The sequence below is a fragment of the Anolis sagrei genome, chromosome 6 (genome assembly GCF_037176765.1).
Source record: "Anolis sagrei isolate rAnoSag1 chromosome 6, rAnoSag1.mat, whole genome shotgun sequence".
Lineage (NCBI taxonomy): Eukaryota > Metazoa > Chordata > Lepidosauria > Squamata > Dactyloidae > Anolis > Anolis sagrei.
In genome coordinates, this window is record NC_090026.1 from 47,460,718 (window position 1) to 47,521,665 (window position 60,948).

Sequence of the window (60,948 nt, forward strand, 5' to 3'; positions counted from 1 at the left end):
TCTTGTTTGATTCAACTATATACTCTCTGATCTGTTCCCTGCACAGCCAGTTCACCTTCTAAGTAGTTAAGATAGTGGGGGGGGGGGGGGGGGGGCAAAACAGGGGCCTTATGCTTAAACACACCTATGCAAAATGGTAAATCTGCCAGTGCTCCCAAGTCCTGCTAAGATCTCCTATTTTCACTGGCTTTCAGATTATGATGAGATCTAGCTATGCGTGCAGGTGTTGATAACTGCTTCATGAGAATTGTGAGTATGTTTGTGGTCAGACTCAACAGTTCCCTCTGCCAACACATTTCTTCTCTTTCAGCACATTGGAAGTTGCCTTCGGGCTGAGAAAGGCGGTATACAAATATAGTAAATAAATAAATAAACAAATAAATAGATGCACCCTGAGGCTGTGACACTTTGGACAATGTGAAGATATGAAAAAAAAAAGATGATAATGCTTGATAAGGTAGGAGGGACAGGAAAAGAAGAAGGCAGTATTTCAGATGGATAGACTCAATTAAGGTCTGAGCCTGCAAGAGCCTGCCTGGGAGAGCGGCAATGTGTGAAGTCTCTTGAATAGTTGGAAAGCTCCATATAATTTGAATTTTTTTCTTGCTATTTCTCTCAGCTGCCTGTGTTTTGGCAGAAAAGTAGCAATATAAAGCTATGAAATAAACGGGAAAGAAAATGCTCATTACTGGGGCAGTCTTCAACTGTATTGACATCCTACTTCCTTCCCCGGGATAGTCATTTCAAGTATTAATTCTTTTCTTTAAAAAAAAAAACCATCATCCTTGGTGTTATCAGAGGTTAGTCAGCTTCCCCCAGGAGACCAAAGAAAGGTCAAGTGATTGCCCCCCAGGAGGTCTGATTTGTACTCCCACCAGACAGAAGCAAATGAAACTTTCCGTATTGCAAGCAAGCAACTCTTGACTGCCATCTAAAGATAATCTGAAGACATGTCATTGGTAACTTTTCTAATTATTTTCTATCCATTTAGAACAGACCTGCACAACTTGGTCCTTGTAAAACAGTGGTTCTCAACCTTCCTAATGCGACCCCTTAATACAGTTCCTCATGTTATGGTCACCCCTAACCATAAAATTATTTTTGTTGTTACCTCATAACTGTAATTTTGCTATTGTTATGAATTGTAATGTCAATATCTGATATGCAGGATGTATTTTCATTCACTGGACCAAATTTAGCACAAATATGCCAAAATTTGAATACTGGTGGGTTTGGGGGAGGTTGATTTTGTCATTTGGGAGTTGTAGTTGCTGGGATTTATAGTTAACCTACAATCAAAGAGCATTTTGAACTCCACCAACAAGGGACTTGAACCAAACTTGCACACAGAACTCCCATATTGGAAGGGTTTTGTGACGGCGTGAGTGGCGCCGCCTATGTATAGAACTGTTAGTTGTAAGATTTAAACTGTCGTATCATGCCTCTTTTTACACTGCTTATTAGGCCTGGGTAACAACGGAAAAAATTGTTTCTAAAATCGATTCGTTTTTTGGGGGTTTTTGCGTTTCGTTATTTAAAATAATTACAAAATTAAAAAGTTCGATATTTACAAAATTTCGTAAATGTGAAAAAAATTACAAAACATTAACGAATCGATTTCCGAAACAATAACGAATCGATTCGTTAATGGCGGACGCGACCGCGAAATACGCTAAAAAACCTCCAAAAACTTCTGAAGCTTCCCTCTCCCTCTGTTGTTGACTGTTGGTGTGATATTATAATTTTTTTTACTAATTAAACAAAAAACAACCATAAAACTTGCCCCAGACATGCGGAAATAATAACGAAACAACCTCAAAACAATAACGAAACGAATACAATAACAAAATACGAAGCATTTACAAAACTATTTAAAAATTCGTTTTTTAAAAAAATTGCTCCAGAATGGTTCGTTATCGTTTTGTAATTAAAAAAATTAACGAATTATTAACGAATTACGAATTAACGAAATGAAACCGCTCAGCCCTACTGCTTATGTATAGTTGTATGGATTGGTTGCTTGTAGGTGTCAATCAGTACTGTTTGGCTCCACCTCTTCCTGCAAGAGGGGAGAACTTCCTTTTTCTATTCTTTCTGCCATCAGAGTTCCTGCAACATGGATGTGAGTAAGAGACTTGACTCTAAAGGACTCTGATTTAAGTTACCTCTTAGCATCAGTTCTGAGGTTTTTTACCCCTGGGACTCATGCTTTATGTCCAGATCGTCCTGGACAATTATTGAGGAGACCCAGGCGCCTTCAAGCCGGTTCTTTTGGCACCAAAGGAAGATCCTGAATCTTCAAAACATAGGCCATCTGAACTGGGGTTGTGGTTTGCTCCGGCATTCACAGCCATTGAGGAAAGAGGAAACTTGGTGAGGTTTCTCAGCTTCAAACCCCTTGGACCGAGGACTAATTGAGACTGTAATGTATGTTTTCCTTCATTCCTCTAAAGTTTTCCAGCTCATTGCTTTGAAGACTTTGTGATAAATAAAACTTATTTTGAGCTATTTACATCGTTTTGGGTTTTTGGGAGTTCCAGTTTCCTATAGGAGGGCAAGAAGCAATCCCCTGGGGGAAAGATGCCACGTCCACCCCTCCTTTATTGAGAATAATAGCCCCCAGGCGCGATGGCACAGGTTTGGTGCTCATTGACCATGAGTTTTGGAGTTGTAGTTCACCCATATTAAGAGAACACTGTAGACTCAAGCAATGATGGATCTGGACCAAACTTGGCATGAATACTCAACATGCCCAAATGTGAACACCAGTGTAGTTTGGGGATACAGACCTTGACATTTGGGAGTTGTAGTTGTTGGGATTTATAGTTCACCTACAATCAAAGAGCATTCTGAACCCCACCAACAACAGAATTGGGCCAAACTTCACACACTTCCCATGACCATGTGTTTTCTGATGGTCTTTGGCGACCCCTCTGACACCCCCTCGCAACCCCCACAGGGGTCCCGACCCAAGGTTGAGAAACACTGTTGTAAAGGGTTAAAAAATACTTCTGCAGTCCACTCCTCCCTCCCTCCTTGCCTGATCAGGAAGGCAGGCAGTGAAAAGGTCAAGTGGCAAAGGAGAAAACCCACCTTGTTAACAGGCTGTAGGTAAGGCCATTGTGGGCCACATTTGGCCCGCGAGCTGGATGTTGTGCAGGCCCGAGTTAGAGGCTTCCCAGAGGATCTTTTTTGGTCATTTGCCAGAAAAGCAAAGGGCAAGCTCTCTATACCACTCATCCGGTAGATTTTATTCCAACGGCTGTCAATCCGATTTGTTGTTGTTGCTAGATTCTCTTGTGTTGGTTTCAACTTAATGGTGACCCCATGAACAAGAGCTCTTTTGGGGACCCTTTTATCAGTAGTCTTGAAAGAGTTGTGAATTCTTTGACTGAACCAATGCTCTTATAATGTGCCCTTGCTGTTTTCCTACTGCCTTTGACATTATTACAGTTTTCAGCAAGACATGATATTGTGCTATATATCCAACAGTGATAAGTCAATACAATTGTTTTGGCTTCCAGGCTTGATTTGGTCTTGGACCATCTATTTCACTTTGTGTTGGTCCGTGTCATCCCTAAACCAGTTGGTATTTCCTCCCTAGGGGTAGAGTGGACAAAAGTTACTGAATTTCCTCCACCCACAATGGGAATGCACAATTTGCCAGTAGATACAAAAAAATTATTTATTATTATTTATTTATTTACAGCATTTCTACCCCACCCTTGTCAACCCCCCGGGTTGGGGGGGACGGGACACTCAGAGCGACCAACAAAGGCAGCAATTTGATGCCACAAATCAATAACACAGTATAAAACCATAAACAAAAGCAATTAATTATAACCAAATTATCATAACAGTCATTAAGCGAATACTCGGTTCACAAACCCACCGATAGAACAATAAAACTGTATCCTCATACATATCGTCTTGCCAATCCATTTCCAGTCAAAGTGCTGTTTTATGTTTATTGTCCAAAAGCCTGGTCCCAAAACCAAGATTTTAATTTCTTCCTGAACGCTAGGAGGGATGGGGTGAATTGTATTTCATTTGGAAGCGCGTTCCACAGGTGGGGGGCTACAGCCGAGAAGGCCATGTCTCTCGTCCCCGCCAGCCACGTTTGCAATGTTGGTGGGAGCGAGAGCAAGGCCTCCACGGATTATCTTAAGTTACGAGGTGGGACATAGAGGCAGATGTGTTCAGACAAGTAAACTGGGCCAGAACCATATAGAGCTTTATAGGTCAAAACCAGAACTTTGAATTGAGCTCGGAAGTGGAAAGGCAGCCAGTGGAGCTGGCATAACAAGGGGGTGGTATGCTCCCTGTATGTAGCTCCTGTTAGTAATCTGTGTGAGTTTTGTGAATTGTTCTTTGCTAGCATAACTGTTACCAAAAAAGCTAAAATAATTCAATGCACTTGACATCATAATGACATTGATTCGATCTACACTGGCATATAATGCAGTTTATTTATTTATCATGTCAGAAGTGAATTAGGGACACAAATATAACAACAACATATAATGTATAGAAAATCACAAAATGCCAAGTTTAAAACTTGGCATTATACTAAATTTCCTTTGACTAGAAGCTGGCCACTTGAAGTGCCTCTGGTGTCGCTGTGAGAAGGTGCTCCATTGTGCATGTGGCAGGGCTCAGGCTGCATTGTAGTAGGTGGACTGTGGTTTGCTCTTCTCCACAATCGCATGTTGTGGACTCCACTTTGCAGACCCATTTCTTAAGATTGGCTCTTGCTTCTTGTGATGCCAGAGCCCAGTCTGTTCAGTGCCATCCAAGTTGCCCAGTCTTCTGTGTGTCTAGGAAGGAGTTTCTCATCCGGTCTCAGTGACTGGTTGAGGTTCTGGGTTTTAGCCTGCCACTTTTGGACTCTTGCTTACTGAGGGGTTCCTGCGAGTATCTCTGTCGATCTTAGGAAGCTATTTCTTGATATAAGGCATTGGCTTGCTAGCTGATATCCAAACAGAGGCTGTGTCAGAGATGCCAATGCCTTGGTCCTTCCATTACAGATACCACTACATCATGAATGTAAAGGGTAAATATTAAAAACTAGCCATCCCCTGCCACGCATTGCTGTGGTCCAGTCTGGTGACCTGGAAAATAAAGTAATGACAAAGTGTTGGTTTCTAATATATGCAATTTCTTTATGTTTGTGGGTAAACAGCACTGTTTCTTTGTCAGTATTGATGTGGAGATTGTCTGGGTTGCCTACTCTGGAACATGCAATATATAATTGTCCTTCTTTAGGGGTCCCTTTCAAATCTATGATACTATATCTGTGTTTGTGTGAATCATATTTATCTATCTATCTATCTATATCTATGGCTGGATGGCTCTTTGTCAGGAGGGCTTTGATTACATTTTCTTGCCCTGGTGAAGGGAGTAGGACTGGATAGCCTTAAGTATTTTCTGTTGGTCATGGGAAGTTTGCCCCAATTCTGTCGTTGGTGGGGTTCAGAATGCTGTTTGATTGCATGTAGGTGAACTATAAATCCCAGTAACTACAACTTCCAAATGTCAAGGTCTATTTCCCCCAAACTCCATCTGAGTTCACATTTGGGCATTTGGATTATTTGTGCCAAGCTTGGTCCAGATCCATCCTTGTTTGAGTCCACAGTGCTCTCTGGATGGAGGTGAACTACAACTCCCAAACTCAAGGTCAATGCCCACCAAACCCTTCCAGTGTGTTCTGTTAGTCATGGAAGTCCTGTATGCCATGTTTGGTTCAATTCCATCATTGGTGGAGTTCAGAATGCTCTTTGATTGTAGGTGAACTATAAATCCCAGTAACTTCAACTCCCAAATGTCAAGGTCTATTTCCCTTAAACTCCATCTGTGTTCATATTTGGGCATATGGAATATTCGTGTCAAGTTTGGTCCAGATCCATCATTGTTTGAGTCCACAGTGCTCTCTGGATGTGGGTGAACTACAATTCCCAAACTCAAGGTCAATGTCCACCAAACCCTTCCAGTTTTTTCTGTTGGTCATGAGAGCCCTGTGTGCTAAGTTTGGCCCAATTCCATCATTGGTGGCGTTCAGAATGCTCTTTGATTGTAGGTGAACTGTAAACCCCAGCAACTACAACTCCCAAATGACAAAATCAATTTTTTTTGAGTGATGGTCACTCCTGGGGTTAGTAGGTGTCTTGTGGCCAAATTTGGTGTCAATTCATCCAGTGGTTTTTGAGTTATGTTCATCCCACAACCGAAAATTACATTTTTATTTATATAGATGAGTCTTTCTTTCTATTAGTTAATAGTACCTTTTCTTTCTTTAATTTCAAATCCCTTTTACTAATTCAAAGAAGCATTTGATTGACATTCTATCAAGAGTAAAATGTTTCTCGCTTTTACGAAAACAATTCAAAGAACTAAAGCAACCCGCAATCAGATAGTGGAACTCTAGTTTTATAGCTGTTCTCAAGATACTGGATGTCCTTTTCTTGTCCTTGTTTAAAATACCCAGTGGAGAGGATTCCTAGTATCTATCCCACATCCCACTCAGTTTCCTAATCTCACCTCCCTCCACCCCCAGCTTCTTCGTTCAGCTCCCACTAGTTCTGCCGCCCAAGAGGAAAAACAAAAGAGGCCATTCCCTGCTTCAGTTTTTGGCTAGGAATAAATAAAGCCCTGTGTGTTCTCGATCCTCATTAGTGTCTCAGATTCCCTTGAGCTGATTTTGATGTCACAGTGACTCCCAAACTCCTTCCCTGGGCTGGTCCTACAAACCATGGGTGGCCGGTTGGGCTAGGGCAAGGCCACCACAAGATGTGGCACTTACCCAATCAGCCCTGGAGAATGTCCCCTAGTAGGTTTTCTTTCAAAGGCCATCTGAAGTCAGTTCTAAGGAAGCCCCAGCCTCCGGGCTCAGCTCAATGTTAGTCATGTTACCCGATCCTGGGTTAAGAGGACTTTGAGGTCAGTGGTTCACATCCAGCCCCAGGTTGTTGGATGCAAGACTTGTCCTCTGGGGCTACTTTTATGTCTTCGTTAAAGCGATTGCTAATTGGTCCCAGAGTGGTTGTGACGTGAGACTGATAGAACAAAATGTTGAAAAGAATCTAGGACTGTGACACCATGGGATGTGCTGAAATTATAATATAAATTGAGTATCCTTATCCAAAATGCTTGGGAAGAGAAGTGTTTTGGATTCCAGATTTTGAAACACCTCTGTTTGCATATATGTACATAATGTTGGAGATGGGACCCAAATCTAAACAGAACACTCATTTCCATTTCATATACACCTTATGTACATAGCCTGAATGTGATGTTATACACCAGCCATAGGCAAACTTGGGCCCTCCAGGTGTTTTGGACTTTAACTTCCACAATTCCTAACAGGAGTTCCAGGAGCTATGAATATTTTTTGTGTTGGAAAAATTCAAGGGACAGAATTGTGGGAGTTAGGGTCCAAGTTTGCCCATGCATGTTATACACAATATTGTAAAATAATTTTGTGTATGAAACAAAGTTTGGATACATTAAACCACCAGAAGGCAAAGGTCCACGCTCTTGTTACATCCCGAATAGATTACTGCAACGCGCTCTACGTGGGGTTGCCTTTGAAGACTGTTCGGAAACTTCAATTAGTCCAACGGGCGGCAGCCAGATTACTCACCGGAGCGTCATACAGGGAACATACCACCCCTCTGTTATGTCAGCTCCACTGGCTGCCAATCCAGTTCCGAGTACAATTCAAAGTGCTGGTTTTGACCTACAAAACCCTATACGGCTCCGGCCCAGCGTACCTGTCTGAACGCATCTCCTTCTATGTCCCACCTCAGAGTTTAAGATCTTCTGGGGAGGCCCTGCTCTCGGCCCCACCTTTATCACAAGCGAGACTGGTGGGGACGAGGGACAGGGCCTTCTCGGTGGTGACCCCTCGCCTGTGGAATGCACTCCCACGGGAGATTAGGTCATCAACATCCCTTCTTGCTTTCAGCAGGAAGCTAAAAACCTGGATGTGGGACCAGGCCTTCAGGTAAGCTGGCAGATGGACAAAGACAACCAATGATGACCAGAGTAGGAAAGGATAATGACGATGCTCGACGGATTATGGACTATGAATTGGCGAACACTGACCACAAGATGATTTTATTGCTGCTAGTATACTGTTTGATTGTTTTAATTAGTTATAATTGTTGACATTATTTTGTAAATTTGTGTATTGTGTGAATTGTTAGGCATCGAATTGTGCCTTTAGTAAGCCGCCCTGAGTCCCGCCTAGGGGGTTGAGAAGGGCGGGGTAGAAGCACTCCAAATAAGTAAATAAATAAATAAATAAATAAATTGGAGATGGGACCCAAATCTAAACACAACATTCATTTCCGTTTCATATACACCTTATATACATAGCCTGAATGTGATGTTATACACCAGCCATGGGCAAACTTGGGCCCTCCAGGTGTTTTGGACTTTAACTTCCACAATTCCTATCAGGCTGTGTAATGTTCCAGGAGCTATGAATATTTTTTGTATGTTGGAAAAATAGGGACAGAATTGTGGGAGTTGAAGTCCAAAACAACTGGAGGGTCCAAGTTTGCCCATGCCTGTTATACACAATATTGTAAAATAATTTTGTGTATGAAGCAAAGTTTGGATACATTAAACCACCAGAAGGCAAAGGTGTCACTATCTCAGCCACCCATAATGTCAAACTTGGAGTATTACGGATTTTGGAATTCCAGATAAATTTATGTATTTATTTATTTATTTAAAGCATTTATATTCTGCCCTTCTCATCCTGAAGGGGACTCGGGGTGGAGCACAACATATAAACGGCAAACATTCAATGTCAAAACATACTAGACCATACACATACAAAAGCATTAAAATCACATATCTCGACGTTAAAATCCACTAGTTAAAACTGTCTCAACAACCATATTGAATTTGGTTGGCATACTAAGGGTTCTGCCTCATTGCACAGTCCTAAAGGCTCGGTCCCACAGCCACATTTTTATCATCCTTCTAAAGGACAAGAGGGAGGGGGCTGACCTGATCTCATTAGGAAGGGAGTTCCATAGCCGAGGGGCAATTAGTTAGAAGGCCCTGTCTCTTGTCCCTACCAAACATGCCTGTGATGGTGGCGGGACCGAGAGCAGGGCCTCCCCAGAAGTTCTTAATCTCCGCAGTGGTTCATAAAGGGAGATGTGTTCGGTAAATCGGGCCAGGGCCGTTTAGGGCTTTACAGGCCAAAGCCAGCACTTTGAATTGTGCCTGGTAGCAAACTGGCAGCCAGTGGAGCTGGCGTAAGATGGGAGTTGTGTGCTCCCTGTACACCGCTTCAGTTATTAACCTGGCTGCCTCTCACTGGACTATTTGAAGCTTCCGAGCAGTCTTCAAAGGCAACCCCACGTAGAGAGTGTTGCAGTAGTCTAACCTAGATGTGATGAGAGCATGGACCACCTTGGCCAAGTCTGACTTCCCAAGGTACGGGCGCAACTTTTGCACAATTAAAACTTGTGCGCCAGTTGCGCCCGTACCTTGGGAAGTCAGATCTGGCCACCCTATACGGTTCCAGCCCAGCGTACCTGTCCGAACGCATCTCCTTCTACGTCCCACCTCGGAGTTTAAGATCTTCTGGGGAGGCCCTGCTCTCAGCCCCACCCCTATCACAAGTGAGATTGGTGGGGACGAGGAGCAGGGCCTTCTCGGTGGTGGCCCCTTGCCTGTGGAATTCGCTTCCTGGGGAAATTAGGTCATCGACATCCCCCTTTTCTTTTAGAAGGAACTAAAAACATGGATATGGGACCAAGCCTTTGGGTAATCTGGCAGACAGACAAAGGACAATGACGACTAGAATTGGATAGGATTTGACAATGCGGAATGAATTTACAGATTCTGAGCTTGGCGAACGTTGATCATTAGATTGGTTTTTATTAATTGCGATGTATAACTGGATTGTTTTAATTGTTTTATCATTGTTGTTGATATATGTTTTATCTTATTATCTGTTTTGCTGGCATCGAATTGTGCCTTTTGTAAGCCACCCTGAGTCCCCCCTCGGGGGTTGAGAAGGGCGGGGTAGAAATGCGCGAAATAAATAAATAAACTGGCGCACAAGTTTTAATTGTGCAAAAGCCCCCCTAGCCACCTGCAAAATGTTATTAGAGATCTGCAATAGCTGGGTATGGATAGTTCTGGATAAGAGGTAGGTAAAGGTAGTCCCCTGACATTAAGTCCAGTCATGTCTGACTCTTGGGTGTGGTGCTCATCTCCATTTCTAAGCCGAAGAGCCAGTGTTGTCTGTAGACACCTCCAAGGTCATGTGGCCAGCATGACTGCATGGAGCACTGTTACCTTCCCGCCGGAGCGGTACCTATTGATCTACTCACATTTGCATGTTTTCAAACTGCTAGGTTGGCAGAAGCTAGGGCTGACAGCGGAAGCTCACGCTGCTCCCCGGAATCGAACCTGCGACCTTTCGATCAACAAGCTCAGCAGCTCAGTGCTTTAACCCACTGCGCCACCGGGGATAAGAGATTGCATTAAAATTGCTTAGTGGATACACCAGTCAGAAAGTAAGAACTTCCACAATAATTGGGCACTATGACTTGCTTGCCCCATGCCAACCTGAAATACTTGGAGACTGGCTTCGGAAGACCAAAAAGTCTATACACCACTGCTTTAAATGACTTCCAAAACAGTACAAATCATTCTGCTGGACTTTCTCAATTTTCCACTTTATGATGATACCACCAGCACCACTGCATGACTTGCCTTCCCTGGAATTGTCTCAAAAGCACACACATACAACCTTGCCACAACCCTCGCTTTCAGCCAGTGCCCTTGCATATAAATCATTTTTGCACAATAACTTCTTTTGAATAGTTCCCTCACCTTAAGACAAGGCTGTATAATGTTCCAGGAACTATGAATACTCTTTGTGTTGAAAAAATTCAAGGGTCAGCAAGACACTGGCTTCCTCGGGAGAACTCCTGCTGAGGGTGAGCGTGGTGGTCAGTGCTTTAACAAATCCTCCAGCACATAATAAATCACACACAGCCTCATCTCTGCCCAGTCATGCTCTCTCCCAGGGTTACCAACAGTTCATGGTCAGGCCAAGACTGATGCAGTTCGACCCACCCTATCCAGGCAGCGTAGGGAACCCATTTCATTGGGAGATACAGATGTAAGCTCTGCAACCAATTGGTGCAATGTGGAGTGTTCATTTACAGGAAGCCAACCAGGTTTCTCCTCTTCTGTGATGTTCCATTTCTTTTTTCCTCCGGTCTAGTTTTTCCTAGCTTGTCAACCGCAAGACAGTATTGTGTTGCTTCTGAGCAAGCTTAGTCCCCATCAGACTACATTTGGTGTTTCCCCATTCCTTTATAGCTTTTCCCCTTCCTTCCTTCCTTCCTTCCTTCCTTCCTTCCTTCCTTCCTTCCTTCCTCCTTCCTCTCTCCTTTCATTCCTTTTTAGATACATATTCTAAATCTGGGAAGCTCCCCAAGTACGCTGAAAGCATCCTGGCTTCTTTCTTTGCTATTCTTGTACTGTTTAATTATATACCGTATATCTTCGAGTATAAGCCGACCTGAATATAAGCCGGGGCACCTAATTTTATCACAAAAAAACTGGGAAAACGTATTGACTCAAGTATAAGCCGAGGGTGGGAAATGCATCCACTTATGAGTCAATTTCACAATATAAATAGATACCAATAAAATTACATTAATTGAAGCATCAATAGGCTAAATGTTTCTGAATATTTACATAAAATTGTAATTTAAGATAAGACTGTCCAACTCTTGTTGTTGTTCATTCGTTCAGTCGTCTCTGACTCTTCGTGACCTCATGGACCAGCCCACGCCAGAGCTCCCTGTCGGCTGTCACCACCCCCAGCTCCTTCAAGGTCAGTCCAGTCACTTCAAGGATGCCATCCATCCATCTTGTCCTTGGTCGGCCCCTCTTCCTTTTACCTTCCACCTTTCCCAGCATAATTGTCTTCTCTAGGCTTTCCTGTCTCCTCATGATGTGGCCAAATTACTTCAACTTTGTCTCTAGTATCCTTCCCTCCAATGAGCAGTCGGGCTTTATTTCCTGGAGGATGGACTGGTTGGATCTTCTCGCAGTCCAAGGCACTCTCAGAACTTTCCTCCAACACCACAGTTCAAAAGCATCTATCTTCCTTCGCTCAGCCTTCCCTAAGGTCCAGCTCTCACATCCGTAGGTTACTACAGGGAATACCATGGCTTTGACTAGGCGGATCTTTCTTGCCAGTCTGATGTCTCTACTCTTTACTATTTTATCGAGACTGGACATTGCTCTCCTCCCAAGAAGTAAGCGTCTTCAGATTTCCTGGCCACAGTCTGCATCTGCAGTAATCTTTGCACCTAGAAATACAAAGTCTGTCACAGTCTCCACATTTTCTCCCTCTATTTTCCAGTTGTCAATCATTCTTGTTGCCATAATCTTGGTTTTTTTGATGTTTAGCTGCAACCCGGCTTTTGCGCTTTCTTCTTTCACCTTGATTAGAAGGCTCCTCAGCTCCTCCTCGCTTTCGGCCATCAGAGTGGTGTCATCTGCATATCTGAGGTTGTTAATGTTTCTTCCAGCAATTTTCACCCCAGCTTTGCATTCATCAAGCCCCGCACATCGCATGATGTGTTCTGCATACACGTTAAAAAGGTTGGGTGAGAGGATGCAGCCTTGCCGTACGCCTTTCCCAATCTTGAACCAGTCTGTTGTTCCGTGGTCAGTTCTTACTGTTGCTACTTGGTCCTTGTACAGATTCCTCAGGAGAGAGACAACGTGGCTCTTATTAAACCATTATTCTAAGCTCCTTCAATGTAAATGTACTTATTATTAAAACAAATATAATAAAAATAATAGAGTAAAATAATGAAAATGCAATAAAAACAGTAATAATAGAGTAAAATAATAAATGTAGTAATAATAGGGTAAAATACTGTGAATGTAATAATAATAATAATAATAATAATAATAACTAGATTAAAATAATAAATGTAATAATAATAGGGTAAAATACTGTAAATGTAATAATAAGTAATAATTATAAATAGATTAAAATAATAAATGTAATAATAATAATAGGGTAAAATACTGTAAATGTAATAATAATAATAGAGCAAAATAATAAATAGAATAATAATAATAGAGCAAAATAATGTAAATATAATAATAATAAAAATAAATGTAATAAAATAATACTAATAACAGAGTAAAAGACTAAATAATCTTGACTCGAGTATAAGCCGAGGGGAGCTTTTTCAGCCTAAAAAAGGGGCTGAAAACTAGGCTTATACTCGAGTATATACAGTATATACAAATTTTAGTGCCAGAAGTTGCAGCTTTTCCACTTTCACAGGGGTCCTGCATCCCTTTCCCCAGTGAATGTGGAGTGCCTGCCATATAAAACTAATGTCATAAAAAGGTAACATCTAAATGTAAAAAAATCAAGCTTATATACCACAATTGTACCTAGTGGCTCCCTTGTTTATGGGTCAGCGAAGCTAATCTGAGTTTTAGGAGGATTGAAATGAACTGTCCAAGGTGTTGAACCTTTTCAGAGGGAGAAACCATTGTCTGGCATATTTATTTATTTATTTATTTATTTACAGTTTTTGTACACCACCTTTCTCAGCCCGGAGGCAACTCAAGGCGGTTTACAGTCGGCAACAATTCAATGCCCCGGCAGACATTAAAATACAGTTAAAAACATTTAGCATCTATATAAATAAAAATATAATGTTCATTTGTGGGGTTAGCATAACTCAAAAACCACTGGACAAATTGAAACCAAATTTGGACACTATACACATATCAGGCCAATGAGTGACCATCACTCATAAAAACACTGAAAAACACAGCAGAAGATACTTAAAAAGCCAAAAAAACAACAACACATGTGCAAAACCACACACACACACATACACACATACATATACACGCAAATACACATATATACACATATACACAAATATACACACACACACAAAGCACATATACACACTGGGTCACAGCGCGTGGCAGGGGACGGCTAGTATAATATAAAAACCATATTAAAACAATAAGAACATCAACATCTCCTTACTAAACTCATTTTCCAGTTGCATTGTTAAGTCGTTCCATATTTGCCTGTTACACTGCATTTGTGAAAGCTCCCTCAAAGAGCCAACTTTTGACTTTTTTCGAAATGTCAGGAGGGAGAGGGCTGATCTAATATCCTTAGAGAGGGCGTTCCACAGTCGAGGTGCCACTACTGAGAAGGCCCTGTCTCTTGTCCCCACCAGACGCACCTGCGGGACCGAGAGCAGGGCCTCCCCAGATAATCTCAAAGTCCCAGATGGTTCATTTTGGCCAGAGTCAGAGTCTTTGGTGTTACCCACACTCTATAAAACTGCTAAAACAGAGCAAGAAAAATAACACACCATTTCCCACTTTTCTACTCTCAATCTTGCTGCCATAGACACATTTGTGCCCCTCCATGACCTTCTATGACCAGGACTCTCCTGTGCACAGACATGGATAAACATCCCAACGTGCCATAACAACTAACTTGCTATTCATGGAACTTTTACAACCCTAAACTTCTGGAAATGAGGGGGATCCCCTGTGTCCCTGGCTCATGTCCAGCCTTAATCCCCTCTCAGTAGCGTCCCAACTCCTTGCACTGAGACCAAAGCTATTGTTTGCCAATGCCTGGGTCTTTTAAGTTGTGTCGCCATTGGAACAGAATGAAAGGGTTGTTGTTGGACTGTTGGGCAAGAGTTTGGTGCTGTGAATAGGGTGGCAAGGGGGGACACGACCTGCCTGTGCATAGCAATGAAGCCTTCTTTATCCTGCTGTCGGGGAAGCTGGCACACCACCGGGGAAGCACAAATATAACTCAGTCTGGTGGTTTAGACCAGCTTTGTTTGGTTCTGGGAAAACAATGGGCTCCAGCAAAAGAGGGAGAGAGAGAGAGACCAGCTTTAGGAGCGCTGGCAACTCTCTTTCCAAAGCTGGTTTTTCATCAGGTGCAACAGGGTAGGCAAAACTAGTTCCACGGGTGAGGAGCGGCCATAGGGAAATCTTCAAAATCCTCCATGTGTTGTCAAAAAACCAGATGCCCCTCCTAAAGAAAGAGCTTGATAGGAATTCCAAACTAAATTTGAAAATTTATTTTATTTTACTAGCTGTCCCCTGCCACGTGTTGCTGTTTCTTTGTCAGTATTGATGTGGAGATTGTCTGGTTTGCCTACTCTGGAGCATGCAACATGCAAATTGTCCTTCTTTAGGGGTCCCCTTCAAATCTATGATACTATATCTCTCTCTGTGTGTGAATCATATATGTCTATCTATATCTATGGCTGGATGGCTCTTTGTTAGGAAAGCTTTGATTACATTTTCTTGCCCTGGTGAAGGGAGTTGGACTGGATGGCCTTAAGTATTTTCTGTTGGTCATGGGGGTTCTGTGTGGGACGTTCCCCCCAATTCTGTTGTTAGTGAGGTTCAGAATGTTCTTTGATTGTAGGTGAACTATAAATCCCAGTAACAGCAACTCCCAAATGTCAATGTCTATTTTCCCCAAACTCCATATTTGGTCATATGGAATATTTGTCCCAAGTTTGGTCCAGATCCATCGTTGTTTGAGTCCACAGTGCTCCCTGGATGTAGGTGAACTACAACTCCCAAACTCAAGGTCAATGCCCACCGAACCCTTCTAGTGTTTTCTGTTGTTCATGGGAGTTCTGTGTGCCACGTTTGGTTCAATTCCATCGCTGGTGGAATTTGATTGTAGGTTAACTATAAATCCCAGCAACTACGACTCCCAAATGACAAAATCTATTTTTTGAGTAATGTTCACTCCTTGGGTTAGTAGGTGTCTTGTGGCCAAATTTGGCAACTATTCATCCAGTGGTTTTTGAGTTATGTTAATCCGACAAACAAACATTACGTTTTTAAGTATATAGATTTGACGTTTTATAGAGTTGGGCAATTCCAAAAAAGTGGCATTTTGTCACTAATTGTCAGCCCCTTTGAGTCCCACATTGTGAGAAAAGTGGGGTTTAAATTAAATAAATAAACAGGGGATGGGGGGGCTGGGATGCCAATCTCCATGAGACACTTCCAGACTCATTGATATTCAAAGCTGAGTGATGTAGTTATGAGGCAGGTTAGTGGAGAAGCATAACTCCAAGCTACCACCACCCATGAGCATAGTGTCTAGATCCAGGGAAGTAATGTTACCCCTCTATTCTGCTTTGGTTAGACCACACCTAGAATATTGTGTCCAATTCTGGGCACCACAATTCAAGAGAGATATTGACAAGCTGGAATGTGTCCAGAGGAGGGCAACTAAAATGGTCAAGGGTCTGGAGAACAAACCCTATGAAGAGCAGCTTAAGGAGCTGGGCATGTTTAGCCTGAAGAAGAGAAGGCTGAGAGGAGATTTGATAGCCATGTATAAATATGTGAGAGGAAGCCACAGGGAGGAGGGAGCAAGCTTGTTTTCTGCTTCCTTGGAGACTAGGATGCGAAACAATGGCTTCAAACTACAAGAGAGGAGATTCCATCTGAACATGAGGAAGAACTTCCTGACTGTGAGAGCTGTTCAGCAGTGGAACTCTCTGCCCCGGAGTGTGGTGGAGGCTCCTTCTTTGGAAGCTTTTAAACAGAGGCTGGATGGCCATCTGTCAGGGGTGATTTGAATGCAATATTCCTGCTTCTTGGCAGGGGGTTGGACTGGATGGCCCATGAGGTCTCTTCCAACTCTTTGATTCTATGATTCTATGAAGAAGAAATACATGACCCAAGGCATACACTATAATCTTTTGCTAGAACACATTTTCATTCTGCATTACATGGGGTAAGCAGAGATTTGGTGCCAGCCCTGCCTTCTAAAATCTTCCAACAAGGCTTTGAATAATGTGGGATTTAAAAAAAATTACACTAATTAACTTTTCTGCTTTTGTGTTGTTGTTTCCTTCCCAGGCTGAATTTTTCAGAGCCTCTGTGTCCCCACAGTAGTTCACGGCACTTCCAGTAAAGCCAGTGGCTTGCAGGGGGGTGGGCAGGTATCCATCATGCCAAGATGAATATGAAGCTGGACATCTTGGGACAAGAGGTAAAGCACAGAGTCCCTTCTGTTCGGAGAAAGGGGCTCATGCCACAGCCTCGGGTCCATTAATAAGCCCTTTGTAGGACTGTCTGCTTCTGGCTCCAGAAGGACGCGAGCCTGGTCAGCAGGGGCTGGTCAGAAGGAGGGGATCGGTGAGCACTAAGGGCTGGGAACATGGCTATGGGCCAGAGGTGTGGCCAGTAAGGATGGCTGTAAAATACTCGAGGACAGCTTGCCCACCAACAACTGTGCACAGATTTAAGAAAACTGCATTGTAAGACTCATTTGCAGGGCTGTAAAACAATCTGTTCCACTTATGGGGATTGTTCACAATGTACAGCAGGGGTCTTCAAACTAAGGCCCGGGGGCTGGATACGGACCCCTGATGTACAGTATGGGAACTCAGTAGGGATTTCATGGGTGTTCCTAAGATAATAATAATAATCATCATCATCATCATCATCATCAACATCATCTTTATTTCTATACCGCCATATCTCCCCAAGGGGACTCAGGGCGGTTTACAACAGAAAATTGGCAAACATTCAATGCCAGCATAACATAACAAACAAATCAAATCATAAACAATAAAATAAACAACATCAGGCATACTTATAGAACAACTCAAAAATAACAAACTTAGATATTTAATAGGCTTGGGCAGTTTCGTTCGTTAATTTCGTAATTTGTTATTAATTCGTATTTAAATTAGCTTACAATCCAATATTGAGCCATGCAGGGATAGTGTGAGGAGTAAATTAGATTTGAAACATTTTTTTTTCAATTTATTTCGTAATTATTTCATTATTATTTTGAAATTATTTTGTAATTATTTCGTAATTATTTTCGCATGTCTGGTGCAAGTTTTATAGTTGTTGTTTGTTTTATCACACCAACAGTCAACAACAGAGGGAGAGGGAAGCTTCAGAAGTTCCCCCTGTCCCATTTGGAGGTGTTTTTTTAGCATATTGCGCAATCGCGTCCGCCATTAACGAATCGATTCATATTTATACGAAATTTCGTAAATTTCAAAAATTTTAAAAGGAAAATTTCGGAATTCTTTAAAAAAACGAAACACGATGAACCCCTAAAAACGAAACGAGTTTAGAAACAAATTTTTCTGTTGTTACCCAAGCCTAATATTTAAATATATAAATCAAACATTTAGAACATGTTTACTACTAGATGACAACCAATTGATAAAAGGAAGTTTGAAAAATCATCCTTTCTTTTGAAACAGGGTTGAAGAACCTTTTAGCCCTTAATAGCAAGCGACATTTCAGAGATCTCAAAGGCACGTATTCATACACATTTGTTTTCACTTAAACACCCCGAAATCCCCTGCTATCAGCCACAAAGTTTGTGGGAGCTGTCATCAAACAGCTGGAAAGGCAAAAACGTCCCACTCCTTGCTCTAAAACAGTCTTTCCACATGTTGCAGCCTTCCAATGTGATGGATTATCACTTCCATTATCCAAAACTTACCAGGGCATGCTGGCATTATGGAATTTGTAATCCAGCACAACTGGAATTTTGCTATATTGGGGAAGCATGTTCGACAGGCTTCTTTTTAGCGCTGGTTGTTATTGCTGTGTTTGGATTTTGTTGGGTTCTGAGATCAGCAGCCACATTGCTAACTACAGCGTCATTTAGGGACAACTCCCTTATTATGATAGCTCCACTAACTGCTGGTCTGTTTCCGGGCTAAATACAAAGTGCTGGTTATTACCTATAAAGCCCAGATTATTTAAGAAACGGCACCCCTGTCTATAAATCCACCTGGCCACTGCAATCATCAGAGGGGGCCCTCCTCTCGGTCCCACCCCCATTTCAAGTGTGGTTGGTGGACGCCCGAGAAAGGGCCTTCTCCGTGGTTGCTCCCTCTGGAACTTCATCTCCTTTGAACTTAGAACAGCTCCTTCCCTCTCCTCTTTAAAAACATATTTAGGCCCCATATCTTATGGAGAGGTTGATGAGTAATGTTTTCCCTCTCCAACCCGACCGAAGTCCTTGTTAAGGGTTTGTACATTTTGAGAGCCACTTTCATACCTCTTTCTTATATTTGATATCTCATATTTAAATAGTATTTACTGCTTATGCGTTTTATGTGGCCTGATCATTCATCTTCTGTGTTTTTAAGCTGCTATTTATTTGTTATTATTTCTAGAGTGATGTGTTTTTATGATCAAGTATGTGGCATTTAGTGTTTGCCTTTTGTTTTGAAGCCACCCTGAGTCCCTTCTAATGTGTTCAGCCAACTGGGAAGCAAAGAGTCCTAGATTTTCTTGAATCTACTCCACTTTGGAGCCCTCAATGGCACAGCAGGTTAAACTGCTGAGCTGCTGAACTTGCTTACCAAAAGGTTACGGTACGAATTCGGGGAGCAGCATAAGCTCCCACTGTTAGCCCCAGCTTCTGCCAACCTAGCAGTTCGAAAACATGCAAATGTGAGTAGATCAATAGGTACTGCTCTGGTAGGATGGCAGCGGTGCTCCATGCAGTCATGCCGGCCGGCTCTTCGGCTTAGAAATGGAGATGAGCACCAACCCGCAGAGTCGGACATGACTGGACTTAATGTCAGGGGAAAGCCTTTACCTTTATCTATTCCACCTTACAGCCCCCCCCCCCCCCCCCACTCTCTGACAAGATATCATCCTTAGCAGTAACTGTTTAAAAAACTTCAGCTATACCGACTAGTTCCAAATCTTAAAAATTCCAAGTTTTCTCCCCTTACCTGAGCGGCTGAAAATTAAAATGAACTCTGCCATCTACGCTGGTTTCTTGGGGCCCTTTCAGACAGGCAATATATCCCAGGATCTGATCCCAGGTTTTCTGCTTTTAAACTGGATTATATGAGTCCCCACTACCAGATAATCTGGGATAAACTGAAAACCTGGAATCAGATTCTGGGCCTGCCTGGAAGGGTCCACAAAAACTATTCATTGGCCTGCATTATCTTTACTTCTGCCTCTGGATATATAGAAAATTGTATTTTACAAGATAAGCTTCGACCATGGTACCCTTCTGGGGCAGCTCTCTGGAATGGGTCTTGGGGGCATTACTCCGCTCCTTCCTGGAGGGTCACTCCCAGTTGGGGAAGCTGGGGGATACCTGCTCGGACCCATGGCCTTTGACCTGTGGGGTCCCACAAGGTTGCATTCTATCCCCCATGTTTTCAATATCTACATGAAACCACTGGGTAGGATTATCCAGAGTTTTGGAGTTGGGTACCATCTGTACACAGATGACACCCAACTCTACTACTCATTTCCACCAAATTCCAAGGAAGCCTCCCAGACCTTGAACCAGTGTCTATCAGCTGTGATGGACTGGATGAGGGCTAACAGGTTGAAGCTTAATCCAGACAAGACAGAGGTCCTCCTGGTCAGTTGTGGGGCCGACCAGGGTATTGGGTGGCAACCTGTGCGTCCCCTGAGGACGCAGGTCCGTAGCTTGGGGGTTCTCCTGGATTCAACGCTGTCACTTGATGCTCAGGTGTCGGCGGTGGCTGGGAGGGCCTTTGCACAATTCATACTTGTGCACCAGCTGCAACCATACCTAGTGAAGTCTGACTTGGCCAGGGTGATCCACACCTTGATTATATCTAGATTGGGCTACTGCAATGTGCTCTACGTGGGGCTGCCCTTGAGGACAGCCTGGAAATTTCAACTGGTACAACGAATAGCAGCCAGGCTCCTTAATGGAGCAAACTATAGGGAGCATGCAACGCCCATATTAAAACAGCTTCATTGGCTGCTTGTTGAAACCACCAGGTCTTCAAGCTCTTACGAAAGGAGGGGAGGGATGGGGCCTGTCTTATTTCCCTTGGAAGGGTGTTCCAGAGGCAGGGGACCACCACCGAGAAGGCCCTCTCTCTCATCCCCACCAACCATACGTGTGACAGTAGTGGGAGCGAAAGGAGGGCCTCCCCGGAAGATCTTAGAGCTCGCGCCAGTTCATATAAGGAGATGCAATTGCAGAGATAGGCAGGTCCTATCTCTACTGAAGCACCTTCTCCTAACCTGGTGATCTTTTGTTGTGCTGGATTGCAGTGCCCATCATCCCCTACTAACAGGGCCATTTGCAACTACAGAAACTGTCGAATACGGTTGAAGGGTCCAAGGATGGAGAAAGCTGAAATTAAAGGATGTGGCAAACTTCACTACTGTTCTGTTGTATGCTAGGTAAACTTCACTACTGTTCCTTTGTTTTTGATTAAATGGTTTGAATCAAACTATAGGCAGCTTGTGACCAGAGCAGAGGTGAGAGAGTGTCACTCAAAATACCCGAGCCTCCTGCTTCGATCACAAGCTGCCACTGTGCCATCAAGCCATGATTCGCCCACCCCTGCCAGCCTTGACTCCTCTCTGTGCCCATAGATGTGTCTTCTACTGGAGTTTCAATTGACAAGAAATCCAGAAGTTTGTGGAACATGATGGGGTTTTTTTTATTGTTGCTGTCTTTAAAAAACCACTGGAGTGGAAAGCTAGTCTGGGGGTTCAAAGAGGCATTCAATTTAAATCTCTCTTAATTAGCTTCTGAGCTGCTTTGTTCAGCTGGCTGGTGAGATGAATCAAAGTTCTGCCATTTGGACAGTTTTAGCAAGAGAAGACAGCCGGTTCGTGGAGGAAAGACAGCTGTGTTTTCAGTGTTTCATTTCTGAAAGTGATGCTCAAATCTCAATTGAAACTATACTTTCTGGTCAGCAATTTCATCCAGATTGACTGCTGTTATTCACTGAGGAAGAAGAGATTCTGTACACGCACAGAGGCATTTTTGTTGTCGTTAACTGCCGTCAAGACGACTTTGAGTCAACATGTTGTGTTATCATCTACCGTATGGCCTGCTCAGCCTTTGCAGATCCAGATTCTATAGTTTAACAATGTATTATTGTACTCTTTTTTTTCTTTTCCGCAAGCACACGCAGAGTGCTTTCCTCCTACTGTTTTGTAATAATTGCTCACATCACTATACTGCTATTAAAAGTTCAAGATTTCAAGATGTGGCTTTCTGGCAGAATTGATTGAAATAACTTCTCAGAGTAAAAATTCGTCAGAAAAACCCATCTCTGGATGGGCAGCTTGTATGAAGAAAACTTACTTTACTTAGGCAATCCCTCATTGTCCGGGTAGGATAGTCTTCCAAGATCAGTGTACTGGTGAGTCCGTAGGTGACTGTGGAGCCCTATTCTTGATCTGCATCTTCTCCCGCAGTGAGGGCATTGGTTTCCAGATGGAAGGCGGTCTCGGTTGGGGTTGGCTTGACGTGCCTTCCTCTTGGCACATTTCTCTCACCCTCCATTCATGCCTCTTCAAATTCTACAGCACTGCTGGTCAAAGCTGACCTCCAGCTGGAGTACTCAAGGGCCAGGGCTTCCCAGTTCTCAGTGTCTATGCCAAAGTTTTTAAGGTTGGCTTTGAGCCCATCTTTAAATCTCTTTTCCTGCCCTCCAACATTCCGTTTTCCATTCTTGAGTTCAGAGTAGAGCTTTGGGAGACAGTGGTTGGGCATCCGGACAACGTGGCGGAGTTGATGGCAGAGGACCATCGCTTCAATGCTGGTGGTCTTTGCTTCTTCCAGCATGCTGACATTTGTCCACTTGTCTTCCCAAGAGATTTGCAGGATTTTCTGGAGACAGCACTGATGGAATCGTTCCAGAAGTTGCAACTGCTTTGAGAAACGGTGGTCAGGCATTGGGCAATGTGGCTGGTCCAGCGGAGTTGATGGTGGAGGACCATTGCTTCAATGCTGGTGATCTTTGCATCTTCCAGCATGCTGACATTTGTCCGCTTGTCTTCCCAAGAGATTTGCAGGATTTTCCGGAGATAGCACTGATGGAATCGTTCCAGAAGTTGCATGTGATGTCTGTAGACAGTCCATGTTTCGCAGGCATATAGCAGAGTTGGGAGGACAATAGCTTTATAAACAAGCACCTTGGTATCCCTGTGGATGTCCCGGTCCTCAAACACACTCTGCTTCATTCGGAAAAAGGCTGCACTTGCAGAGTTCAGGTGGTGTAGTATTTCAGAGTCAATGTTGACTTTTGTGGAGAGGTGGCTGCCAAGGTAGCGGAAATGATCAACATTTTCGAATGTTACACCATTAAGCTGTATTTCTGGCTTTGGAGAGGGATTGGCTGGTGACTGATGGAAGCGCTCTTTGGTTTTCTCGATGTTCAGTGACAGGCCGAGCTTCTCATATGCTTCTGCGATGATATTTAGAGTGGCTTGTAGGTTTTCTTCTGAATGCGCACAGGTGACGTTGTCATCACTATACTAGAGTTCTATAACAGATGTTGTTGTAACCTTGGTTTTGGCTTTCAGTCTGCTGAGATTAAATACCTTGCCATATGTCCGATAGATGATTTCCACTCCGGTGGGAAGCTTCCCATCAACAAAATGCAGGGAACAAAATCAACCACTGTACATGGCATTCATTGACCTTGCAAAGGCATTTGACACAGTGAATCGCAGCGCTCTCTGGACCATCCTCCAAAAAATCGGGTGCCCTAACAAATTTGTGAACATCCTGCAGCTCCTCCATGATGGCATGATGGCAACAATCTTGGACAGCAATTGATCCCAAAGTGACACATTTAAGGTGGAATCAGGTGTCAAACAGGCATGTGTTATTTCACCAACTTCATTCTCCATCTTCATCGCTATGATACTATGATACTTCATGAAGAATACAGATCTTTTGGTTGCCTTTGAGCCTCTTTCTTTGAGCCTTCATGTAAACATGGCCGTTATGTGATTGTTGGCTATACAAATAGAAGAGTGCCATTTGTCATGTAAATGAGTATTCGTTCAAAGCATTGCAAGAAAACAGAGAGGGGGAGATTAACTGAGTTTTTGTAATAAGTGCCCCTATTATTCGAAGGCAAAAAGGACAACCTTAGTCTTGTGGGAATCCCATTGCAGTGATGTGCTGTGACAGATAGTTGTGATGGTCATTACCAATGGACACAGCTACATCATTAATCCAAGTCCATTTTCTCTCTGTTTCATCAAGAAAACTCAAAACTTCTCCCCAATGTCCTCCTTTTGCAGCTTTGCCAGGGCAAGGGCACTTGGCATAGCAAATGTGAGATGTCAGGACCTGGCACACAACCCATTCCTCCCTCCCTCTCCAGCCCTTTACACGCAAATGGCCGGGCATGGTTAACCTTCTTGTATAAAAACCCTTTGCAGCACAGAGAGAGGAAGCTGTCCGAGCCTGCAAAGCCTGGAGAAGGGATTTCACCATGGAAGGGCAGAGGCTGTCATCCTATGGGAGACGCTTTGGCTCGCAAACCAGCTCTGTCCACCATGCTCTGAGGTTCTCACCAGGCCGCAGGTACATGCCTTCAAGTGCTACCAGTCGGGTCTCTGTCACCAAACTGAAGACTGCCAGCCTCAGTTTTCGTGCTGGCCCTAAGTTCTCAGACAAGGTGGATTTTTCCTTGGCTGATGCCCTTAATACTGAGTTCAAGGAGACCCGTACCAACGAGAAGGTGGAGATGATGGAGCTGAATGACCGCTTTGCCAGCTACATTGAGAAGGTCCGTTTCCTTGAGCAGCAGAACAAGGTTCTGGTAACTGAGCTCAACCAAATCCGAGACAAGGAGCCCACCAAGTTGGCTGATATCTACCAGGAGGAGCTGAGAGATCTACGCCACCAAGTAGACCAGCTCTCCAACTCTAAGGCCCGGCTGGAGATTGAGAGGGACAACCTGCTGGAGGATCTCAACAATCTTCGGCAAAAGTAAGCAAACTATTCATAAGATCTTGACCTAGAAATGGGCAATGAGAGAGCTGAAGCAAGAGAACAATATGCAAGTGTACTGGGAAATTTTGCAGTTAGAGGAGGATTCTTGCCGGATGACTTTGTTACTAGTTTTACACACTACATTTTTTCGCACTACAATTCTAATGATCCCTTTTGAGCTGGGTTCCTCAAACTTTTTAAACAGAGGGCCAGGTCACAATCCCTCAAACTGTTGGAGGGCCGGATTATAATTTGAAAAAACATGAATGAATTCCTATGCACACTGCACATTTCTTATTTGTAGTGCATTTTTTTAAAAAAATAATACAATAATTAAAATTAAGAACAATGTAAACAAATATAAACTTATTAGTATTTCAGTGGGAAGTGTGGCACTGCTTTTGGCTGATGAGATAGGATTGTTGTTGTTGTTGTTGTGTGCTTTCAAGTCATTTCATACTTAGGTTGATCCTGAGCGAGGGCCAGGTAAATGACCTTGGATGGCTGTATCCGGGCCCTAGGCCATAGTTTGAGGACCCCTGCTTTTGAGTATGGAACGGAATTTTCCAGGATGTGATTTGTCTATTTTGTAACATATTATTATTATTATTATTATTATTATTGTCTTTTTATTTATTTATTCATTATTAATTATGTATTTTATTATTATTATTATTATTATTATTATTATTGTCTTTTCATTCATAATTTATTTATTTATTTATTGTGTTTATTATTATTATTATTATTATTATTATTATTATGAGTATGGGACAGAATTTTCCAGGATGTGATTTGTCTATTTTGTAACATTTTATTTATCATTATTATTGTCTTTTTATTTATTTATTTATTTATTTATTTTTATTTTATTTATTATTATTATTATTATTATTGTCTTGTCCAAGGTGGCTTGAGTTGTCTAAAACAGTGCTTCCTATGCTATGTAATGCATAGGACTGGCAATTCTTTCCACCAATGTGCACAGGGGACCAATCCTATATTAGTTCTCATTAGCTACAATTGTTATTTTCTATCCTGGAATCTCGCCAAAGACCATCAGCAGTACTTTGAATAGAGCTGGTCTTCAACAGTTTCTCTTAACATGGCATTCTCTATGGCACTGAATCTATACTGACCAGGGATTATGTGAGTTGTAGTACATTGTGTATCTTGAAAGTGCCAGCTTAGGAAAAGCTGATAAATGAAGAATAGAATTCAAAACAGTTCTGGGAAACCTTGTGATTCCTCTGAACCTCATTAGTTCTTTAATGAGAACATCATAATGGCCGGCCAGCAGCACTCAATGGCATCTTGCCCACCTCTGCTGACTGTCTCCTGCAACAAGCAAAGTGGGAAATAGTCCAAGGGATGACTTGAAGTTAATGATGAAGCCCAGCAGATGTGGACAATAGTTCTTGTGAAGTGGAGAGTGTAAAAACTGCAGCTGTGTTCACCTTCCTTTTATGGGAAACTTTTAATAACCAACCTGCCCTTTCCTGTAAGACTAGGTTGTATTTGGAGTGGTGAATTGATGAATCTGCTCTGGGTTTTTGCCTGAACTTTAAAGGAGCTATTCAAAGTGATGAAATTATTTGCAGGGTAAGGAAATTGAGCAAATGATTCCTTCCCAATTTCTGATTCTATGCTTACGTCTTTCTATGCTAAACCCATTTTATGTTAAATTATTCTGAAAGTATCACCAACAAACAGGACTTGAGAGTTCCACAATAAGGAGAAGATTCTATGCAAGAATCATAGAATCATAAAGTTGGAAGAGACCTCATGGGCCATCCAGTCCAACCCCCTGCCAAGAAGCAGGGAAATTGCATTCAAACCACCCCCGACAGATGGCCATTCAGCTTCTGTTTAAAAGCTTCCAAAGAAGGAGCATCTACCACATTCTGAGGCAGAGAGTTCCAATGCTGAACAGCTCTCACAGTCAGGAAGTTCTTCCTCATGTTCAGATGGACTCTCCTTTCTTGTACTTTGGAGCCATTGTTCCACGTCCTAGTCTCCAGGGCAGCAGAAAACAAGTTCGCTCCTCCTCCCTGTGGCTTCCTCTCACATATTTATACATGGCTATCATCAGGCCCGTAGCCAGGATTTCGTTTCGGGGGGGGGGGGGCTGAATTTTTTTCAGGGGGGGTGGGGGGGCTGAGTTTCGGGGGTGGGGCTGAGTCTGAGTGAAAGAGGGTCTAGCCTAGCAAACCTTTTGTATCATTACCCCAATACCCCCATGCATATGGGATATATTGAGCATGGTGATCAGCTCATGATATGAATAAACATAAAAGTTTAAATAATGCACCAGTAAGGCCTTTTCGCGAACCACCATGAGAATTTCGAACCCCCCCCCCCCCCAGCTACATGCCTGGCTATCATGTCTCCTCTCAGCCTTCACTTCTTCAGGCTAAACATACCCAACTCTTTAAGCCACTCCTCAGAGGGCTTGCTCTCCAGACCCTTGATCATTTTAGTCACCCTTCTGAGGACACATTCAGGTGATGAGCAAGGATACAGCTGGACTTAATGTCAGGGGAAAACCTTTCCCTTTTTTTGTTCACCATTATAATGTCTAAAGAAACAAAACCAAATTGCCTGTCCTTGCTCATCACCTGGACCCCAGCTTTCAACCATATCTGTCTTCTCCCAACATGACTATTTCCTCACCAGGAGAGAGCAAAGAGGAGAATGTTTAGCTCTCTCCTTCAAATAGCCATACTGGGAAGGGGGATCTTTTGCTGAAACTGAGGGTTTCAGGAGAACCCTACTCCAGATTTTGTTGGCCAATCCAAAATTCCTGTATTTTCCGGCCTATAAGATGACTGGGTGTATAAGACGACTCCCAACTTTTCCAGTTAAAATATATAGTTTGGGATATACCTGCCCTATAAGACTACCCCTCTTCCACCACACACCAAATAAAAATTAAAAAAACATCAGACTTGATTTCAATATGGTGATTTTTCTATTACCGTACCTCCTTCTCTGCCTCTCAGATTTCGCACATGTATGCCTGTGCTGCTTCACTGCAGTCCTCAGGAGCGAGATCTGAGAGGCAGAGAAGGAGGTACGGTAATACGATACAAGGGCAGGCCAGACAGGTGAAAGAGGCATGTCTTTCTGGGCACAGCACCGCTCTATCTGTTTTTTCCATACCCTGAGCGTCCTGGACACCTGCAGCTTGCTCCGCCCTTCACTTACAGGTACCTTCCCAGTGAGGCGCCCCGTTAAGTCACTTCTTTCCATGAATCTTGATGAGTGGATTTTCGTCTACTGTACTTGTACAGCGCCGCCCTTGCTGCTTTCATACAGTCACCACTGTCGCACCTCAGAGTAGGTTCACCTTGCTGAAACACCAAACTGCACACAGCCAGAAGTCTTTATAGTTTATTAAAAAGTAAAAGATAAAAAGTTCTTAAAAGCAAAACTAATGTTCTAAAAGATCAACACTTTGAAGCATGATCCAAAAAGGCACCGGCAAAACAAAACCCCATGAGAACATGACTGAGTCCTGAGTCCATGAACACAAGAACTGTAAGACAATCCAGACAAGCAAAATGCAAGCTTCTTGGTTAAACGAAAAGTTGCCCTGACAAAGGTTTGGTCCCAACCACACTGCTTAATATCCTTTGCAAAACATGAAGGCGTTTCTTTGGCCTCTGACCTCCTTCTTGTTAGCTATTCTCACACTCCTTCGAACTCTGAATTCCAAACGGTCAGCACGATCTAAGGTTCCCATTTCGTCAAGGTCAGTCTGTTTCTTAGTGTTATCCAGTTTGCCTTCTTGCTAATTATAAGGCTGAGAACTGTCCTCCTTTTCTGAGTCAATTTGCACGTGTGCCTGGTTAGTTTCAGTATCAACCAACTCATTTCTTGCTGTGGGAAACTGAACTTCCACACCCTGTTTCTCATTGACTATAACAGGGACATTTTGAACCAGATTGTCAACCTGAATCCCATCATCCTCATCAAAGGCAGTTTGTGGTTCCAGCTGTGGTTCCAGCTGAGTCACAACAACTACATACCATGGGGATGCGGCCGCAGCCTTTTTTGAGCTCCCCCCCACCATATGTGGCAACCGCAGATTCTCCAGTCCAGCTCACAATTTTCAGCACCCACCCTATAAGACAACTCCTGGCGTATAAGATGACCCCCAACTTTTGAGATTTTCCTGGGTTAAAAAGTAGTCTTATACACCAGAAAATACAGTATTTGTATTTATTCTTTACAGTATTTAAAAGATAGCTCATTGTATCTTGTGTTTTTCTCTCTCTCATTTTGTTGCTGTTACTGCTTTAGAAATGAGGTGGAAATTGCCTGTCCTTTCAGATATTTTAGATTGAATCTTCCAACATTCTTGTTTAGGGCTATAGAGACAAAAGCCTGAATTTTGTTGCTCAACCCAACTCTTTATATCAGATTCTGTTTCTTTTCCCTACTTGTTATGTTACTTTAAAAAAATAATGTAATTGTGTCCTTGTAACCAAAGAAAGGTATCTTGTTATGGATTATTACCTTGCTAATAACCCGTTAGTTCCAAATTCTGGCAAAATGAACACATACGTTTCACATCCTGTCTAGCTTGGCACCGTGCTATTCTCTTGGGATGTCAGTTTAATACAGACATGTTTTGCCTCTTGTGTCATAAAAATGTTATGAATGAACATATAACAGCAGAAGTTGCAACAGATCATAACCTGAACTGTCCTCTACGCAAAACTGCCATTCAACATAGTCACCATCAATCTGTACATATTTGCACCATCAAAACCACTTTGGAAAAATTTGAGGTTTTACTTCGTGACCCATGATTTTAAAGCTGTTTTAACATTTTTCAGATTCAAATAATTGAATCTGAAACAACATAGGTTGTCTTTCAGAGGTCCAAACAGGTAAAAATCAGAAGGGGCCAAATCATAAATATTCTTCAAGCTATTATTTATTTCCTTAGGTGCACAACCTTCTTTTGCCAGAAATTCAATGGCGACTTTTTCTTTTAGCTTCAGATTCATGGTTCTAATCAGTCAAATGGAAAAAGAAAAGACTATGTCAGTAGAGCAAGGTAACCTCTATCACAGAGGTCCTCAAACTTTTTAAACAGAGGGCCCGGTGACAGGCCCTCAAATTGTTGGAGGGCCAGATTATAATTTGAAAAAAATGAATGAATTCCTATGCACACTGCACCTATCTTATTTGCATTGCAAAAGAAAAACCACAATTAAAATATAAACTTCGGGAGGCAGCGGGCGAAGCGGCCCCAAAGCTGCTTCGCCCACCGCCTCCCCCTCTTCTCCTCCCTTCAGGATGAGGCCAGACCTCATCCCGAAGGGAGAAGAAGAGCAGGTTGGGCCCAGGGAGGTGGTGGGCGAAGCGGCCCCGAAGCTGCTTCACCCGCTGCCTCCCCCTCTTCTCCTCCCTTCAGGATGAGGCCAGACCTCATCCTGAAGGGAGAAGAAGAGCAGGCTGGGCCCGGGGAGGTGGTGGGTGAAGCGGCCCCGAAGTTACTTCACCTGCCGCCTCCCCCTCTTCTCCTGCCTTCGAGATGAGGCAAGGCCCCATCCCAAAGGCAGGAGTAGAGCAGGCTGGGCCCAGGGAGGCGGCAGGCACCCCGCGGGCTGGATTAATGCCCTCAGGGGGCCGGATCCGGCCCTTGGGCCATAGTTTGAGGACCCCTGCTCTATCATATTATACATATATAGTCCAGTAGCTGTGAAAGAAATAAAAGTTAGAGCATGGAAGCATTACTTTTTGACTCACCTTCATATTAAAGGAAATGGTGGAATTAAGGCTTCTAGTAAAAGGTAAAGTTTCCCCCTGACATTAAGTTCAGTCATGTCTAACTCTGGGGGTTGGTGCTCATCTCCATTTCTAAGCTGAAGAACCGGCATTGTCCATAGACATTGTCCATAGACACCTCCAAGGTCATGTGGCCGGCATGACTGCATGGAGCACCGTTGCATGTGTTCGAACTGCTAGGTTGGCAGAATCTGGGGTTAACAGCAGGAACTCACCCCGCTCCCCAGATTCAAACCCATGACCTTTTGTTCAGCAAGTTCAGCATCTCAGCGCTTTAACCCACTGAACCACTGGGAGCTTATAATATTTCATTATTCCACATCAAAATTTACAACTGCTAGGTTTGGGAGGGAGGTCTGGGTTACGTTGGTCAAGTCTTTGAAGACCACTGGAGTGTTTTGAAAAGAGCATGTTGTAATTTTAAAAATTACATTTAGCAGTTAACTACATAAAGGCGAAATGCATTAAAAATTAATTCTTCATTAAATATTATTAAATTCATTAAAAAGAAAGCCTCTATGCCCTCAGAAGGCTGTGTTAATTTAATGGGGAGGGGGAATTAAAAAAGCAAAATTAGAAAAGCCAAAGTCATAAAAAAACCTAAGATCAGGTCAGTAAGAAAGTTGGGTGGGTTCTGTAGATTCAATGGGACTGCAGGCCTTGCTCATGTACCTTGGAACATATTGGAATGGGGATGAACTATGACGAATTGTTTGCCCACACAGATTTGTTTAACCATTTGGGAGGTTGTAACTGTCTTTGCAGAAGAACATTGTAGGTGGTCAATTAGGCCATGGTGGTTTGAATATCCTGATACTTGCGGCCAATCTTTCTGAGGATAGACATGTAGGGCAATGACTGTATGTACCCCTAAGGCCACAAGTTACCCATCCCTTCCTCTGCAACACTCACTCAGGCTTGCAATGTCCTGTAATATTTTGTTGCAACTCTTCATTAGTTCTCTCTAATTACCAACATGGTGGTCCTTGTTGATCAGGAGAGCAGTGAAGTGGGGCCACCCAGAGACAATATGACTTTTTTTTCCCTTTCTCATATTCAAGGGACTGCCACAGATGGCAAAAAAGGGGTTTGTAAAAAGAAGAAAGGACCATGTTTCCTGACTTTATATTTCTCATGTTTTGCTGGAAATTATTACATTGACCATTTGGTACCTCAAATGTTAGATCTGTTTCTGCATATGCTTAATCTGCTGATTCCAAAAATGGCACCAGTTTCCCACTAGCAACTCTAGCTTTTGAAATACAGAACATATGTCATATACCAGGCTTCATCTGCTGATGACATGATGGCAACAGTCTTGGACAGCAATGGCTCCCAAAGTGACCCATTTAAGGTGGAATCACGTGTCAAACAGGGATGTGTTATTGTCCCAACCTTCTTTTCCATCTTCATCACTATGATAATTCATCTTGTTGATGGGAAGCTTCAATCTGTCAGACAGATGGCAAGCTATTTAACCTCAGCAGACTGAAAGCCAAAACCAAGGTTACAACAACATCTGTTATACATCTCCAGTATGCAGATGACAATGTCATCTGTGTGCATTCAGAAGAAGACCTACAAGCCACTCTGAAAACACCTTCGCCGAAGCATACGAGAAGCTCGGCCTGTCATTGAACATTGAGAAAACCAAAGTGCTTTTCCAGCAGTCACCAGGTAATCCTTCTCCAATACCAGAAATACAGCTTAATGATGTAACATTAGAAAATGTTGACCATTTCCACCACCTTGGCAGCCAACTCTCCACAAATGTCAACATAGACACTGAAATACAACACCGTCTGAGCTCTGCAAGTGCAGCATTTTTCTGAATGAAGCATAGAGTGTTTGAGGACAGGGACATCTGTAGGGATACCAAGGTGCTTGCTTATAAAGCTATTGTCCTCCCAACCCTGCTATATGCCTGCGAGACGTGGACTGTCTACAGACGTCACATACAACTCCTAGAACGATTCCATCAGCGTTGCCTCCGAAAAATCCTGCAAATCTCTTGGGAAGACAAGCGGACAAATGTCAGCAATCTGGAAGAGGCAAAGACCACCAGCATTGAAGCAATGGCCCTCCGCCATCAACTCCACTGGACCAGCCATGTTGTCCAGATGCCCAACCACCGTCTTCCAAAGCAGTTGCTCTACTCTGAACTCAAGAATGGAAAACAGAATGTTGGTGGGCAGGAAAAGAGATTTAAAGATGGGCTCAAAGCCAGCCTTTAAAACTCTGGCATAGACACTGAGAACTGGGAAGCCCTGGCCCTTGAGCGCTCCAGCTGGAGGTCAGCTGTGACCAGCAACGCTGTAGAATTTGAAGAGGCATGAATGGTGGGGAAAAGAGAGAAACGTGCCAAGAGGAAGGCGCATCAAGCCAATCCCAACCGGGACCACCTTCCACCTGGAAACCAATGCCTTCACTGCAAGAGAACATGCAGATCAAGAATAGAGCTCCACATATTTGATATCTAAAAATAAAGGAACCTCAATAAAAGAAACTGATTGGACAAAGGTGACAAATTATATTGACCAAACAAACAATAACACAGAAGAATAAGTAGAAGAGAAAACAAAAATGAAATTAAAGACGGAAGAAGGAAAAGGAAAACCCACTTGGAAGACATTAAGGAAGTCTACGAGAGAGACATATAACATCTGTCTCCAACTTTTATTGGTTTTTTAACTTTTATTCTTTTCTATTATCATTTATCTTTTCACTTGCTTTTTTCTATCTTCTCTTTTCTCTTTCCTTCTCTTTTCTATTTTCTTCTGTTGCACTCTCTTCTTCCCCCCTCACCCCTTTCTTTCCCTCTCTCCTTTTTCTCTTTACTTTTTTTTCTTATTTTCTATTTTCCTACGATATGCTTTGTAACATAAAGGAACCTTTAATAAAGATTATTTTTTAAAAAAGAAAAAAAAGAAGAATAGAGCTCCAAAGTCACCTACAGACCCACCGCCATGACACCGATCCTGGAAGACAATCCTCCTCAGACAACGAGGGATCACCTAAGAAGAAGAAGAACTAGGTTTCATCTGCTCACCCATAGAAAACCGTGAGAACCATATCTAAGAAACTAGAGTTGATGCAATTTATCCAATGCAATTTTCTGAATCAGTGCCCCCAAATAACCCCAGGAGCAGGCCTAAAACCCAAGAAAACAAGACATTTCCCAATATATTTCCAAAGGAACTGAATGTTAAAACCAACTGAAGACCCTTCAAGCAAGGGTCACGAGTTTCTTTCTTGCTCATTCATAAGAAAACATGTTTCCAATGTGGTGTGCAAGTTGCCCTTTCCCACTGTAGTGGTCAGATTTCTTCCATTTTCCAACCTTGAGGAGGGATAGGAGGTTGCAATGGTCCTTCTGGGCTCTTTCTGTATTAACAATGAGGTTATTCTTCATCAGAACAATTCATAATAATGGACATCATTGTCAAGCCAAGAGGGTATAAAGACTTCGCAAGGCAGAGTGTGCAAGCACATAGGCAGCAAGGGATTAGCAGAGACTTCGGTGCTTCATGGACGCTTTGACCTTGCTGTGTTTTCCCTTGGTCTTAGGCCCTTGCGGAAGAGATGAACCAATAATTCAATAAGCTTCCCTGATTTTCTCCCCACCTCTTTTCTCTTTCTCATTTAAGGTTACAAGATGAGATTAATCTGCGCCTTGAAGCTGAGAACAATTTATCTTCCTACCGACAGGTGAGGTAGCAAGATGACAAATCCTAACTGGGAGCCAAAGGAGGGGGATACAGGATGTCTTCATGAAATATAATTGGTTCGGGGGTGGTTACTTTTGCAATACTGTTGAATGGAAAGGGGGTTATGGAAGTGTTGAAATTGAGAAAATTGTAGTACATATTAGAGCACTCACTGCTTGATTTCTTTGAGAAAGCAAAGTGGTGTATCTTTCTTCTAGGGGTTCGTGTCCATCTTCTCCTTTATGATAAAGGGCAGAGAATTGGCTATAACTGTTTCCTAAATAAAATAAAGGAATTACAGTACAAATGTCCAGTGGCTAGCAAGACAAACCAAGAACACAACTGTCCTGACAGTTTATTCAAGACTGCTTCACATTGCTTCCAGACCTTGTTATTTAGTCTGTGGCAAATGTCCTGCATCTGCTGTATTTTTAATAGCTACTAGCTATACCTGCCACGCATTGCTGTAGCCAACCTTCCCTCCCTCTTTCTCTCCTTCTTTCCCTCCTTCCTTTTTCTTCTTTCCTTCTTTCCTTCTCTCCTTCCTTCCTTCTCTACATCTTTCCTTCCTCCCTTTTCCTTTTCCTTCCCTTTCTCTTCCTTCCTTCTCTGCCTCTTTCCTTCCCTCCTTTGCTTTTTGCTTCCATCCTTCCTTTTGTCTTTCTTTCCTTCCCTTCCTCTTTCTCTTTCTTTCTCTTCTTCCTTGGCTCCCTCTTTCCTTCCTTTTCTTTTTTTCTTTCCTTCTCTCCTTCCTTCTTTCTCTACACATTTCTTTCCATCCCTCTTCTTTTCCTCATTCTCTCCTTTCTTCCTTCTCTACCTCCTTCCTTCCTTCTTTCTTTTCCCCTTCCTTCCCTCCCTCTTCCTTCTCTTTTTTCTGTATGTCATTTATCTTTTCATCATTTATCTTTTGGGGGTTTTTAAGTCCTTTCCACTGGTTTTTTTTTGGGGGGGGGGTTATGAGTGATGGACACTCATTGGTCTGTTAGCGTTGCTGTGGCCAACCTTCCCTCCCTTTTTCTCTCTCTCCTTGCTTCCCTCCCTCCCTCTTTCCTTTGTTCCTTTTTTTCTTTCCTTCTCCCTTTCCTCCCTCCCTCCTTCCCCCTTTTCTTTACCTTCTTTCTCTCCTTTCTTCCTTCTCTACTTCTTTCTTTCCTCCCTTCCTTTCTCTTTGCTTCTATCCTCGCTTCTCTCTTTCCCGCCCTCTTTCTCTCCTTTCTTCTCTCCCTCTTTCCTTCTTTCCCTTCTCTACCTCTTGCCTGGTCACAGGCAGGAAGGGAGCCTTGCTGTAGCCCTCAGCCTTGCTGGGCCGGGCGTGGGGTAAGTAGAAGGCACTTTTCGAGGCAGGCCTCACTCACCCAGCTCCGGCCCTTCTTCTTTCTGCCATGGATGTGGGGCGCCTTCCCTGTTTGACAGGTGGGCACGCAGGCAGGGTCATATGGAAGGCGCCCTGTGGCTGAGGCAGAAAGAAGGGGCCAATGTTGGTGAGCAAGGCCCACCTTGAAAAATGCCTCCTGCCCCTGCTGGACCCTGCAAGGCTGGGGGCTGCAGAGCTCCCTTCTCATTGGTGCCTAGGCAAGGGAAGGTGAAGCCTGGCGAGCAGCGTCCACACGGAGCAGCCACCTGCCCACCTCTCCAGGGGGGAAAGAAGGTCTGTGTTTGGTGGGGCTGACAAAGAGAGGAAGAAGACTGGGAGGGAGGGAGGGAGGGAGGGAGGGAAGGCGGACCCACGCATGGAAAGGGACTCCATGGCAAGGTTTCTCTTCCCTCACAACGGTTGGTGCTTCATTCTTCTCACACAATGGGGAGAGGGGCTTTTACGCATGTTCTGTAAGGCATTTTTCTTTTTGGGGAGTTTTAAGTTATTTCCCCTTCATTTTTATGGTTTTTTTGTTTGAAAGACATAGATCAGATTAGAATGTATTTTGCTGCCAAATTTGGTGTCATTTTGTCCAGTGGTTTTTGAGTTCTGTTAATCCCACAAACGAACATTACATTGTATTGTCGAAGGCTTTCATGGCCGGAATCACTGGGTTGTTGTAGGTTTTTCCAGGCTATATGGCCATGTTCTGGAGGCAATTTTTCTCCTTTCACACCTAGCCCCAGCAGACAAAAGTCCTTTGTCTCACCCTGGTCATTCCACAGATATATAAACCCATTTTTCCTACTTCCAACAGACCTCACAACCTCTGAGGATGCTTGCCATAGATGCAGGCAAAACGTCAGGAGAAAAATTGCCTCCAGAACATGGCCATATAGCCCGGAAAAACCTACAACAACCCAGAACATTACATTTTTTATATATATAAATTGTAGATCAAGAGAGACAAAGCTCTGGTCGTCACACATATTTGGCCTGGCACTGAGTCCAGGTCTAACTCATGAGGGCTGTGAATGCTGCTCTTCCTCCTCTGTGAAGCTCTGATTCCAGATTGGAGGAGATTCCTGCATTTCCATTTCAGGAGGTAAAGAGTGTTGCACAGAAGTGGATTTTAGCCAGGTCCAGTGCAATAGACACACAGGCAAGAGGAAAAAAGGAACAGAAAAAAACTTTACTCTTATCAGCAGAAGCAAAACATAAACTTGCAGTGTTGCATACAAAATCAAACAGTGCAACGAACTTACATAGTCCTTGTAAGTAACACAGAATAAGGCTGGGTTGTTGTAGGTTTTTCTGGGCTATATGGCCATGTTTTACAGGCATTTTTCTCCTGACGTTTCGCCTGCATCTATGGCAAGCATCTATGGCAACAGAATAAGGCTTCTTCAACTTCATTCAAATGAGAGAGCAAAACATGAACCTTGAATAAATAGCTATTCCACCATAGCAAAGAGCGTTGCTGTTAGAGCATAGCAGTATTATAGCATATTGCATCTCCTTCAGAGCAGCTTCTCCAAACTGTATTCTAAAATCCATACAGTTATACTCCACCGGGTATGACCCAAACATGCTGGCTGACCTACATTACCAGCTGCACATAATAATTAACATCATAAGGTTTTTCTTTCACACATACACTTGATCCTGTTACGACTTACTGTAACAAACAGCAGGTAAGAGAGGTCCTAAAGGAGAATCTGAGAGGGTAATGTTATTGCTCAATCCACTCAGAGACCAGGGACCTCATCAGACGCCGACTTCTCTCAGTTTCTCTGCACTACCAAAATGGATCGCATAATGCAAGGCCACTTTCAATGGGTGCCCGTGGGACTCTGTTACGACAGCGTAGAGTAATAGAGGGAAGACTGTGCTGTGAGGTACTACCCGACTCCCAATGGGAGTAGCCAGGAAGTAGCAGAGAAAGGACATGGAATGGCTGCACAGGACATCACAATAGGTAGCAAAAGAAGATGGTTCCCTCCACTTTCCTCACTTTCATGTGATGAGGTCCCAGGGATAGCAGTTAGATTGCCCTGTTTCCCTTGCATTACCTAATCGGAGCTCAAGTGAGGCAGCACAAAGAAGCTCCACTGCTGACTCTGGTTTTAGTCCTAGGATGAAGGTCTCTCGTGCCCTGTGCATGTTCCTCACTGGGAATGAGACTGGGACAATGGAGGATTGCCTCTGTTATGTCTAGTCTGAGATTGGATGCAACTACATTTACTGTACTTGTTCTGTTGCGCGCTGGGCCTGTAAAGAATTTCCTTTAGAACAGGACGTGCAACCTTTGCCCAGTGGGAAGCCAGGGGGCCCAAGGAGAAGTTCTCAGAGGTTTTCCACCACAAATGATCTTTAGATGGCTTGTGAAGTATAACAAAGTCTTTTATTAATGAACAATCAAACAGAAATTTCTCTTGTCTTCAATAAAGCTAAACAAATGCTTCCAGGCTTTATGCAACTAGTTGCTTCCTAATATTGCCCGCGAAGGACAGGTCACTGTCTTCAATAACTTCTTCATTACTTTAAATGGATAATACCCTTTTTAACTTCTCCCAGGCTGACTGTAATCTAACCCTTACTGATGTGGGCTCCGCTACCGGGTCGAACTGCATCTCGAAGCACCGAGTGGACCTATCAGTAAAGGCTTAGATATTCTCCAGCTGGAGTTCTTTCGTCTTTAGGGCTGTTTTCCTGGAAATCTTTGGAGACTCTTAAGACTGTTTTCCCCTGGAAAGTCTTGGATGCTTTTAAGACGGTTTTCCCCTGGAAAGTCTTAAGGGTTGAAGCTTTTGTACAGGGGAAGCTTGCACACGTCCTGTACATTAGCTTTCCTTGCTGAGACTAACTAAAAATGGCTCCCTTCCCTTCCCAATTGCCCTGAGCAAGGGGCAAAACCAAAACTTAACGATGATGGACAGGTGACTTGCCCTATGACTGCAACCAAAGGAAGCCACCTATCTGCAGAGTCCCTGAAACCTAGGACTGCAAACAAACATTTAATACAAAGCAAATACATTTGGAGCTCCTGGTACAGCCGTAGCAGCACAGTACTGAAAGAAACATGGGATTCTGCCTCGCTTTTCAAGGAGGTAGAGTCCCATGTAGACTCCTTTTCTCCAGAATGGAGAAATGGCATCTCAGAGATGGTGGGATTCAATTGTGGCAAAGGAGGATGGGATTTGAAACATTATCCAGCCTGGAAAGGTATTTTAGGTGTTGTCGTTGCCATTCCAATCTTTCCTCCTTTATCTGCTGCTGTGTTAATTAGTGGCTTCCTTCTTGCCTTTTTTTTTTTTTTTTTTTTTTTGGCTAATGAGCTTCTTATTGTTCCCATGCTATGACACTCCTGGATTGGCCTTAATTAGTTCGTTTCCTCTCCCAGGTGAGCATGGGAACAGAAGAGAAATGTGAATTACTAGTTTCTACTTTATAGTCAGAAAAAAGTTTTATTTCTATGTTTTAATTATGAGGGCAATTTTATGATTGAAATAATGGAACCATAAAATTGAAGCAGAAACAATGAGAAATTATTCTGGCTGCAAAGACATAACCAATAATTAAAGCCCTCCCTGGAGGGAACAAGAATTGATTAATTAATACTCATGCTTAACCATTGCAGCCATAGCGAATGAACACAAAACAATGAAATGCCTGCTTTAAAAGAAAGGACCAAGGAAGAGGGCATTCCTGAGAAAGTAGCAGGATGCCTTTGTTGAATGAAACCTACTTCTGAGTCTAAAAAGAAAATACAATCTTGCTGATATTAAGAGACGATACTAGATTTTAAAACAGAAATAGTGCTATTTTCATAGTGTTCCCAGATCGCAGCGCTCGGCCTCTCCTCTCCTGTACTCAGGGCAAGAAGGAATAATCTCAGGATAAGAGAACCACTTGTAAAGTGTGTGTATGTTTATGTGTATGTACCTATATCTATATCTATATAAATGCTCTGTTCGTTTTGAGTGACATCATAACTCAAAAACCACTGGATGAATTGCCACCAAATTTGGCCACAAAACACCCACTAACCCAAGAAGTGACCATCACTCAAAAAAATGATTTTGGACATTTGGGAGTTGTAGTTGCTGGGATTTATAGTTAACCTGCAATCAAAGAGCATTCTGAACTCCACCAACGATGGAATTGAACCAAACTTGACACACAGGACACCCATGACCCACATGACCCACTGAAGCAACATAGGAGTTGTGTGCTACCTGTAGGCCACACCAGTTATTCACCTGGCTGTGATGGCACGCCCGAGCCTTTGGGAAAACTATAGTGTCTGACTTTACTCGGGGGCTATCTGTACACCTTCTGTTAAGTTTAAAGCCGTTTAACACAGAGACGCTTTAGGCAAAGTGAAAAGATAATGAAATGAGTTTACTGAAAGCAAGATGAATAAAGGGTAAACTCCACCTGGGAGTATTATAAGGTAACTTAAAACAATACATTACAAAAAGAGATTTTGCTGGCTGCAGTGATCTCTCTGGAGTCTTCTCCCTGTGACGCAAAGCGATGATTTACAAGTTGATGCTTATAAGCTGTCTTAGTCTTCTTTCTTGTGAAGCTTAAGCTGGCCAAAAGCTTCTATTGTCTCTGGGACTGGTGATATAAGAATACTACTGAATGTAGGTGCTAAGGATGTCTATTTTGGATTGCTCAGGCCTAGGATTACCGGACAATGCCCAATCACCGTAACTCTGCTGCAGAAAAAGAGTCCAGCAAAAGACCAACTAACGCTGGCCTCTAGGCATCGAATTGTGTTGGCATTGAATTGTTGCCAGTGTAAGCCACCCTGAGTCTCTCCCCCCCCCCCCGGTGGGGGGGGGGGTTGAGAAGGACAGGGTACAAATGTTTGAAATGAATGAATAAATAAATAGGGTTTTTTAATGCTTCACCCAAAACTAATTAAAGGAAGGCATCTACACTGTTGAGAAAACCAACAGGAGAAACTAAAGAAGAGGAGAGGAAAAGGCAGAGCCAAGACTTCACACTGGCTGCCTTTCGTTGGACTATTTGAAGCTTCCGAACAGTCTTCAAAGGCAAGCCCACATAGAGCATTACACTAAGATACTTGTTATACCCAAGGCCTGCAGGTCGAATCCAGCCTTCCATGTCATTTTATGTGGCCAATGTGGTATTCAATGCCATGGCAACATAATTATATTTATTAGGCCTGGGTAACAACGGAAAAATTTGTTTCTAAAATCGATTTGTATTTGGGGGGTTTTTTTGTTTCGATATTTAAAATAATTACAAAATTTTCCTTTTAAAAAGTTCGATATTTACGAAATTTCGTAAATGGTAAAAAATTAACGAATCGATTTCCGAAACAATAACGAATCGATTCGTTAATGGCGGACGCAACCGCGAAATACGCTAAAAAACCTCCAAAACCTTCTGAAGCTTCCCTCTCCCTCTGTTGTTGACTGTTGGTGTGATATTATAATTTTTTTTCACTAATTAAACCATAAAACTGGCCCAGACATGCGGAAATAATAACGAAACGACCTCAAAACAATAACGAAACGAATACAATATCTAAATACGAAGCATTTACAAAACGTTTTTGAAAATTCGTTTTTTTTAATAATTGCTCCAGAATGGTTCGTTATCGTTTTGTAATTGAAAAAATTAACGAATTATTAACGAATTATGAATTAACGAAACGAAACCGCCCAGCCCTAATATTTATATAGTACAGTGTTTCTCAGACTGTGCTCCTCCAGGTGTTTTGGACTTCAGCTCCCCAAAATCCCAGCCAGCTTAACAGCTGTTAGGAACTGTAGGAGCTGAAGTCCAAAACATCTGGAGAAGCATAGTTTGAGATATAGTCTTACATTACAAACTGTCCTTTGAATGCAACCATAAGGCTGATGTGGGACTTGGTGAAAATGGGTTTGACACCCCTACATTAAGATGTGCTCAATATCTCCTTGTGGGATGTCCAACAAAACAAGTTATGCCTGTGTAAGTCACCCAAAGGATTGCGGCAGCACACGAAAGACAAGTGAGACCTGGGTAAGGCTGGTACGTGGTACATGGCACTTCCTCCCTAAGTTTGCATGTCTTTCTTAAGACCAAACCAGGTTGACTGGTACTCATTTTCCTTCTCATTTCCCAGTCTCTCTGTCCCCACAGGATGTTGATGATGCCGCATTAGCTCGGATAGACCTGGAACGCAAAATTGAATCTCTGCAAGAGGAGATCAACTTCCTAAAGAAGATTCATGATGAGGTACAGAGTCCGACTTAAAATTAGCATGTTTTTTCTTGAGAACCAGCTATGAGAAGTCAACTGAAGACCCAACTTCATAGTCTTGCTCAGCATGTTCTGTTCTCCTTTTTAATTCCTATGCGTAATTTCCAATGGAGTGAGATTTCTTGGACCGTGGTCCAACCTTTCTTGGACCACAGACCTATCTGGGATTTTTAGTGCATTCTGGCTTTGTCACACAATGGCTAGTGTAAGCACTATACTGTAAGGCAAAGAAAAATGCTAACCACACAAACCTAGAGAAAGGACAAAGCAATGGACTGCTAGATATAAACACTGCAGATGAGATGTGGGAAGAATAAAACTGGGCAAACATGGTCATGTCCAGAGAGAAGAACATAGGCTGAAAGGAACCACATACATAGGAGGAGAGAGGAGAGAAACACCTAACAGAAAGGGAGAAAACAAGCCAACCCTGTACCCTCTTACAACCTCCCTGCCACCAGAAAGTATGTTAAAACTATAATTTTTGTTACTTTTCATCTCTTCCTGCGTTTCCAAATTGTGCCCTTCTCAGACTTTCAGTAAAGAGAGATTAATTTATTTATTGTGTCAGAAGCAAATTGAGAATACACTTATAATGTTGGTTTTTAAAACACACACACACAAACAAAGTTAAAAACTTGGCATTATGCTAGATTTCCTTTGACCCAAAGCTGGCCACTTGGAATGCCTCTGGTGTCGCTGTAAGAAGGTTCTCCATTGTGCATGTGGCAGAGCTCAGGCTGCATTGTAGCAAGTGGTCTGTGGTTTGCTCTTCTCCACACTCGCATGTCGTGGATTGAATTTTGTGGCCCCATTTCTTAAGATTGGCTCTGCATCTCATGGTGCCAGAGCTGAGTCTGTTCAGCACCTTCCAAATTGCCCAGTCTTCTTTGTGCCCAGGGGAGAGTTTCTCATCCAGTCTCAGCCACTGATTGAGGTTCAGGGTTTTAGCCTGCCACTTTTGGACTCTAGCTTGCTGAGGTATTCCTGTAAGTATCTCTGTAGATCTTAATAAGTTGTTTCTTGAGTTAAGCCATTGGTGTGCTGGCTGATATCTGAACAGAAGATGGACTTGAGATGTCAGGAGAGATGCAAAAGAGTGAGCAGTTGGGAGAGAGACATAGAGGTTTTGTGAGGTCAGAGGCAGACTTCATGGTGCCATATTGGAGACCTCTGTAATTGTTGACAAAGCCAATGTTTTTCAGCTGGCTTGCTAACTTTAAATGATGTTGTTTAATTTTACAGCTAACTTTTAATTATACTTTGGGGAGATTTTGTTATAAAGATATCCATACCTCAGTTCTCTGGTGGATAAAAACTCCAGGGGTGGAGTACTATTCCGTATGAATCAGATTTGGCTTCCTTTGAAATGAGGTCTCTGGAGTTTTATGGTATTCTGTAACATTTGCATTTATTTCCAAACTGGTGAAGATTCACTGGTGGAGATTCACCCACAGATCTTCCAGAACTCCAACTTGGTTCTCTAACCCGTTTTGTGTGTCAGAAAACTCATGCTGTTTGCTTTGTTCTCATTGACACAAGGCTCCTGTTTACATGATCAGCCACCTGCAAAGGAAGCTAAATGCACAAATAGTGTGTAGAGGCTGTGTGCATACACACATTGCCCAATGTACATGGTTCATCAAGACCCACAGTTTAGGAATGGAAAGAATGTTTGAAAAAAAATGGTAGAAAATATGTTCCTTGCGTGCCAAAAATCTTGACAATGAGATTCCTGGGCAGATGAGAATTTTTCACATCCAGAACTTACTTTGGGTTGAATCCATGCCTGTGTTTTCTTTTTAAAAAAAACAACAAAAAACCAAGAAACACTGGGTTGTTGTAAGTTTTTCCGGGCTATATGGCCATGTTCTGGAGGCATTTTCTCCTGACATTTCGCCTGCATCTATGGCAAGCATCCTCAGAGGTAGTGAGGTCTGTTGGAAGTAGGAACAAGAAACAGTATTTTCTGTGCAGAAATATTTTCTGCCTAGAAAATTCTGCTACACAAAAATACCATGAGCAAATTTGACACCGAATAATTCCCAAACTACAAATACTCTTTGAAAACTCCACAGCCCACAGTGGGAAGAACATTGCCAAAATTGTCCATTGCTTCATTCAAGACCAAAATTAATAAAGAAATACATCTCTGATTAAGACCTGGTTAGAAGGCAATTAGGATTCTCCCAGATTGGTCTTAAAAGGTGACTTCTCATGATACAGCTTCTCAAGTTTTTAAAGAGCTTTGCCAGTTGTTGTCACCTCTGTGTTTTCTTGTTTGAGGTGGATATTTTTAATGGAGGGGGAATAGGTTTAGTTCTATCATCCTTCCAATAAACTGAAGCAATACAGTGGGACAATTTTATTCTTTCATCATCTGCTCTTTGTGTGAACCCTAATGACATTTTTTTTTCTGAAGTCAAAGAGGTCAATTGTGGAAAAATCCTATTGGTTTCTGCCTTTGTGTCTCTTCTGTCCCTCTCTCAGGAGCTGCGGGAGATGCAAGAGCAACTTCAGCAGCAGCAGGTCCACATCGAGATGGACATGACCAAGCCAGACCTGACATCAGCCCTGCGTGAGATCCGCATCCAATATGAGTCCATGGCCTCAAACAACATGCATGAGACTGAGGAATGGTACAAGTCTAAGGTACACAGCACCGGTAACCTGTCTCAGTGGAGGCTGGGTTGGTGGAGAGAAAGTCCCATTATAATGATTGTGACAAAAATCCCAGTCCTATTGCAGTTCTGGTTGGTATTTCTGGGTTTAAGCTGCATATGGGTTGACAGGGAAATTGTGGTACATTATCACACTGAAGGGAATTCAGTGGATAGAATGATAACAACAACAACAACAACAGCAACAATAACAACTTCTATCTGAGTCCACACTGCCATATAATCCAGTTCAATGTCGATTTTATACAACTGTGTGGAAGGGGTCTCAGATATGCCCCTCTCTCTTTTAAAAATAAATATCAGTTGCAACCTTTGAAACTAGTTTAACTTTTTCCTGATAGTTTGCTGACCTGACTGATGCAGCGGCACGAAACATCGAAGCTCTGCGTCTAGCCAAGCAGGAGGCCAATGAGTACCGCCGACAACTGCAAGCCCTCACTTGCGATTTGGAGTCCTTGAGAGGATCGGTAGGTAGAAGTGATGCTTCTAAGACAGAAGTTTAATGGTTTGACCTGGTTGCAAGCTGTTATTGTGTGCAGAAAGTAATTACAGTAACATTCTGGTTGTGAGGAGCGGAGATCAGTAGGTTTTTTTTGAAAGCCAAAACCAAGGTTACAACAACATCTGTTATAGAACTCCAATATGCTAATGACAATGTCATCTGTGCGCATTCAGAAGCAGATCTACAAGCCACTCTAAACACCTTTGCAGAAGCATACGAGAAGCTCGGCCTGTCACTGAACATTGAAAAAACCAAGGTGCTGTTCCAGCAGACACCAGCCAACCCCTCTCCAATGCCAGTGATACAGCTTAATGGTGTAACATTAGAAAATGTTGATCATTTCCACTACCTTGGTAGCCACCTCTCTACCAAAGTCAACATCAACACCGAAATATAACACCGCCTGAGCTCCGCAGCATTTTTCCGAATGAAGCAGAGAGTGTTTGAGGACCAGGACATCCATAGGGATACCAGGGGTGCTTGTTTATAGAGCTATTGTCCTCCCAACCCTGCTATGTGCCTGTGAGACGTGGACTGTCTACAGACGTCACATGCAACTCCTAGAACGATTCCATCAGCGCTGCCTCCGAAAAATCCTGCAAATCTCTTGGGAAGACAGGCGGACAAACGTCAGCGTGCTGGAAGAAGCAAAGACCACCAGCATCGAAGCAATGGTCCTCCGCCATCAATTCCGCTGGACTGGCCACGTTGTCCGGATGCTTGACCACTGTCTCCCAAAGCAGTTGCTCTACTCCGAACTCAAGAACGGAAAACAGAATGTTGGTGGACAGGAAAAGAGATTTAAAGATGGGCTCAAAGCCAACCTTAAAAACTCTGGCATAAACACTGAGAACTGGGAAGCCCTGGCCCTTGACCGCTCCAGCTGGAGGTCAGCTGTGACCAGCAGTGCTGCAGAATTTGAAGAGTCACGAATGGAGGGCGAAAGGGAGAAGCGTGCCAAGGGGAAGGCGCGTCAAGGCAACCCCGACCGAGACCGCCTTCCACCTGGAAACCGATGCCTTCACTGCGGAAGAAGATGCAGAGCAAGAATAGGGCTCCACAGCCACATACGGACCCGCAAGAACACTGGAAGACAATCATCCTCGGAAAACGAGGGATTGCCTAAGTAAGTAAGTAAGTAAGATCAGTAGTTGTTCCAACTGACTGTATCAACTGATGAGATGAGAAGAAATAGTAGAGACCGCTTTTTTGCTCCTTTCTCGTGGATTTCATTGCCATTCCTCCTCGCTGCAACAGAGGGTGAAATCATGAAGGCCCACAATCATTGTTTGTACCCTTCCATAATTGTCTCCTGCGATAACCATGCCACATCTTAATCCATGGACTTGCTTATTTTCCTTTCATTGGTCTTTTTTTTTATTTGAGTCCACGGCTCTTAGATTAGAAGAATCTCTTAGATTATAAAATGCCTTGAGTGATTGAGCAGAAAGTCAGGATATTAAGTGAGTCATAATTAAGTAATGTGTGTTGTTCCAAAATATGTATTGTTCTCAGGCTACAAATAGTGGCCAATGCTCCTGCCATTGACTTTGCTGGTGGCATTGGTAATCCACTTGACTCAGCTGCAGGCAGAGGGTGTCCCTTTCCCCCTGTGCAGGTTAGTAACAGGTCATTGCCTTGTTGCACTAATCAGAAACCCTTCAATTTTTCTCATTACAGAATGAATCTCTAGAGAGGCAGCTGAGGGAAATGGAAGACCGCTATGCCCTTGAGACTACCAGCTACCAGGACACAGTGATTCGACTGGAAGAAGATGCCCGGGGCCTCAAAGAAGAAATGGCCCGTCACCTCCAGGAGTATCAGGACCTCCTCAATGTCAAATTAGCATTAGACATTGAGATTGCCACTTACCGCAAACTTCTGGAAGGAGAGGAGAGCAGGTGAGACTCACAGACATACCCCTTCTGTATCATGCATCTACAGGACTGTGTAATACCTTTCACCATTTAAGTTCTTCTTCTAAATAATGACAAATCCCAAAGTTTTTTAAAGGTCTACAGGTTGGTTCTGAAACCCCTTCCCATCTGAACATTAGAAAGAACTTCCTGACTGTGAGAGCTGCTCAGCAGTGGAACTCTCTGCCCCGGAGTGTGGTGGAGGCTCCTTCTTTGGAAGCTTTTAAACAGAGGCTGGATGGCCATCTGTCAGGGGTGCTTTGAATGCAATATTCCTGCTTCTGGGCAGGGAGTTGGACTGGATGGCCCATGAGGTCTCTTCCAAATCTATGATTCTATTATTCTATTTATGGTTCTACTTTGACTACCATGCTTGCTTCCTGTGCAATCCTTTTATTTAAAGCTAGGTAATTCCCATTCCCATTCCTATTACCCCCAGTGGCACAGTAGATTAAAGTGCTGAGCCGCTGAACTTGCTGGCCAAAAGGTCACAGGTTCGAATCTGGGGAGCGGGGTGAGCTCCCGCTGTTTGCCCCAACTTCTGCCAACCTAGCAATTGGAAAACATGCACATGTAAGTAGATCAATAGGTACCACTCCAGCAGGAAGGTAATGGCGCTCCATGCAGTCATGCTGGCCACATGACCTTGGAGGTGTCTACAGATAACACTGGCTCTTCAGCTTAGAAATGGAGATGAGCGACAACCCCCAGAGTCAGATACAACTGGACTTAATGTCAGGGGAAAACCTTTACCTTTACCTCATTCCCATCAGGTTTATGACTGGTGTCCTTGGCTTTGTAAAATGATTGTTCTTTCATATTATACCATTCTGAGTAATTATTCTGTATGACTTTTTATTCTCACCTCTGGTTCTTTTATTTTAATTTGTCCAGAACAAAGTCTAGAATGAATAAGAGGCCCTGAGTCGCCTTCGGGCTGATATGGGCAGGATACAAATGTTGTAAATAAATAAATAAATAAATATTTTGGGCTATTGTGATCATATTACCACACTCTTAATCTCTGCTTATTTGTTACTTTGCAGGATCACCATCCCAGTGCAGACCTTCTCCAACCTTCAGATCCGAGGTGAGAGATCCACTGAGTCAAACTGGTTGTCACCATAGGGTCACATGTGGTAGTCACCATGGTTGGGTAGTCACCATGGTTGGGGCAGCAATATTTGTGAAGGGTTAAGTGATCTGCTGCCTCTTCCCATCAGCACGAGGATGTGGAAAGTTGGTCCTTGCATCCTCTCAAAACTTAGTTTTTGTGGGATGTCCTGCAGCACAGTTTTTCAATGAATATCTTCTAGAATCTTAACCAATTCAATATAATTTGTGACAGCCACTAAAACCAAATTTCTAATTTGGTTTTACTGGCTGTGTGGTACTTACTTCAAAGTACCGTAAGTACCTTACAATTAAACAAGAATAACACTTTCAAGCCAGAAAATAGAAAATTGTTGATATATAGTGTCATCAAAAGAACTAATATACCCATGTAGTGTGAGCCACCACACTAAATGCCTTGCTCTAAATGTTTTTTGATGTCGACGTTAGGTGCAATTTATTTGTTATTAATTTCCTATATTTATATTTCCCCTTCTCGCCCTGAGAGGGACTCAGAATGGCTTACAGTTTGGTCATTTTAGTGCCACACTGCAATACAAAGCATATACCTTTGTGACCGTATCTCTCTCCACGTACCAACCCGGACCCTTCGATCTTTGGGGGAGGCCCTCCTTTCGCCCTTACCAATCTCACAAGCTCGTCCTGTGGGCACAAGGGAGAGAGCCTTCTCCACTGTGGCTCCCCAACTCTGGAACTTATTACCTGGAGAGATCAGGAAAGCGCCTTCACTAGAAAACTTAAAACCTGGCTCTTCCGCTGCCCTTTTGGCGAGCAGGTGCACATCATGACATTATTGCTCCCCTCTACACTTTCGCCACTGGAGTACATGCCCTCCAAATTGGGAAGTTTATCTTCACAACTCTGCGTGTTTTGCAAATAAGCTGCTCCTATTTTTATCTCATTAGAGTCTTTTAACCGTTTTATCCTGTACATGTGGCCCGCCCATTGTTATCGTGATTGTGTTTATTAGAATGTTATTTTATGACTGTGTGTGTATATATATATATATATATATATATATATATATATTCCCTCTATGTAATTTTGTTGATGTTGTTTGATGTTTATGTATTGGTTTTATTTTGCTGCAATATGTTGTCTGGGCTTGGCCCCATGTAAGCCGCTCCGAGTCCCTACCGGGGAGATGGTGGCGGGGTATTAATAAATTATTATTATTATTATTATTATTATTATTATATAAAATACAACACATTAATCATTTGGTACCATTAATTGCATTTATTTATTTATTTATTTATTTACAGTATTTATATTCCACCCTTCTCACCCCTCAGGGGACTCAGGGCAGATTACAATGTACATATACAAGGCAAACATTCAATGCTATAGACACACAACATATATAGACAGATACTCAGAAGCTATTTAACAATCCAGCTTTTTCATGAGGGTATTCTGGCCACCAGGGGAGCTGTTGCTTCACCGTCCATTTGTGACACTGATGAAGTACTTCCTCATTCTTTGTATGCTTACTGGAGATTTTTATGGCCTCATAAATTAGTTAAATTACCCTCCCCACATAAGTGGTACCTTAATTTCCTACTTGACAGATGCAACGATCTTTCGGGCTACAAAGGTTGATAACAAGCTACACAAATTGGTCAGAAGCTCACTCCGACCCGGGCTAGCTATTTAACATTCCAAATTACATTAGGGTATTCTGGCCACCAGGGGAGCTCTCATTTCACCATCCATTAGTGACAATGATGGAGTACTTCCTCATTCTTTTTGCATGGTTGCTGGAGTTTTTTTTTTTTGGCGTCCTAAATTAGTCAAATTAGCCTCCCTACATAAGTGGTACCTAAATTTCCTACTTGATGCAACTGTCTTTTGGGCTGCAAAGGTTGACAGCAAGCTACACAATGGTCGGAAGAATGCTTGCTGGAGATTTTATGGCATCATAAATTAGTTACATTAGCCTCCCCGCATAAGCGGTACCTAAATTTCCTACTTGACAGATGCAACTGTCTTTTGGGCTGCAAAGGTTGACAGCTAGTTACACAATGGTCTGAAGCTCACTCCGACCCAGGCTGGCTTCGAACTCATGACCCTTTGGTCAGTAGTGACCTTAATGCAGCTGACTCCCAGCCAGCTGTGCCACAGCCCCGGTCATTTCATTGCACACCTCTTTCATTTCATTGCACACCTCTTTTTTCCATTGCTTCTTCTGCAAAGATCACTACATATGTTTCTGACAACACTTGGAAGCCTTCCTTAAAATACATTTTGAGGTCCTTCTGCATTCTGATATAGCTATGCAAATGTCTTTGCCATAGAGACATTTATCAGTCCAGATGCGAGTATCTTTTGGATGAGCAGCGTCTAACTGTGCCTGCTCACTATATATCTAGTTTTGTTTATGTCTTCACCCTGAGCATTCAGTAATAAATTCAGAGCTCAGTTGAGGGGTTTTAGTTCATTTTGTCCTGTTTCTACACCCCTGCAAAGATAATCTGCATTACTCTCTGTAACCTTTTCTTGTAGTCTGTCCCATCACTGTCTATCAACCAGTAGATCCCAGATCACAGTTCAATATTATTCTATTTTATGACAATAATTAGGCTGATTTTCTTTTCCCTGATCCCACCAGAAACCAGCTTGGATACAAAGTCTGTTTCTGAGGCTCATCTGAAGAGGAGTATTGTGGTCAAAACAGTGGAGACAAGAGATGGAGAGGTAGGAAAAGGCTGCCCATCTAAAGCCTTCTGATCACAAAACTCAACGTAGAATATTTAGTTCAACTATTTGTCTCCAAATAGTTGAAAATTCCTTGAACATGAATGTCTCAGACCTCTTGCCAAAAGAAATAATTATCTCAGTTTCTCTAGTTATCTGCCTTTTATGTTATTTCTCTTATTCTCCTTTTAGTTAGGAAGCATCTTTAGCATCTTCAAACTATTTTTTTTTCTTTTCTGTAGTTTTAATCTGTTGCATCTTTTCTTGTCATCTTTACGTTGATGAAGGTACCAAAGTTCTTCATAAACTGACAGAATATCTTGAGCTAAATTTAATGTTGACTTTATGTACCCATCATTCCTCCGCCTTTCTTCATATGATCGGTTTTTCAGGACCTGACATTCCTCTGCAACCCGCTTTACCAGTACTGACTTCTCACTAGTACTGAGCAAAGTAGTGTCATAACCTTGATTTGATTATTTCCTTTTGATTTGAGAAACAGCCTTGGCCTTCTGAGCTTCAGTTATCAATCACTTATGTACCTCTGAAGCTGTGTGCATGTATATGCGTGTTTGTGTGTGAGAAAGACTGAAGAAGAGAGGGAGTCACTTAAGGCCACCAATTGAGCAAGTACATGATAAATTCAAATAAGGAGCTGTTTGTTTTAGATTATACTTGACTATACCGCACACGTTTATTGATGTGCAGGGAAACACACAAGTACAGGATAATCACATGTGATAGATGTTCCAGATAATATGTGTGCTTGCAAGAGAGTATTTATTTATTTATTTATTTACTACTAGCTGTCCTCTGCCATGCATTGCTGTGGCCCACATGGGGGTTCTGTGTAGGAGGTTTGGCCCAATTCTATCGTTGGTGGGGTTTAGAATGGTCTGTGATTGTAGGTGAACTATAAATCCCAAATGTCAAGATTCTATTTCCCCCAAACTCTACCAGTGTTCACATTTGGGCATATTGAGTATTTGTGTAGAGTTTGGTCCAGATCCATCATTGTTTGAGTCCACAGTGATCTCTGGATGTAAGTGAACTACAACTCTAAAACCAAAGGACACTGCCCACCAAACCCTTCCAGTATTTACTGTTGGTCATGGGAGAACTGTGTGCCAAGTTTGGTTCAATTCCATCGTTGGTGGGGTTCAGAATGCTCTTTGATTGTAGGTGAACTCTAAATCCCAAGCAACTACAACTCCCAAATGACAAAATCAATTTTTTGAATGAAGGACTTACATTAGGTTGTTAGGTGTCTTGTGTCCAAATTTGGTGTCAATTTGTCCAGTGGTTTTTGAGTTCTGTTAATCCCACAAATGAACATTACATTTTTATTTATATAGATATTTGTATACTGCTTTTCTCAGCCCTTGGGCGACTCAAAGCGGTTAACAATAGCAAAATTCAATGCTCAGAACAACATAAAACAATTAAAAACAATTAAAAACAGTAGCATATTGAACAATCAATTATACATCAATAAACATCTCGTTAGCATCTCATAATTCGAATCAGGATCCAGTTTCATCATCCAAATGTTCCATATTCCTATATTCGTTACACTGCCTATTCAAATGCCTGCTTGAACAACCAGGTCTTCACTTTCCTCTGAAATGCTAACAAGGAGGGGGCCGATCTAATATCTGTAGGAAGGGCGTTCCCAGCTGAGGGGCCACCACTTAGAAGGCCCTGTCCCTCGTCCCTGCCAGATGTACTTGTGACGCAGGCGGGACCGAGAACAGGGCCTCCCCAGACAATCTTAATGTCCTAGAATTCATGTCTTCTGTTTTGTGGGTGTGTGGCCCTTATTATTTGGATCACCCAAAATAGTACACATATTTACCCCCAAGTGTTATGAGAGTGTGCAGGGTAATTTTGCCATGTTCTCCCAAGTTATTTTAGACCCAGAAGGCGCATCTTTTTACAAGTGGGAGTAATCTATGTATCAACTTCCAGGCTTTTAAAAATCCTTTGGAAGTCTTTGTAAAGGTAAAGGTTTCACCTTGATATTTATTCTAGTCGAGTCCAAATCTGGAAGGTGGTGCTCATCTCCATTTCTAAGCTGAATCATAGAATCAAAGAGTTGGAAGAGACCTCATGGGCCATCCAGTCCAACCCCCTGCCAAGAAGCAGGAATATTGCATTCAAATCACCCCTGACAGATGGCCATCCAGCCTCTGTTTAAAAGCTTCTAAAGAAGGAGCCTCCACCACACTCTGGGGCAGAGAGTTCCACTGCTGAATGGCTCTCACAGTCAGGAAGTTCTTCCTCATGTTCAGATGGAATCTCCTTTCTTGTAGTTTGAAGCCATTGTTCCGCGTCCTAGTCTCCAAGGAAGCATAAAACAAGCTTGCTCCCTCCTCTCTGTGGCTTCCTCTCACATATTTATACATGGCTATCATATCTCCCCTCAGCCTTCTCTTCTTCAGGCTAAACATGCCCAGCTCCTTAAGCCGCTCCTCATAGGGCTTGTTCTCCAGACCCTTGATCATTTTAGTCGCCCTCCTCTGGACACATTCCAGCTTTCCAGCTTGCTGGGATGTGTCCAGAGGAGGGTGATTGAACAGCTGACGTTGTCCATAGATGCCTCCTAGGTTATGTGGCTGGCATGATTGCATGCAGCACCGTTACTTTCCTGCCAAAGCAGTAATAATAGTAATAATAATACTTTCTTTATACCTCATCACCATCTCCCCAAGGGACTCAGAGCAGTTTACATGAGGCCAAGCCCAACAACACATCAATAAAACAACAAGCAATAATAAAAACAACAAGCAATAAGCAAAATAAACAATACAATTAGTATAACTCGGACATAGACAACAACACAGAAGAATTTAAAAACCTATGGCTGAGCCAGATGTAATAGTTAAAACTTTAAAAGTAAATGCTGGACATGAACAAAGGATGTATCTAGTAGGAGGGTTTTAAACCAAGAGTAGAGAGCAACCCAACGGGTAATTAAAGTGCTTTTCAGGGTACCTATTGAGCTACCCACAATTGCATGTTTTCAAACTGCTAGGTTGGCAGAAGCTGGGGCTAGCAATGGGAGCTCTCCTCATCCCACGGATTTGAATCACTGATCTTCCAGTCAACAAGTTCAGCAGTTTAGTGGTTTAACCCACTAAGCCACCACAGCCCAGCCTAAAGGGCCATAAATGGCCAGCTACCATACTTCCCCTCCCGCTCCCTTAGAGCCAAGCTAGATCTGATGTTGGAGGATCTATACATGGATCACTTGCTATATTTTTAATGTAAACAAAGTCAGAGATGAGTGGTCAAAACCGGATGGTATAGTGGCTAATCAATTCTGCTATTGCTGTCTGTCTTCAAATAGTTTTCAACTTAAAGTAACCTTAAGGTGACCCATGCAGTTTTTGGAGCTTAGTGCATATAACTCCCTCAATGTCACCCAGTGGGTTTCCATGTCCAAGGAAGGAATTGCACCTTGTTCTCTTCCGTCATAGTCCAATGTTCAGACCACTGCACTACTCTGGCTGTCCTTCTTCCCCATTTCAGGTTGAATCAATTCCCCACACCTACTATTTGTTTCACAGGGAAAATATTTCAAACAGGAAATGTCGGATACGTGCATTTGAAGGATTAAAATCTCTCCGTCCTGTGCTAACAATAAAGCCTTCTGACAGCTTAAATACTAAGAAGTTCTGTTTTATGTAAGATTCATGAATTTCAATTTTCATCATCAAAGGACCTCAACCCAAATCCATTTCTTAAAATGTTTTTAAAAGTACAACTTTGATGGTGGATCTCCGTGCTATGTCCACTTTGGTCCCTGTGAAAAGACATACATATTTGTTAGCTTTTGTAAGTTTGGTAAAAAGTTGAGACTAGCTGAAGTTTGAGCTAGGTCTCCAGGCGCCCTCTTGTGTTTTACATACAATTAGATAAATGGGTTGCTGTGAGTTTTTCGGGATGTATGGCCATGTTCCAATTGTATTATCTCCTGACATTTGCCTGCATCTGTGGCCAGTATCTCCAGAACTGGTGACAGGCAAAGCTTCAGGAGAGAATGCTATTGGAACATGGCCATACAGCCCAAAAAATCACAACAATCCAGTGATTCTGGCCATGAAAGTCTTCGACAACACAATTAGATAAATTATTTCTTTGCTCCCTTCTTTCCTCTCTCAAGACTATTATCTGTCATGGTAAAACTTTATTTTACATGGGATGTAAACCTTTACTTTCCTGTTTAGTAAGCCACAACAGAATAGGAAAACTTCCAGAATAGGAAAACTCCAGTAAGCACTTTATTAGAGCCCCAGAAGCACTTTATCAGAACTTTAAGATTCTCTGCACACTGCACTTCCTTGAAATCCGATAGATCACCTGTCACATCCAGCACTTTTTAATCTGTACCCATTACTTGGCCTGGCCCTGTTTTTATTGCGTTATGCTGTATTGTTTTGTTGTTTTTACTGTTATTGCTTTAATGTTTTTGATTTGCTTTGAATTGTATTGTTATGCTATTGTGTTGTTGAGGCCTTGGCCTTTGTAAGCCGCATCGAGTCCTTCAGGAGATGCTAGCGGGGTACAAATAAAGTTTAATAATAATAATAATAATAATAATAATAATAATAATAAGGTTAGATAGGTTCATTCGGAAGAGCCTAAAAGTTGTAAAAAAACTTCCAACTTCTACCTTCCAAAACAGTTTTGAGCCATGCAAGAAAGGTGGGAGGGGTAAATCCAAATTTGAACCACTTACCTTTTTTTTCGGAAATATTCCATAATGTTCGGATTTCTCCCAAGATTATTTTATTCCTTCCTTCTCCGTTTTCCCTCCTCTTCTTATCCCTCTCCTTCGGCTTGTGTTAGGCAAGGGACAAGAAGAGAAGGGAAAACAGAGGAGGAAATGTCTTCTTTCTCCACTTTCCCCTCCTGTTCTTGTCCCTCGGCTTGAGCTGGGAGAGGGATAAGAAGAGGAGGGAAAAGCAGAGGAGGATATTCCATCCTTCTCCGTGTTTCCCTCCTCTTCTTGTCCCTCTCCCTCGGCTTGAGCTGGGTGATGGACAAGAAGAGGAGGGAAAAGCAGGGAAGAAAGGAATTTCCTCCTCCACTTTTCCCTCCTCTTCTTGTCCTTCTCCCTGAGCTTGAGCTGGGAGAGGGACAAGAAGAGGAGGGAAAAGCAGAGAAGGAAGGAATTTCCTCCTCCACTTTTCCCTCATCTTCTTGTCCTTCTGCCTTGGCTTGAGCTGGGCAAGGGACAAGAAGAGGAGGGAAAAGCGGAGAAGGGAGGAATTTCCTTCTCCACTTTTCCCTCTTCTTCTTGTGGCTGGTGGCCTGAGGTGCAGTGGGGAAGGCTTGCCTGGTGCTGCCTGCATGGCTCTGGAGGTCGGGGAGGCAGACAGGCACCCTCGGGATGGGCCAGGAGGAGTAGCTGCACAAGTGCCCCAAGTTGTGGGAGGGCAAGCGGAACTGGAGACACTTATTGCAGAACAGAACACCCTCGATAAGTGAGGGAACACTGTACTATGATTTCTGTTCTCCACCAATTTAACACAGTTTGTACCACACAAAGTTTCTGGAGTAGAACAACTACTTTCAAAGTAAAGACCACCCAATGAAACAGGAAATAACACTTTCAAACCATTAACGAAGCAATTTGAAAGCCTCTGAAGTTTCGAAAAGTTTTGAAAATTTTTTGTGTGAAATTAGGAAGTGACTTTATAAACGAACCACATCCGAAACGGGTTTTGAACCATTTTTTTGGATCAACCAAGACTAGTGTATAGCTCTGTTCTACATATCCTACAACAGAATAAACAATCCCTTTTACTAATACAACCCTAATACTACCGAAATACAAATTTCATTATTTAATATTCATTTAATTGTCACCAGCATTCTGCTCCCACTTCTCATGAAAACTGACTGTCAGATTTGGTGTTTATGAGTTGTATATGTGAAGGGGAGAAGAGAATGGTGGAAAGTAACTTGAGGCATCAGGAAAGGAACATACTGGTATACATTATCAAAAGGAGATGCAAATGATTTATATTTTATTGATCTTGATATGGTTTTATATTATACTAGCTGTCTCCTGCCATGCGTTGCTGTGGCCCAGTCTGTTGATCTGGAAAATAAAGTAATGAGAAAGTGTTGGTTTCTAATATATGTAATTTCTTTATGGTTGTGGGTAAAGTATTTCTTGCTGTTTGTCAGTGTTGATGTCCACCCTGGAACATGCAAGATATCATTGTCCTTCTTTAGGGGTCCCTTTTAAGTCTATGATACTATATGTGTGGGTGTATGAATTATATCTATCTATCTATCTATCTATCTATCTATCTATCTATATCTATGGCTGGATGGCTCTTTGTCAGGAGGGCTTTGATTATGTTTTCTTGCCCTGATGAAGGGCGTTGGATTGGATGGCCTTAAGTATTTTCCGTTGGTCCTGGGGGTTCAGTGTGGAAAGTTTTCCCTGATTCTGTCATTCGTGGGGTTCAGAATGCTCTTTGATTGTAGGTGAACTGTGAATCCCAGTGACTACAACTCCCAAATGTCAAGGTCTATTTCCCCCAAACCCCATCTGTGTTCATATTTGGGCATATTGAGTGCTTGTGCCAAGTTTGGTCCAGATACATCATTGTTTGAGTCCACAGTGCTCTCTAGATGTAAGTGAACTACAACTCCAAAACTCAAGGTCAATGCCCACCAAACCCTTCTAGAGTTTTCTGTTGGTCATGGGAGTCCTGTGTGGCAGGTTTGGTTCAATTCCATCATTGGTGGAGTTCAGAATGCTCTTTGATTGTAGCTGAACTATAAATCCCAGCAGCTACAACTCCCAAATGACAAAATCATAATTTTTTGAGTGATGGTCACTCTTTATGTTGTGAGACGTTTGTTGCCAAATTTGGTGTGATTTCGTTCATTGGTTCTTTTGTTTTTAAGGAACTCATTATGCACTGAGAATTTTTTATATATAGAGATGTTAATGTTTTTAAATGTTTTATGGTCTTGTTGGGCATTGAATTGTTGCTTCTGTAAACCACCTTGAGTCCCCTGCGGGCTGAGAAGGGTGGTATACAAATACAGCAAATAAATAAATAAATAATTAAATAAATAAATAAATAAATAAATAAATAATAAAATCAAGAAAAATCATCCCATGATAGCTAAAAAATAGGTGAGCAACCAAACATTCTTTTCTTCTCTTTTCTTTACCTGCAGGTGATCAAGGAGTCAACCCAGGAGCACAAAGAAGCGTGAAGCCTGAGGCCATGAAGTAAAGGCAACATTAAGCCTGAGGCCATGAAGTAAAGGCATACGAAGACACTTGTATCCGTAGAATGCTAGGAAAGCTTCACTTCCTTCTGATGCTCGATTGCCATGGCCCTGATGTAGCTCCAGCCATGCCGCAACCACGTGTAACATGTCTTTGCTAAGGGAACCAGCAAGGGGTGTGGAACATCTCCAAATCTAACTATTATTCCATCACAATAACCAGACTAATCAGTAAAATATAATTATCAGCCCCATAGTATGCAGGTTTGGGATATATTCCTGCATCTCGTCTTTCCTGAGTCAATTACAGAATCCAACAGGTATAGCTTTGTTGAGATTTTATCTTGATCTTAACGCCTAAATCTGATGCTTCTCAATAGAGCTGCTAATGAATAGGACCCATTTTTACTTGTAAAAAAGAACACATGATGTGTGTAACAGAGAAAGACATTGCACCAGAGATATGGATAACCTATCTTACTGAATATATAGTCATGAGATCAAGCACTTCCATAGTAACTCATCAGGACTAGTGCACAAAAGACATTTGTTCATCCTAGAGTTCAGCCATCCCAGCTTGTTGTGGCTTAGATTTGAAACCCTCCCCCTCTTCTCATTTCTTTTTTCTGGCAAGGAACCCATGTGTTTAAGAAATGTATGAAATCCACCATCTAACACAAGTCAGTAGTTGAATGGTAACCGTTGAATTTTTACCTCTGACACAGCTGTTTAAACAAAGCAAACCGTGTGTGTGTGCCTTCCAGAGCTAGTAGCATTTTGGGAAATACTTTGTATGTTATTAATATCATAGAGGGAAATGAAAAACGTTTCTGCCTGCTTCCTCTGAGGGGGTAGGGGTTTTTTTAATGATTAAAAGCTAGCTTGCAATTGTCACAGGTGGCAACATTTCACTATGTTGCTATATCACATACATTTAGAATTGGCAATGAGTTCTAGCTCTAGATGGTTTTTTGCCTTTCTTTGTAGTACTTAAGTCCTCTCCTCACTCTTTTCTAGAGGCCCTTCTACACAGCCCTATATTCCAGAATATCAAGGCAGAAAATCCCACAATATCTGCTTTGAACTGGGTTATCTGAGTCCACACTGTCATATAATCCAGTTCAAAGCAGATAATGTGGGATTTTGTACAGCTGTGTGGATGGGGCCTGAAAGACCATTGTATCAAGGTCACTCTGCAGCAGGACCGATGTCTAACTGATTGTTCCTTGTCTTACTGCTTTTGATTCAAATATGTATTATTTTTTGATATTCTTTTTTTTATCCTATGTTTCCTTCAAGGAGATAAAGGTGATGGATGTGGTTCTGTCCACTCACCACAAGTTAGGCTGAGAGATTAGTAAGTGGCCAAAACAAATGTGTGAGAATGTCAAGTAGGGATTTGAACCTGAGTTTGAGCCTAGTCCTAGACCAACACAGTAGCCAGTACCAATAGTCAGTGCTTTGCAATGCAATATTGCATGCAAGTACATGCAATAAGACCCAGGGCAGATTAATATAACCTTCTGCAGAACAACCATAGGGCTGCCAAGGTGTATGGTATGGCCCCCATACCCCATAGCCAGGATTTTGATTGAGGGGGGGTGAGTTTGATTCGGGGGGGGGGGCTCAGGATGTACCCTAGCAAAGCTTTTGTATCATTGTCCCAATACCCCCATGCATATGGGAGATATTGAGCATGGTGATCAGATCATGAAATGAATAAACATAACAGTTTAAATAATGTACCAGTAAGGCCTTCTCGCGGACCACCCTGAGAATTTTGGGGGTGGGGGGACTGAAGCCCCTCAAGGACCCCACTCCCCCGGGAGATAAATTGGAGATGGGAGATAAATTCTTGGACTTTGCATTACTATGCAAAACAACAGAGAACAGTGAAATAAAGGATCTCCAGCCTAAGAATATCATAGTCATGCTGGAGGACCTAGAAAATGGCTAGAAGGGTGTTGGGATGCACTGTCGTGTCCCTCTATTACCACATGGCCCAAAACTTCCATGGTCCATTTATCCAGTCAAACACTGGAGGCAAGGAGATCATTCAACAGGTTTATTTGATCAAACCATCCTGCCAGGTGAATGAGAAAAGTATCACACACAACTGAGATGCAGCTTTATTTTGTAGTCAACAGTTCAAGCATGCACACAGGCTATTTTCTCTTATTTGTGCCTCATCTCCATCTCTTCCTTTTATTCCCTTCTGGTGCCAGCTCTTATTAGTATTCATGCGCCTGCTTTTCCTCAGTAGCCGGTTCCCCCTCCTGCGTACTTCCCCCTCTTGCACCTGCTGGTTACTAGGCATTTTAATAATAATAATAATAATAATAATAATAATAATAATAATAAACTTTATTTGTATCCCGTCCTATCTTCCCCTGGGGACTCAGGGCAGCTTCCAACAAAACAGGCAAACAACACTAACCATTCTACAACAAATTAAAATATGCAATTTACATCCAATAAAAACAATTAAATTTTTCTCTTCTTGTCTGAATTTATTTATTTATTTATTGTTCTTATACCCCGCTACCATCTCCCGTAGGATTCAGTGCGGCTTACAAGAGGCCAAGCCCAACAACATCATAAAAAAACAACAACAGCAAAAACAATAAATAACTCATAAGAAGCAAAACAATGCAATAATAACACGACACATTTGAAAACATGAGGCAGGGCCAAATGTGAAAATTTAAAATTAAAAAGCTGGGAAGTTCAAAGGGAGATAGGAGGAGTGTTTTGGGGTAGGTG

The 60,948-nt window shown here is 42.5% G+C and overlaps 1 protein-coding gene across 2 annotated transcripts; it reads left to right on the top strand.

Annotated features, from left to right (window-relative positions):
- The first annotated feature begins 24,245 nt into the window (after nucleotides 1-24,245).
- GFAP (glial fibrillary acidic protein) lies at nucleotides 24,246-60,679 on the top strand. Of its 2 annotated transcripts, XM_060781197.2 has the most exons (9): nucleotides 24,249-24,835; nucleotides 34,288-34,348; nucleotides 41,873-41,968; nucleotides 44,483-44,644; nucleotides 45,015-45,140; nucleotides 46,856-47,076; nucleotides 48,138-48,181; nucleotides 50,837-50,922; nucleotides 58,132-60,679. In XM_060781197.2, exons 1-9 carry the CDS (start codon nucleotides 24,336-24,338, stop codon nucleotides 58,168-58,170), a joined length of 1,335 nt encoding a protein of 444 aa, XP_060637180.1. In that variant the 5' UTR covers nucleotides 24,249-24,335; the 3' UTR covers nucleotides 58,171-60,679. The 2 variants fall into 2 exon arrangements, with proteins under 2 accessions (XP_060637181.2, XP_060637180.1); XM_060781198.2 differs by lacking the exon at nucleotides 50,837-50,922 and having other exon boundaries at nucleotides 24,246-24,835.
- The last annotated feature ends 269 nt before the right edge of the window (nucleotides 60,680-60,948 follow it).

Coding starts and splice junctions, on each gene's coding strand:
- GFAP (XM_060781197.2), top strand. CDS start 24,336: ATGGAAGGGCAGAGGCTGTCATCCTATGGGAGACGCTTTGGCTCGCAA. Junction 34,349..41,872: donor ATTTATCTTCCTACCGACAG/GTGAGGTAGCAA, acceptor CTGTCCCCACAG/GATGTTGATGATGCCGCATT. Junction 41,969..44,482: donor TAAAGAAGATTCATGATGAG/GTACAGAGTCCG, acceptor TCCCTCTCTCAG/GAGCTGCGGGAGATGCAAGA.